General features: G+C 54.0%; 1 protein-coding gene and 1 long non-coding RNA gene across 6 annotated transcripts; one reads left to right on the forward strand and one right to left on the reverse strand.

Annotated features, from left to right (window-relative positions):
• Positions 1 to 14274: 14274 nt before the first annotated feature.
• Positions 14275 to 38229, forward strand: LOC139182817 (hepatitis A virus cellular receptor 1-like). 5 transcript variants are annotated; one of them, XM_070788485.1, is made up of 5 exons: positions 14291 to 14757; positions 20649 to 20859; positions 21214 to 21721; positions 21804 to 25955; positions 27978 to 36135. In XM_070788485.1, the coding sequence occupies exon 5, from the start codon at positions 28236 to 28238 to the stop codon at positions 28779 to 28781; it is 546 nt and encodes a 181-aa protein (XP_070644586.1). In that variant the 5' UTR covers positions 14291 to 14757; positions 20649 to 20859; positions 21214 to 21721; positions 21804 to 25955; positions 27978 to 28235; the 3' UTR covers positions 28782 to 36135. The 5 variants fall into 5 exon arrangements, 4 of the variants coding, with proteins under 4 accessions (XP_070644586.1, XP_070644587.1, XP_070644588.1 ...); XM_070788486.1 differs by having other exon boundaries at positions 14291 to 14534; XR_011566389.1 differs by lacking the exons at positions 21804 to 25955; positions 27978 to 36135 and adding an exon at positions 37903 to 38229 and having other exon boundaries at positions 14275 to 14757; positions 21214 to 21423.
• LOC139182818 (uncharacterized) lies at positions 38204 to 45174 on the reverse strand. Its single transcript, XR_011566390.1, has 3 exons — positions 44137 to 45174; positions 39858 to 40132; positions 38204 to 38426 (listed from the first exon to the last, which is right to left on the reverse strand). It is a non-coding gene; the product is annotated as an uncharacterized lncRNA (long non-coding RNA).
• Positions 45175 to 70064: the final 24890 nt, after the last annotated feature.

The following is a 70064-nucleotide window of genomic DNA, read 5'->3' on the forward strand; positions in this document are numbered from 1 at the left end:
CCTTCCCCTCCTTCTTCATCCATGAAGATCAGGATGAAATGCTGCCTCCAACTTGACTAAATGTTTTAGCCCCAAACTCAGGAGATAGTGGAGGATGGAGGAGCCTGGCGTGCTACCATCCATGAGGTCGCAGAGAGTCAGACATGACTTAGCTACCCAACAACAACAACTGAACCTCCTAGAAGTTAAGAGTCACTTAATAAACAAGGTGCCTGAAAGAAGGGATAAAAATGGCACTTACTGTTGCGTTAGGATGGACGAAGCCCTGTGTGTTATTAAGTCCATGGGAGTGCTCCTAGTAGTATCCATGAACATTTGTAGGGTTCAGCTCATTCATTAACATACAGAAGAAGGTAAACGAATATGCCAGACATGCAAGAAGCTAAGACAGGAGCAAAGACAACAAGCACGAGCACAAAGCAAGAAAGCAGGGAAAGCAAATGACATGCAGAAATCAGCATGAGCTGTCTGCTTGGGAAGAAACGATAAAGACATCCAAAAAATGAAATACAAAGAAATGAAATGTACAGCATTGGAAAATACAAACATATCGTGTTAGAAGATGAGATCCAAGCATGGAGATGTCGTTATTAAGAGTAAACCCGAGAATGAGTATGACCGTAATGTAATTCTCTGCCTGTAAATGTGTGGATTTTTCACACACTGAATTGTTTCCTGGGAGAATACAGATACACAAAACAGGCTCAATAAGAGGTCTGAAGCATGGATGGATTGATGTCCTGGGAATAAATTGTTCATGTTGTTAAAAGAGTTACTACCAAACTGGAAACATAAGTCTGAGAGTTTTAGCAGCAAATTCTTTTAAACCTCCAGGGAAGGGACAGTTTTCTTTAACAGATTATTTTCATTAGAGCAGTTTTGGGTCACAGCAAGCCTGAAGGGCACATGCAGACATTTGCCACGTACCTGCTGCCCCACTCATGCATCTGTTGGTGTTGTTCAGTCTATTGAGTCAAAGAGCCGTGTGCAACTCTTTGCGACCCCATGGACTGCATCACACCAGGTTCCTCTGTCCTTCATTGTCTCCCCGAGTTTGCTCAAATTCATGTCCATTGAGTGGGTGATGCCATCCGACCATCTCATCCTCTGTCGTCTCCTTCTCCTCCTGACTTCAATCTTTCCCAGCATCAGGGTCTTTTCCGATGAGTCAGCTCTTCGAGTGAGGTGGCCAAAGGATTGGAGCTTCAGTTTCAGTCCTTCCAATGAATATTCAGGGTTAATTTCCTTTAGGATTGACTGGTTTGCACTCCTTGCAGTCCAAAGAACTCTCAAGAGTCTTTTCCAACACCACAGTTCAAAAGCATTAACCACTCATGCATAACTTCTCCCATTACCAACTTCCCCCAGCACCCAGCAGAAGGTTTTGTTTGTTTGTTTGTTTTAAACCAAGGTTGCATCTACATTGACACCATCATCACCCAAAGTCCATAGTTCACAGCAGGGTTCACTCTGGTGCTGAACACTGTGGGTTGTATGCGTATCCATTACGGCGTCATATGGAGTGGTTCTCCTGCCCTGAAAATCCTCTGTGCTTATCCACCTAGGCCCCTGCCCCAGTCCCTGGCCACCACCCACCTCTGTGCTGTCTTCTGAGTTTTGCCTTTTCCAGGATGTTGTGTGGTTGGGATCACAGTGTGTAACCTCTTGCAGACAGGTTTCTGTCGCTCAGTCATCAACATTTAAATTTCCTCCACGTCTCTCTATGGCTTGACAGCTCATTTCTTTTTAGCGTTGAATAATGTTCCATTGGGCTTCGCTGGTGGCTCAGATGGTAAAGAATCGGCCTGTAATGCTGGAGATCTGGGTTCGATCCCTGGGTCAGGAAGATCCCCTGGAGAAGGGAACCACCACCCATTCCAGTCTGCTTGCCTGGAGAATCCCATGGACAGAGGAGCCTGGAGGGCTACAGTCCATGGGGTCGCAGATAGTCGGGCATGACTGAGTGGTTTTCACACTTTGCAACATTCCATTGTCTAGATACACCACAGTTTATTTATCCACTGAAGGACATCTTTGTTGCATCCAGGTTTTGGCAATTAAGAATGAAATGACTATAAACATTCACGTGCACATTTTTGCAGAGACATAAGTTTTCAGCTCCTTTGGGTAAATAGCAAGGAGAATGATCGCTGGATTGTATGGTAAGAGTATGCTTAGTTTTGTAAGAAGTAAATTGAAAGAGAATACATTGAAAATGCTACTGAGACTATTAAGATAGTTTGTGCTCAGTAGGCTACTTACGGTGAAAAACATTAACCAGGAGGTGTTCTACCTGTTTGCAACCACTGGTTGGAAATTTTAAGGGGAAAAAATATCATATTCATTATAATATATAAATTGTCTTGGAATAAATTTAAGAAGCATACAGAACTCATAACAAACAACCAAAACATTTTCATTTAATGAAATGGAAAGGTACGCTATGTTCCCAAATGTAAAAAATCATTATTATAAAGATGTAGTTTTCTCATAATTAATTAAAAATAAAATATAACTCAAACAGAAACAGACTCACAGACATAGGAAAAAAACTTCCGGTCACCAGAGGGGAAAGTGAAGTGAAGTGAAGTCGCTCAGTCGTGTCTGACTCTTTGTGACCCCGTGGACTGTAGCCCGCCAGACCCTTCTGTCCATGGGATTCTCCAGGCAAGAGCACTGCAGTGGGTTGTCATTTCCTCCTCCAGGGGATTTTCCCAACCCAGGGATCAGCTCCAGGTCTCCTGCAAAAGGGGAGAGGAGAAGGGGTGGATGCGGAGTATGAAATCAACAGATTCAAACCACTATACAAAGAACAGGTAAACGCCAGGCACTCACTGATGGCACACGGAACTGTATCCAATGTCTCGTAATAACCTTAGTGGAAAATGATCTGAAAAAGTACGTATGTACATACAGTTTATGTATATACAGTTTCACATATACAGTTTCATATATGTAAAAATATATACAGTTTCATATATGTAAAAAAGTGGACCACTCTTTGCTGTACACTTGAAACAGCACAATATTGTTCAATTAAAAAAATATACCTGTACCTGTTTGCAACAACTAGCTGGAAAATTTATTAAAAATAAAAATACTTCAACTAAAAAAATACATCAGTTAAAAAATACTATATTTCAATTAAAAAAATATAATGTAATCTCAACCAAAATTGTGTAAGGATATTTTTGGAACTTGACCAAGTAATTCTAAATTAAAGAGATAACAAATAAGTGGGAATAGAGAAAGATTTTTAGAAAAGCATATTAATAGTATATTTGCTATCCCAGATTAAAAGTATTGTGAGGACATATTGAATCCACCAGTGTGAAAATAGGAAATCAGTAGGGAAAAAAAAGAAGACTGAGAAACAGATGCAATATTTAAAAATAATCTAGTATTTAATAAAATGTGCCTTTCACATTAGTGGGGAAAGAGTGAGCTATTCATGAAAGGTGATGGGACACCATGTCACTACTCAGAGAAGAAGGATTTGGGTTATACTTCCTATCAGACATCAGAAGAGCCTTCCTGTGGATTAACTAATTCCATGAGAGAAGAAAATGAATTGGGAAAAAAAGAGAGCAGTGTTTATCTGACCTTAGAAAGCAGAGGTGGAGAAGGCAATGGCACCCCACTCCAGTACCCTTGCCTGGCAAATCCCATGGACGGAGGAGCCTGGTGGGCTGCAGTCCATGGGGTCGCTAAGAGTCAAACACGACGGAGTGACTTCACTTTCACTTTTCACTTTCATGCATTGGAGAAGGAAATGGCAACCCACTCCAGTATTCTTGCCTGGAGAATCCCAGGGATGGGAGAGCCTGGTGGGCTGCCATCTCTGGGGTCGCACGGAGTCGGACACGTCTTAAGTGACTTAGCAGCAGCAGCAGCAGCAGCAGCAGAAAGGAGAGGACCCTATAAAGGCAAAGACTGGGGTTTGACTATGTTAAATTTTAAATATCTGCAAATTAAAAATAGTATTTCAAGTTAAAATGCAAACGAAATGTACTGGGAAAAATCCACACATCACAAAGGGGTAAAATTCTTAAATACAAACATTCCTATGAGGATCCATAAGAAAAAGTGGAACATTCAAGGAGAAAAGTGAGCAAATAACATCAATAGACTATTCACTGAAGCAAAACAAATTGCCAGCGAGAGTAAGCAAAGTATTCAACCCCACTAGTAGTTAAATAACTAACAGTATAATTAAAATAATAGCTTTTAATGATCAAATGGGCAGAGATAAAATACTGAGATAACAACCAGCCCAGACTGGCAAAAGACTGAGTGACAGAACTCTTGTGTCCACATGTGAGTGAATTGGTACGATTTTCTGGGAGCACTTTTATTACTTTTAATCAAGCTTCTTAATGCTTAAACCACTTGACCTAGCAATAAACCTCTCCTAGGAATTTATCCTAAAAATAATTTTAAAAAGCTGCATGCAATAATTTTTATTTCAATGTCATAAATTGTCCCAAAAGATTGAAGACAACATCAATAGCTAAAACGGGAGATTGTCCAATAAAAAAGCCCTATTTATATAATGTGATACCACAGTCATAAGTATGAAGAATATCTAGCCAGTTGGAAAATTTGCATCATGTAATAAGTGACAGAAAGGATGCTTCTTGTAAGAAATTTCCTAAAGTCCAATAAATGTTCTGTAGGTATAAGTCCTTAAAATAGTTATTGTTTGACTCTAGCTGGTACAATTAGGGCAGATTGAAAGCTACCTTTGTGTAGCTTCCGAATTTTGTACAATGAACACGTATTACTTTTATAATCGTGGGGGAAAAGGGAGTGCTGTGAGGCTGAAGGAAGGGCTTAGGGGAGGAAGGAAGTGTTAAGAGGGCGCCGGGTACCTGGCGTGCCTTCAGGAGTCCTCGTCCACAGGACCAGCATCCCGACTGCGGAAGCAGGCTTGCAGGTGTACCCTCGGCTTCTCTGCTGGGGGCCCTTGGAGGGGCTGCCTTGTCCTCATGCCCTGTGCTGTGCACGTCCTGAATGCTGGCCCTCCCTTGCAGAAGAGGGGTTTCTGGGGTGGGGGGTGTTGGAGGGCATCCCCTCCCCTCCCCCTGTTCCCAGCCCTGTTGTGGATCTGTTTTGGGCTCAGGGGAGCTGGCTAGTCCCCCCTAGAGGGTCAGAGATGCCCTAGTTGACATTTTTTACACTTGGATCTTGTGAAGGCCTGGGATCCCATGACGTTGTTTAATAGCTCCTCCTCCAGAGCTGCAGAAAGCCTGAGAAAGACCCGCCGCGTACTGGAGGCAGGAGAGGTCGGAGCTGAATTCCCCGCAGGGCAGGCATTTATTCCATCACATCCTGGACTCTTTGCTCACAGTTGCACACTTTGAACAGAAGCATCACACTTTCGGAGCTATGTTTCTCAACATGGGATCCAGGGATTCTGCGTCAGAACCGAACTGCTCAGAGGCGGGGACATCTCTTCTTCAGCCCTGTCCCTCCTTGTCCCCAGCTCCTGCCCTGCCTCTCTCACCACCGCCTCCGCTCTGCCCTGAGCCCCGTGTTCCCAGCCCATCTCTCCTGTAACATGCATCTAAAGACAGCTACTGTGTTTGTTTTGCCAGGATATCTTTTATAGTACAAAGATGATAGTCATAATTCAGCGAATTTGCTGGGTGCTGACTTTGAGACTGGCATCGTGACCTACCTAATTATCTCAGTTAGAGAAAGTGTCTAAATTATTCTTCTTTCTCAGATGAGAGAGCAGTGGCTCAGAGAGGATAAGTAAGTTGTCTGCAGTGACACAGCTGCATAATGAGCGGTAGATTGGGAGTGGCCCACAAAGCCCACCTTCTCTCGTCTGTTCCACACGTTCTTCTTGGGACCGAGTCCAGCTTGCTTCAGTTGTTGTTTAGTTGCTAAATTGTGTCCGACTCTTGGTGACCCCACCGACTGCAGCACGCCAGGCTTCCCTGTCCTGCACTGTCTTCTGGAGCTTGCTTGAACTCATGTCCATCTCGTCCTCTGTTGTCCCCTTCTCCTCCTGCCCTTAATCTTCCCCAGCATCAGGGTCTTTTCCAGTGTGTCAGCTCTTTGCATCAGGTGGCCAAAATATTGGAGTTTCAGCTTCAGCATCAGTCCTTCCCATGAATATTCAGGGTTGATTTCCTTTAGGATGGACTGGTTTGACCTCCTTGCAGTCCAAGGGACTCTCAAGAGTCTTCTCTGACCACAGTTCGAAAGCATCAATTCTTCAGCAGTCGGCCTTCATTATGGTCCAACTCTCACGTCCATACATGACTACTGGAAAAACCATAGCTTTGACTAGACGGACCTCTGTCAGCAAACTGACGTCTCTGCTTTTTAATACCTTGTCTAGGTTTATCATAGCTTTCCTTCCAAGGAGCAGGCATCTGTTAATTTCATGGCTGCAGACACTGTCCGTGGTGATTTTGGAGCCCAAGGAAATAAAGTCTGCCACCGTTTCTAATTTTTCCCCATCTATTTGCCATGTAGTGATGGGACCGGATGCCATGATTCTAGTTTTTTGAATGTGGCTTGCTTCAGAGTTGGCCTCAAAAGTGTCCAGATCTGGAATCAATATGCTGAATTTGGTTCCAGCTGGAGCCTGAATATTAAATCCTATGGAGGTAGCCCAAACTTGTGTTATTTTTATTGTAGTTTTCAGATCTGTCACATTGGCAATACACGCTCTTGGTCTTCTTCACATGTTCTAAATTACGTCTCCTCCAGCTTACACCACATGGTTAGTTGCGTTTAGCATTTGTATTCGTGTTGGATAAATTCCATCTTATTAGTTTTGCTGTATATCTAGACTCTATTTAAAAATTTTTTAATCCCGTCATTTGAATACTGTTGTTCAGTTGCTAAGTTGTGTCCGACCCCTTGTGACCCCATGGACTATAGCCTGCTAGGTTCCTCTGTCCATGAGAATTCCCAGGCAAGAATACTGGAGTGGGTTGCCATTTCCTTCTTCAGGGATCTTCCCGACCCAGGGATTGAACCCACACGTCCTGCATTGGCAGGTGAGTTCTTTACCGTCAGCTACTAGGGAGGCCCTTTGCGTATTAACTGCATCTTAAGGTTTGTATCAGCCTCAAACCCAGGCCTCACACGTGGCAGGTGAGAATTTTACCACTGAACCACCAATGCCTCAGAGAGAGGCTTGCTGTATATCTAGACTCTTTATTTAATTGTTTTTGATGCAGTCTTTTGAATATTGTTGTTTAGTTGCTAAGTTGTGTTTGACCCCTTGTGACCCCACGGACTGTAGCCCGCTAGGTTCGTCTCTCCATGAGCTTTTCTAGACAAGAATACTGGAATGGGCTGCCATTTCCTCCTTCAGGGGATCTTCCTGACCCAGGGACTGAACGCACATCTCTTGCACTGGCATGTGGATTCTTTACCATGATCCACCAGGGAAGCCCTCTGAATGTTAGCTGCATCTTAAGGTTTCTATCAGCCTCAGATTTTCCGAGCAGGTTGGCCTTTTCTATGTGGGTTCAATGTGGAGGAGCCCAGCTCTGGGGGCAGGGGATGGACACCATCTCCCTCCTCAGGAAATGGGCCACTCAGCCCTGTCCTTACACCCTGGAAATGGTGCTGTCTAAAGCAGTCCACCACACGAGTGTGTTTAAACGAGATTTCTCAGCTTCTAGCAGTAGACTCAAGAGAGGGTGCAAGGCAACCTTGTGAGGGAGTTTTGTGCCTGTTGTTATCTGGGCCCAGGGTGCTTCCTCCTGGGCCACGGTCTTCTCAGGGGGCTCTCCAGGCCGCTGCTCACCACTCTGGGGCTTCCGTGTCTTCACCAGCGTTCCCACCCTTCTGTTGGTGCTTCCTGTCCTCTGCAGGCTCACCACAGACGTCCGGTGGATCTAAGAACGTCCGACCACTAAGAGAGCGTGCCGCTCCCCAGAGAGTCTGATCTCACTCGTGTCTTCCTGGGCTTGGCTTCACGCTTGGTGTGCAGGTCACATGGCCAGTAGTCACACCCCTGTAACACGACCGTGAAACAGTGGGTGCTAAAGCCGCACAAGACCGTCCCTGTGGTTCTGTCGAGAAGTGCCGCAGGCATTTATGTGCGATGAAGAGTGTCCACTGGGGCAAGTTCTGAAGTGCGGCCTGAACACGCTGACTGCAGTTTAAGTGAGCCCCACGGTTTTCCGGTTTCCCTCCTGTTTTCCAGGAGTTCAGTCCTCACTCTGGAGCAGCTTGCAGGGCTGAGCTGTGGCCTTTCCAGGAGCCAGCTCACCTTGGAGTGTGACCTCACACGGTTCTCCCCAGCCCCCACTTGCCTGCAGCGGCTCAGAGCTCCCTGCCTTGGACAGTGGTCCCGCCAGGGTCATGTCCAGGTTGGGGTGGCGGTGTCTGCGAAACCCAGGCAGTGAGTGACCGTCGGACACACATGAGAGGGTATATCTACTCTCTCATCTGGAGACGCGTTGATTTCCGCCCCTTGGAGACAGTGTCTGGTGAGGGGGCCCAGGTGGGGAGGAATGTTCTCCGTGGACTCTGGGTGCGATCTGGGCGCCAGGAGAATTCTCGGTTCAGCCCATGCTTTGCCCGTCTCCATGGCCAAGCACCTCGGAGGGGAGTGTGGCTCCCCTGGGTGTGGACTGAGTACCACCCCTGGCTGGAGCTCGTGGGAGACAGTGGTCCCTTCCAGGCCTCCTGAGCTATTGTCTTCTCACCTCTTGGTGGGACAAATCATTATGGTCTTCTTTTGAAATACACCCCCCCAGGGGTCTCCAGGGGCAGCGTGGCAGCTATGGGAGACCCCCAACCCCATGGGCACTTGCATGCAGCATGCTGGCCTCTGTACATCCTCCTGGCAAACAGAGCTGCTTCCTACTCTTGGAGAAAGCGTCCTAATGGAGATCACAAATTCACAGGAACTCAGATCCAGACGGTAAAGAATCCACCTGCGATGCAGGAGACCCGGGTTTGATCCCTGGATGGGGAACATATCCCTGGAGAAGGGAATGGCAACCCACTCCAGTATTCTTGCCTGGAGAATCCCAGGGACAGAGGAGCCTGCAGGTTACAGGCCACGGGGTCACAAGAGTTAGACACGACTGAGGGACTAAAGCACCCCCACCAGGAGCGCAGGACCTGAGGTCTCGAGCGGGTCTCCCTCCGTTTCGCCCACGGTGGCCCCACTTTGTATACAACAACCCCAAATGCCCCCCAAACCGTGGGGCTTGTAGTGCTAAAGAACCTGCCTGCCAATGCAGGAGACCCAAGAGACCCGGGTTCCACTCCTGGGTCGGGAAGATCCCCTGGAGAAGGGCATGACAATCCACTCCAATAGTCTTGCCTGGAGAATCCCATGGACGGGGGGCCTGGAAGGCTACAGTCCACAGGGTCGCAAAGAGTTGGACACGACTGAAGCGACTGAGCATGCATGCAACCCCAAATGCCTTATTCATAGGGCTTCCACTTTTCATGGAAACTTTTTGTTGTGAAACCTAAGGCATGCAGGGAGGGACATAATGGATAATGAACAGGGTGAGGAGGGGTCGTAAACAGTAACATGACCCCCAATAAACTCGAGAAGCAGAACACAGCTGTCTCCCCAGGAGTTCCCCAACTTACTCCTCACTTCGTTTGGTAAGCATCCGGCTATCCTGTACCTTTGACAGCATGCACCTTCTTAGTTCAATTCAGTCGCTCAGTCATGTCTGACTCCTTTTGACCCCATGGACTGCAGCACACCAGCCCTCCCTGTCCATCACCAACTCCCAGAGCTTACTCAAACTCTTGTCCATCGAGTCAGTGATGCCATCCAACCATCTCATCCTTCTAATTGCCATAGAATATTCTGGTAACAAGAACAACCAAATAAAAACTACAAGCAACAACACGGATTAATCTTAAAACATGACGATGAGCAAACGAAACAAGAGTCGGAAGAACAGATACAGAGGAATCCCGCTGGTGCAAAGCTCACACAGAGGCAACCTTTGGGCCCGATGGAGGGAGAGGATCCCCTGCCCCGCCACCTGCCCAGGCCTCCAGGTGAAGCTGCTCAGGGCTTCGGGCCCACGTTTCCTAATTGGTAACGAAACTGTCACAGGAAAACTAGGTTTTCAAGTCTCTCCCTTCTTTGGTGGAAGAACACGGAGTAGCAAACACACCACTGGCTTGCAGAGGGTTCTAAATGGGGGTGTGCCCACTTAGGGATCTGCACTCACACGGAGACACCCAGACAGCAGACCTCACGGTGCGACGCCCATGGGGAGGGGGCGGGGGTCGCTGGGCCGAGAGGCGGCCGTGGTGGGAGCGTCCCCAGGAGCGGCTCTGGCAGCAGGACCACTGCTTGGCTTGGACTCAGTTCCGCACTAACTCCCGGGGAGTAAGAAGCAGAGTCGGACCCCTGGCCCTCGAGGGGCAGACTGCACGACCCAGGAGCCTGGAAGGATGTGGCAGGGCCCTGCGGGGGCTGGCCCAGTGCCTGCCCACCACCCGGGAGGCAGGACGGCCCCTGAGCTGGGTGGGAGTGGGGGGTAGCAGCTGTCACTCTCTTGAGTCCTGTGTCGTCCCTGGGACGGGGTGGGGGGTGGGGGCGCTGACCAGGGGAGATTCCCACTGCTCCAGGAGAGGAAGGGGGGCCCCGGGCCCACCCGGAGCCATGAGCACGGGAAGGAGGCTGAGGCTGGTCCCCGTGGCTTGTCTCCCACCTGGCCTGCCTCCCAGGGGTCGTGCCAGCCTCCTGGCGCCCCACCCGCTGGCTCCTCGCTGCCTTCGGGAGACCTTCGATGCCGCTGCGCTGCACTTCCGGGCGGGCCGGCCCACGCTCCGAGGGCTCCCTTTCTCTCTGAGTGCTCCCTCCCCAGCGCTGCCCTCTGCTCGGGCTGCTCCACAGAACCTCTTTGTTCTGCACGGAGCCCGCTGTCTGTCCTCCACTGTGCGCTCGGGACAAAGAGGCCTGAGTCACTGCTGACCACGCGGCCCTGCCCTGCCCTCCCCTTCCAGAAGCGCTGAGCTCATCCCCCAGCCTGTGTGCAGGACTCTGGGCTGTGGGACTCCAGCTTCCCTTCCAGTCCCCTCGCCTGTCCCCCCCTCCTCTCCCCCGCCCCCTTCTCTTCAATGTTGGAGGAGGTGATGGAGGAGGTGAGCAGGGAGACTTGTCTCATGCGCACCCTGACGAAGGACCCCCGCTCCTAAAGAGAGAGGGTGGGACCTGGGAGGAAACACGGCTCAGGGGGAAAGATGGACCCCAGGAAGGTGGGCGCTCAGGGACCAGACTGCTCCCACCAGGCCCGTGGAGGGCGGTGGGCTTGCCCCCGCCAGGCTAGGGTAGTGTAGGGGCTGGATAGCTGTGGGGGTGTACTCTGGGTTCTGGGGAGGGGACTAGACTGAGGGACCCCGAGTCCTTCCCCTGCTTAGGTTCTAAGCATCCTGCCCGTGGGGAAGGCTCTCTGGGGAGCAGCGGCCTCAGTGCTCTTTCTGTTTGACGTCAGTTTCGCTGTGTTGGTTTCAGGCGTCCAGCACTGCGAGTCAGCACGTCCGTGTGCTCATTCTGTCTTTAGATCCTTTTCTCATGCAGGTTACTCAGAGTACTGAGTAGAGTTCCCTGTGCTGTCGTCGCACCGTCAGCCCCAGCAGAGGCAGGCAGCGCCCCTTCCGCTTAGCTCTGCTGCCCGTCGACTTCCTGACGCTGGCCGAGAAGCAGTGATCGTCGCGATCGTCTTACTCTTTTGGAGGACAACTTTTACAGCATGTGAACCTGAATGTCCACATATGTTGAACAAGCAATGTCGCGTGTTTGATGACTGGTTCTTGCTAGCACCCGGGAACTCAGATCCCGTCCCTCTTCTCTTTGGGACCTGCGCGGCGCCGACATTGGCGTGACTTTTCCCAGCAGATCTCTGAAGGCGGAAGTTCACGTAAAAGTGGGGCGGGGAGGGCACTGCTTGTCTGCTTCTCTTCTGGGGCCCCAGCTCCACCATGGGAGAAGGACAGCGTGCCTCTTCACTGGGGCAGCTCTCGGTGGACAGGAAAGCACTCTGACGCTGTCGGACGGCATTGCCTACTTTGCGGGGATGAAGCGGACGCTGGGAAAGTCAAACGGGGTGGCAAGCTCGTGCCAGTTTGCGTCACGTTCCTGGTTCTAGCATGGAGAGGGCCTGCCTCCAGGGATGGCCAGAGACCGTTCCAGGACAGGCTGGGGCTTGAACTCGAGTCCCTGAACTTGAGGGCTGCTCACGATGGAGGCTCTGGCCTGGGAGCTGCTCTGTGCTGACCGCCGGTTGTGAACGGTCATCGCATCGTCAGTCCTTCCACTCAGCAGAGGAGGACTCCCGGTGTGCGATCGCCGGTTTGATCAGGTCCAGCTGGGACCCTGAGCCCCGTCCTAAATGCACACTTGCGGGTCCCGGCCCCACGGTGTGTGCATGTACAGGGGGGCTACACGGTGTTCCCGAGCGGGGGCCGCAGGGGGCTGACAAGTCCTGAAGACCCGCCCTTTCCCTGAGCCCCTGGGGGATGATGAGGAAGAGGATGGAAAGGGGTGCTTGCCCCCTTCACCAGGCGGCCGCCTCACATGGCCTGGCTCAGCTCCTCTCCCAGGAGCCGGTCTGCGTGGGCCCAGTGCCTTCACCAGCCCCGACCCGAGCCCGAACCCAAACCCGAACCCTACCCGCTTCTTGTCTGGACCCTGGGGGTGTAGGGTGGGGAGGCCCAGGGCTGGGTCTGGGCTGTGGAAGCCATGTGCTGTCTGCCCTGGAGCTGTTCTCAGCTGGAAGTGCTCTTTCATCAGCCTCTGCTGCCCTTCCCTCTCCTGCCAGCTGTCTGTGACACCGTGGGGTCAGGGGCAGAGGGAGCTGGCAGGGTGGTGGCAAGGTGACCTCATGGGACCCTTAAGACAAAGCCAAGCAGGGAGGAGAGAGGCCTCGAGGCAAAGGCAAGCACGGAGCTCGGGCACAAGAGCCCGAGGATGCTCAGAGTTGGTATGGGAGCCCTTGGTTCTCCAGGAAGCCCGGAAAAGGGTGGGCCTCCAGGTGGAGCTTTCTGATGCCGTGTCAAGAGCTTCTTGAGACAGAGTTGCTCAATCCCCAAGGCCTGAGTGGAGTCTCAGGAGGGCCAGGCACATCCCTGGGTTCTTCTAGAAGGTTCCTTCAAAGGAGCTGCTCCGGACCCTTCCTCAAGGATGCAGGTACAGGCCAGGAGGCCCATGTGCCCCCGCGGGGCACGTTAGGGGTTGTTTGTCCTCCCCTGGCCCTGCAGCTTTCTCTGGAGATGCCAAAAAGCAGGTGTATTTAGCAGCACCCCTGCCCTCCATGCTGGGAACAGCTGAGAAGCTAAGTTCTACAAGGATCTCTGTTTGGGCGCCTACATTGTGTCAAAATGCCAGAGTCTGCGACGACAGCCACTTTCCTACTTGTCTCCTTAAAGGTGCCTGTGGATTTTTTTTGCTTCCGCCAGGTTGCCGAAGAGACCTATGACCCCAAGACCTGTCACGATCCTGGGCAGGTGTCAGTGGAACTGAGTTTCTGCTGGGCCGGCTACCACCTTTCCCTCCAGGAAGGAAGGCATTTGAGAGTCAAGGTCAAATGACTGTTGGAAAACGTTAGTGCAGATGCTCCCCATCCGTGCTTGGGGCCTCAGTGATTTTGGGGGCCGCTCCCCTCCTTTCAGCTCTCTCTGCGAGCATGGGTCCTTCTCATGGTTTGCCCAGGGCCCTGGTCTCCATGTCTTTGCACATTTGCTGGCTGTTTCCAACGGTCCCCAGGTGTAGTGAAGCACGGTACCCAGCTCCCAAGTTTCAGGATGCGGTGCTGGGGCGTGTGGAGAGAGCACCTGCTGGATCGAGTCCACGCAGGCATGAACCAATGGGATGCACTCAGCACGGTGTCTTTAAACAGAAACATGCAAAAGAAGCGCATATGCTGATCAGTTGGCAAAATGTGAAGCCTGAGGCTTGTGGGCACCCAGCCCCATCTTTCCTGGGAACCACGGCCCAGTTCCCAACATCTTGATGCTTGTGGACTTTCTAGAACACAGCTTCCACGACAAGAGGGCTGGCTGGGTTGTACCCCCCCAGAGACGCCGGCTGGGCTTGGGGCTCCCCGAGGCCCCTTGCCCGGCGCCCAGCTGCGGCTACCTTTCCTTCCGGGCCCAGCCGAGCCAGTGGCCTTTCAAACAAGCACCTCTTTATTGCCACGGTTCCAGGGCCATGATGGCATTTGTTTGTGATGGGAAAATAGGCCTTGGCTTTGCATGGCCTTGCTGGTTGATGCCACGGTGCTGATTTCTGCCTCCGAAGCTGTCAGCTCTACTGGAGTAGGGAGGGGGACTTCCTGCTGGCCAGGCAATCTCAAAGGGCACTGTGTGACCTTCCAGGCCCGACAACAAAAGGATTTTCATCTGGCAGAGCATTGCTCGCCCCGTGGCTGCCCGGCGTGGTCACATTGTCGGTGACCTTCAGGACAGGACCGCTTGGAAGTTGGGTACAGGAGCCCACTTTCTCCCGGGACAATGGAACCTCGAGTGCCAGCCATTCTCAACGCCCGGCCTGGCCATCTGTCCCGTTCAGAACCGTAGGTGTCTGAGATAGCGACGCTGCAACAAGCGGGCCTTGAGAACCTTAACTCTCGGCAGGGCCTGGCTGGCAGCCGCCCTCGGGCTCTCTCCTGGGACGTGCCGCAAGGGCGTGGGGGTCTGGGGGGCTCCTGGCCCCGGGGCCCGCACCCCTACATTCCAGAAGCCCCAGCGGATCCTGGATCTGGCCTGTCTGACCTCTCCTGGATGGATGGCAGGGCAGTGAGTAAAGTCTCACCCCCACGCGACAGGACTCGGGTGGGGCGGCTGGAATGTCACGCGGTACAGAGGAATGTAGCGGGTCGCACAGCTGGATGCACACAGACCGGGCCTTGTGGGGCTGGGGCAGAGAAGCCGGCCTTGTGGAGGACTGTGGGGGCGGGCGAGGCCGCAGGAAGGGCTCTCCTCTCCCAGGAGAGGCACTGGCCGCCTGTTCTCCTGGGTGTCCAGGGTGCGCCTCCCACCACCCACCACGGCAGGGCGGCCTTCACGCCTAGGTCACCTGGAGACTGCTTTGTCTCCCGATGGAATCCCAGCAACATGTGGCACATGGACACTGGGGTTTATGGCCCAGCTGCTCGGTCTCAGGGACGCTTGGCTTATCTCTCGGCCTTGGTGTCCTTATCTGTGAAATGGGTGCTGGACGCTGACCTCAAAGAATGGTGGGGCCGTTCCTGCAGCCTGGCCGGAGGCCCATGTCCAGAGGGAGGCCGTGCACACGGCGCTGCCTCCGCTGATGGACTCCAGCCTGGTTACCAGCCAGGGGTCCCGGGAGAGGGCAGGGAGCAGGCACCCCCCAACCCCATACAGGTGTTGAAACCTCTCCTGCGACTTGCTCCTCCTGGTGTGGAAATAGCAGCGAGGTGCTGGTGGGACAGGTCAGGCCAGTGGGGTGGCACGCTGCTCCGCACGGCTCTGCGGGTGCCCGAGGGGAGCCCAGAGGACAGGGCCCGGTGGGAAGCTTGTTGGCGGCAGGGCTGAGCGAGGACCCACGGCCCTGGGACTCAGTCCCAGGCTCCCTTGGCGGGCATGGTCCTGAGGACCGCTCCTCGCAGGCCCTAGGGGAAGAGCTGGTGCTCTGGGAGACGGGGAGGGGCCTGGCACCCAGGGAGGTGGCAGTGAGCAGGTGGGGGGGGGGTCCCTGAAGGCTCTTGTGGCCCCATTGATGCTGCGATCTGCAGTGACTGCCGACGGGACCAGCTAGGGGACCCGTAACTTCTGGACCCACCTCAGAGTGGCCCAGACTCTGGCTGTGGGACAGGCTGGCACGTAGCGGGTGAGGAAGGAAGCTGACTGCTTCAACCTGGCCCCTGGGGTGGCCCCCAAAGCCCCTTGCATCACCCAGAATGAGGGGAAGGGGCTGGGAAGGGCCTTTGACTGGTCGATTGGCCCACTCATGCTTGCCTGAGAGATATATGAGCATGCGTTTTCCATGCGGTAGGTAACGGGGCTCCAGGAGGTGAACAGAGGAGACAGGAAAACCTTTCCTGCGGGAGCTCACTTCTCGAGAGGAGAGAAACGGCAGTGAGAACACGCAGCTGCTGCTGGTGGCGTCTGCTGCGGACGAGACCCAGCAGGAGGCAGGGCACGGGCCAGAGGGGGTGGTGCCAAAGCAGGCAGGGCCCGGGGTGCCCCGGTGCTGGCGGGGAAGGGCCCAGAGTGGAGGGGGCCCCAAGCGAGCCATCGCTCAGGCCGAGCTGGGCCGTGGACCCGAGGCCCCAGAACTCGTCTCGTCGCTCGTGGGGAACTTGCGGGTCACGCAGCACTGGGGCGCTGGTGGAGTGGGGCGCCTGCCTGGGCAGCTGGGTGCTCAGTGAAGGGGAGGCACGTGGGGCCAGCATGCCTCCCCCCGACTCGACAGGAGGTGGCGATGACCCACGGTGAAGAGGAATCTGCCCTGCCGGGCGCAGCTCCGCACCACCTGCCCTCGTGTCTCCCGTGATGCTGGGCGTGCGTGTCTCAGGGCTGCAGATGGGGAGACTGAGGCTCAGGGCGGCGGGCATGAGAGGTCACAATGGCTGACTGCGCAGCTGGGGCGGGAGGCGTCCAGGCTCTTCGGCTCCAGCCGCCAGTCCCCTTGGTCCAGCCAAGGTATTGGAGCTCCAGGTCTCTCCCAGGCGAGCCTTGGTGGGGGGTCCTGACACGCGGGTGCCCTGCTGCAGGGACATGGGTGGGGGCGGGCACTCAGCACAGACCCTCCGCCTGGGGTTGCGTCAGTTATAAAAATACCCGGCCTGGGCTTCTGGCGTCCTGTCCTTGCAGTATTGGATTGCATGGTTATAGCTCTGCGGACGGGCCCTGATGGGCCGCAAGACGTCAAGCGGCAACGCCAAGATGAATGCTGTCCTTAATGCCCGGTTCTGGCTTCGACCTTGCAGGGCCCGGCCGCCTTGCTCCTCCAGAATTTTGAAAAAATTAACTCTTTATTCTCATCTCAATAGTTTGCCAACTGTTTGTTTTTATCTTGAGCTCAAGTGTTTTGAAGAGGGGGCAGGAGGGAGAGGGGGGAGGGACAGAGGGGAGGGTGGAGTGGAGGAGGAAGAGGAGGAGGGAGGGGAGGGGGGAAAGGAAGAGGAAGAGGATGGGGAGGGGAGGAGGGAGGGGGAGGAGGGAGGTGATGGGGAGGGGAGGAGGGGAGGGAGGGGGAGAGAGGAGGGAAGGGGAGGGGAGAGGGAGGGGAGGGGAGGAGCACGTGGGAGGACGGACCCACGCCTGCCCCCCAGTCCCCGCCCTGCCCCCCGATGTCCAGCCGATTGTGGGGACACCTGTGTGGGAGCCCAGATGAGTGGGTGCCTTCGGGTCCCCATGGCAGCTGCTTTCCCCCCGTGTGGATTCTGGAGTGTCGTGACTCTCGCTGCAGCCGTGGGTCCCGCGTGCTCCCGCTCTCCATCCGCTCTGCCTGTCCCTCCTCTCTCCCTCCTCTCCCGCCTCCTCCCTTGGGTTTCGTTTCCTCCCCCCAGGCCCAGAGGGGAGACCCTCCCACCTGCTCGGTCAAGATGCCCGGGTGTCCTGAAGTGGGGTGGGGCCGCACTTGGAGGGGGCTTTCCCAACAGTGCCTGTTGGGGGTGGGGGTGCCTTCCAGCAACCTCTACCTGCCTGCGGGGTTCACCCCTGGACCCCTGATGACCCTGCAGGAAGTGGGTGGGGCTGCAGGGGCTCCGGGGGCAGGATGCCGGCTGGGTGCCACAGTGGCCCCTCCTGCTGGTGCCATCCCGGGTCAGTGGAGAGCAGGGGGGAGCTGGGGGCAGCTCCTTGGTGAGGGTCGCACCATCCGGCTTGTTCCTGGCTCTGTTCCTTGTGAGGGTGTGTTGGGGAGCTGAGTGTTGAACTCTAGGGGACGTGGAGTCCTGTCCCCCGAGGACACGGGTGATGCTTAGAGTGGCCAATGGTGCCATTTCCTGCTGCCCCATGCCCTGCAAAGGAGAGGAACGGGAGCCCAGGGCCGCAGTGGGCAGAGGTCTGCCTCCGGGGACCTGGGCAGGACAGAGGAGGCTGGAGGGGCAGGAGAGAGGGCCCGAATCCGGTGCCTTACGCCGTGTTTAAAAAATAGTGGCAACTCCCAGGTACGAGCTTGTGAACACAGGAAAGGAGGCGGGGGGCGGGGTGCTGGGGGTTCACTTCAACACTGTTGCAAAAGGCCCTGCCAGCCCAAGACCATCCTAAAGGGAACCATCCCGGACAGTCACTGGGAGGACTGATGCTGATGCTGAAACTCCAGTAAAAGTGTTGGCCCCCTGATGCGAAGAACTGACTCATTGGAAAAGACCCTGATGCTGGAAAGACTGAAGGTGGGAGGAGGAGACGACAGAGGATGAGATGGCTGGATGGCATCACTGACTTGATGGACATGAGTTTGAGCAAGCTCTGGGAGTAGGTGATGGACACGGAGGCCTGGCGTGCTGTGGTCCACGGGGTTGCAAAGAGTCGGACACGACTGAAGAACAGCAAGCCCCAGACAAGTGTCCCCGAGCCCCTGCCCTCCCGTTTGGTCACAGACACTGGGACCTGTGTTCTCTTGATGGTGGCTTTCCTGGTGTGAATGGCAGTGAAATGAGCCGGGCACAGGGGCAGCCCGAGGTAAGGGGGCAGAGGACCCCCACCCAGACTCACGCCTTGTACTCCGCTGGACAGAACATGCTCACTTTCTCTGGAAAACCGTGCTGCGTCCTGTGGAGGAAGTGCTGTGGCCCTTCAGTGACGCTCCTGAAAGGAAGACGAACACTCTGAAGCTTCATTTGTCCTGCGCTGTGGAGGCAAACAGGCGTCCAGCCACTGGTGTTAGTGGGGGCCGGGGGCTGTGGGTGGCACCCGTGTGCCCACCTGGCCTGGTCGTCAGCTTCAGTGGGTGTGGAGAAATCTCCCCTGCCCTCAGCCGGAGGCTGGGTTCTGAGAGGGACCTGATTTGCACCCGGCGTCCTCACTGTCAAAAGATACCTCGGGTCAAGCCATTTCAGGGGTCCCCCCAACCTTGGAAATCCCAAAAGATTTTGTACATTCATGATGGGAGCCGAGAACCTAAATTGGTTTAGAAACCAGACTATTAGAGACTCAGCTGACTCAGTTTGACCTGACAGCTTGTGTGTCTGACTGCTCTGGCCCTGTGCGCAGTAGGTCCTCAGCAATCCGGCTGGAAACCAAGACAAGCTGAGGTTTGAAGGAAGGTGGCAGGTGGGGGAAAGTTGGAGAGCAGGGAGGGAAGGTGGCGTTTCACTTCCTGCCGTTCCGCGTCTCGAGCACAGGCATCAGTGGTGAGTCACAGGGACTCGCCCTCCAGGGAGCACGTCAAGCCCTTCTCTCTGGAATCTGCAGCAACGGGGCCCAGGATGCAGCTGTGGCTCCCAGGGGACGGTGCAGACCTTGGTGTGAATAGAGTCTCTCACAAACGGGGAGGAGGAAGCTGGCGGGCAGCCCTGGATGACTGGTCATTGGTCATCGGTGACCAATGAGCCACCGATGGAGGCGCCGGTGGGAGGCTGCGGCCCCTCCCCGCCATGGAGCTCCGTGTCCAGGGGCGCACCAGCTGCAGGGTGGGAGGTGGTCTGGAGACACGCGTGCTTATCCCCCCACCTGGCTGGCGTGTCCACTCTGGGGGCCGTTGTTGTGGATTCTGGGCCCCGCCATCGGCATCGGTGTTTGCAACCTGTCTCAGATGATGCTGGCACACCTGGGGGCCAGGACGGGGCCTCTGAGCTCGTCCAACAGCCTCACCTGGTGGGCGGAGGGGCTGAGGCCGGGGGCAGGTAGGTGGTGAGACCAGAGTGTCCCACACCTGTCCAGTGTCCCAGACTGGGCAGCGTCCAGGAGTGTCCCACAGACTCTTGCCTGCTTGTTCTCTGGATCCTCCTTGATTCCCATGATAGCTGGTTTGCGGCGAGCTCCAGGGGGCTCCGGTGCACGACGTGGGTGCAGGGGAGTGTCAGAGAGGAGGTGAGGCAGGTTCACTTGCTCCTACCTGAGACCCGAGGAAGCTGAGCCCTGGCCTGGCTCACCCGAGGTCACCTGTGCACAGAGCCGGGCGCCAGGGAGCGCGCCAAGCCGTCAGGTGCTGCCACCTGTTGGATCCACCAGCTGTCTAAGGAGCCTGTGCCCAGAGGCCGATGGAAAAACTCGGAAACCCACAGTGCGCTTGCCTCGGCCGGGCACAGTGCGTCTGCCCTGGATTGCTCCATGGTGACCCGCAGCTCACGGCCACTGCATCTGGGAGCGGCCACACCCCTCAGGACTCTATATGGAAGCCTCTGGGGGTCCTGGCCTGTGGCCTCGGATGTGCGTGTGCTGGGCTGGAAGCAGCAGATATGGTAATAATACTCGGTTTCCAGGAAGTATGGGTCTGCCTTGGGCCTGAGATTTTGGACCAAAGAGCTTTTTGGAGGATTTGGAGCTAAGAACCCCCAGACTCGATGGCCCCTGTGACAGGTCCCCAGCACGTCCCCAGCCCTGGGGTGAAGCGTCACATTCCTACTCGGAGGCACACCCCATGAGTCCTTTGGGCCTGCTGGCTGGATGTGCGATCAAGTCACTCCTCCTCAGGGCCCAGCTCAAAGCCCTGCTCTGGGAGATACTTTTGGGTTTATCCAGGCCTCGTTCACTCATCCACTAATTTACTTGTTCAGAAATGTTCACAGGACGCTCGCTCTGTCCCAGAACCACGGAGCTTCTGATGACAGGAACAGAGCCGAAGTCTCCAACCCCGTCGAGCCTCTTCCAGAACTCCCAGGTCCCAGCTCGGATAGCGGTGCTCGTGCTGTGTCAGTCGCTGCCTTGCACACGAGCTGCTCGTGTCTGCCCCCGAAGACAGAAGGCGCATCTTTGATGTCCCGACAGGTGGGTGTGGGCATGGCCGGAGGTGGCTGGGTGGACCTTCTGAAAACTCGCTTTGAAAAAATCGATATGACTTCATACCTCACCATGTGCACATGTTATTATTAGTAATTATTGGGAGAGAGTGAAAACAGAAATCTTTATTTTTTAATGGGGCATGATTAAACTTTAATGACCAGTGACCTCACAAAATGACTGCCACACAATGCAATTTGCTCATCTCTGCTTGTGCATACCTTCTGGGTATTAGAAAATTACATAATTAAGTATAGATTACCACAGGCATGTCATTACACATTTTATTATTCCTTAGAGACTTAGTAGTAATACTCTGTATTTATATGTGCTTTTCAACAGATTATCTCCAATCACTTTACAAATATTATCTCATTAATCCTTTGCAATAGTTTCATGAATTTCTCTATTTAATGGATTAAAAAACCACAACCTACAGCAATTAAGTGACAAGCTGAACATCGCACACTCCGCTCGTCTACCAGGGAAAAGGCAGCTTCACCGGCTATATCCACCTGGAGAGGGTGTGTTCTCATTAAGTCAGAACCGAAGGTAAAAAAATCCTTTCCAAGTGCTCAGGAAAATAAGCAGAAGTAGGGTTGTTCATCGTAGAACAGTCATGGGGCTGATTCTTCAGCGTCTTTCATCGGTGAAGTGCTAGAAGAAGAGAGTAGATGGAGCTTTCAAAAAGAGATTAAAAAATACATATATACACACACATCCAAATCAGGGGATGGGAGCAGGAACCCGTTTGCTTCATACTCACTTGCAAACTGCTTTGTTACTTGTGTTTGTGGATAATGGCTGTAGAAGTTACCACCAAGGAGCAAGACGGTGCCAAGGACATCAGGTGGTACCCACCAAGGAGCAAGACGGTGCCAAGGACATCAGGTGGTACCCATCAAGGAGCAAGACGGTGCCAAGGACATCAGGTGGTACCCAATAGCATCGAAGTCCATTCCCGGGCCCTTTGGGAGATGAGCCTTCGTGGGTGGTTTGGGCCTCGTTTCCTGAGGGGCCTGGGCATTCTGCTCATTGCCGCTATCCTTTGGGACCCTCTCGTTGGGAGGCTTTGAAGGACGAAGCCCTGCTGCTCTCTCTAGTCGCTGGCACTTCAGCCCGTAGCAGGCACAGTCAATCATTTCTTTATACACAAACAAAATATTTGGGGATTATGAGTAGTCCAAAAGGCCTGTTTGTCACTCAGAGAATTCTTGTTTGTTTTTCTCAGCTTTACTCTCAGGAAAATGGGTGGGAGTCTGGGTGAGTTCATCTCAGTGGAGTCTGCAAACTGTCAGACCCTGGGGATATGAGCACTGTGGGACTCTACTGTGTTTATGTGTGACTATCACTAATTTCTGAATGTTGAGCTTTAAGCCAACCTTTTCACTCTCCTCTTTCACTTTCATCAAGAGGCTCTTTAGTTCCTCTTCACTTTCTGCCATAAGGGTGGTGTCATCTGCATATCTGAGGTTATTGATATTTCTCCCGGCAATCTTGATTCCAGCTTGTGCTTCTTCCAGCCCAGCGTTTCTCATGATGTGCTCTGCATATAAGTTAAATAAGCAGGGTGACAATATACAGCCTTGACGAACTCCTTTTCCTATTTGGAACCAGTCTGTTGTTCCGTGTCCAGTTCTAACTGTTGCTTCCTGACCTGCATACAGGTTTCTCAAGAGGCAGATCAGGTGGTCTGGTATTCCCATCTCTTTCAGAATTTTCCACAGTTTATTGTGATCCACACAGTCAAAGTCTTTGGCATAGGCAATAAAGCAGAAATAGATGTTTTCTGGAACTCTCTTGCTTTTTCGATGATCCAGCGGATGTTGGCAATTTGATCTCTGGTTCCTCTGCCTTTTCTAAAACCAGCTTGAACATGTGGAAGTTCACGGTTCACGTATTGCTGAAGCCTGCCTTGGAGAATTTTGAGCATTACTTTACTAGCGTGTGAGATGAGTGTAATTGTGCAGTAGTTTGAGCATTCTTTGGCATTGCCTTTCTTTGGGATTGGAATGAAAACTGACCTTTTCCAGTCCTGTGGCCACTGCTGAGTTTTCCAAATTTGCTGGCATATTGAGTGCAGCACTTTCACAGCATCATCTTTCAGGAAATGAAGATCATGGCATCTGGTCCCATCACTTCATGGGAAATAGATGGGGAAACAGTGGAAACAGTGTCAGACTTTATTTTTTGGGGCTCCAAAATCACTGCAGATGGTGACTGCAGCCATGAAATTAAAAGATGCTTACTCCTTGGAAGGAAAGTTATGACCAACCTTGATAGCATATTCAAAAGCAGAGAATTACTTTGCCAACAAAGGTCCATCTAGTCAAGGCTATGGTTTTTCCAGTGGTCATGTATGGATGTGAGAGTTGGACTGTGAAGAAAGCTGAGCACCAAAGAATTGATGCTTTTGAACTGTGGTGTTGGAGAAGACTCTTGAGAGTCCCCTGGACTGCAAGGAGATCCAACTAGTCCATTCTGAAGGAGATCAGCCCTGGGATTTCTTTGGAAGGAATGATGCTAAAGCTGAAGCTCCAATACTTTGGCCACCTCATGCGAAGAGTTGACTCATTGGAAAAGCCTCTCATGCTGGGAGCGATTGGCGGCAAGAGGAGAAGGGGATGACAGAGGATGAGATGGCTGGATGGCATCACCGACTCAATGGACGTGAGTTTGAGTGAACTCCGGGAGTTGGTGATGGACAGGGAGGCCTGTTGTGCTGTGATTCGTGGGGTCGCAAAGAGTCGGACGAGACTGAGCGACTGAACTGAACTGATCACTAATTTACCAGTTCAGCTTGATGGTGCAGGAGAACAGTAAGTGCATCAGATCTTTATTTCGTGGGTAATTCACGGTGGAGGCTCTGAAACAAATTACCTAATTAATTTGTGGAAACTTGGCTTCTTGGATTTTTAAAATTATTATAGTTTTACCTTTGTTAGCAGTCACCTACAGTTTAACCTTCCACTTGAGCAGGAGGAAAGAAGGCCTTTGTAGCCAGGAAGGAGTGGCTGTCTGCTACTCAGATGACCTCCGTGTGGAATTCGGGGTCTGCTCTCTCCCGACGGAGGCCCAGAGCATGTGCTGGCTGGAGGAGGGCCGTCCGTCTGTGAGTTCCAGGTCTAGGATGGACCTGTGACGGCTGACAGGTGGGATGAGTCACAGTGGAGAAGGAGTCGGGCACCCGAGTTGGGAGCCCGTGTGATCTCGGGGTGTTTCTCAGCCTGTCTGAAGATGGATTCCCCTGCCTGTACCATAAGCGAGTAGGTTATTCGAGTGCTTTCCACACTTGGATGTCATCTAAAATTTTACAAAACGGGCCCGTAACCTCGGGGACTGGCCTCTCTCTGCATTTGTGTCTCTGTGTTCTCTGCGTGTGCATGTGTGCGTTTCTCTCTCCTTTTTACCTATTTACTTATTGTTAGGGACTTTGAAAAGCCCTCCTATTATTAGCGGGCTTCCGAGGTGGCTCAGTGGATAAAGAAATCTCCCTGCAACACAGGAGATGCAGGTTGGATCCCTGGGTTGGGAAGATCCCCTGGAAGGGGGCATGACTACCCACTCCAGTATTCTGGCCTGGAGAGTCTCACGGACAGAGGAGCCTGGCGGGCTACAGTCCATGGGGTCACAAAGAGTTGGTCACGACTGAGGCGACAGAGCATGCATGCACTGTTATTAACACCATCATTTTATGAATGGCAGAACATTCTTGGACTGAAAAGACCAACTTCAGAACAAAGGTGATCTTTTCAATCGAATAAGCTTGAGTTTTTATGCACAAGGTCACCGCTACTATCCTTACTCTCCTCGTCTCATCAGTGGGACCTCCTCACGACCGAGGACCAGTGTATGGGAAACCCTGGGCCCAGGGCCCCTGCAGGCCCTGCAGCAGCCCCACTGACCACTTTTCGGGTCCATGAGCCAAACCCAAAGCCTGCCCTGGGACTCTGTCCCCACTCTTCCCCTGCCTGGAACCCTCTTCCTCCAGTCTTTCCTGAACACACCTCGTTTCCTCGTCTGAGTCTCCGTTCAAGGGCCACCGCCTCTGCTCAGATGTCGGCTGTCACCGGGCTGTCTTATGTAAAGCACCGGGAGCAAGGCCTGGCTTTAACAGATGCCCAGTAAGTGCAGATTAAATGAAGGCGATGATGGAGGCCTGATGCCCAGGGCTGTCTCCTGAGGGCTTGGGTTTGTGGGTCTGCCCGCTGCGCTGGTGCTGAGACTGTTCCCGACTCACTCAAGTGTCCCCAGCTGTTGTGACTCTTCTGATGGCAGGCACACGTTGATCCTTACCTCTGGCCTCCGTCTCTGAGGCTCAGGGACTGTTTGTTCCATGCCTGAGTGAATAAATGAGTGAACGGACAACATGAGATTCAATCTTTACCTTCGAGAAGCTGGTGCTAATTGGTGTAAAAGTGCTCGTCTGTAAACAGTGAACGACGCACACGATTGTACCAAGCTCAGTGACCGACTCCCGTGGGCCTACACATTTACTTTTCTGCAAAATCACTTGAGAACTCATATTTCCCCAGTTCTAGCTTTTGTAGTGCTAGGTCCTGTGGGAGGGGCAGGGCTGGGGCCTGCTGGTGTCAACACAATTGGATGAAGACAGAAGGTGGTGAAGGAGGAGACGGCGTGGGCTGAGAGCAGGACCCTCAACCTCAGGGTTCCAACCTGAATTTCAGGGCAGTGCAGGAGCTGGATTGAAATGTTTTACTTTTTAATTAAACTTTAATCAGAATATTCAGAGTCATAAAAGAAAGCAAAGAATACTCATCACTGGAGCTTCCTAAGCAGGCACCACTAACATCTGATTTAATCATCATTATGAAAATATTTCCAGGGCCAAACACTGGCAGAACCTCTGCAGGTGTTGGCGATGATTCCCGGCTTCTGTCCCGAGGTGCACACGGGCTGAACCCTGAGTCAGCCAACGTCTGGGTTTCACGCCTGGGAAGCCCCGTGTCTGTGTCATGCTTTTCAAAATTTGAGGATTGGAATAAATCTCAGTTACAGTGTCACAGCCCCTGGTGCTGAGCTGTGCTTTCATCATTGACCACACGAGTCAATTTCCACAGCAGGTAAGATGGCCTCTTTTTTTTTTTTTTAGGAAATGAAAATACTCTGGGTGCTCAAACTTGAGTTTCAGATGCACAGTGATATCTTTAAAAGTATAATTATGTCCCCAGTATTGCGTGGGGCATACTTATACCCCTAAATATTTGTTTCAATGAAATCACTTGGGATCTGGGTAGTCGTATAAATCCACCCTAATTGCAGGGGAGATTTGGCTTGAGAGAAATGTGCCAAGTGTTTCTGAGTAACAGGAAGAGCAGAGGCGTGGGGCACGCTCACTCCTGCCCCCCAAATTCTGAGCGATGCTCTGGCCCTCTCCACGTTTCTCAACCTTCATGCAGACGAGCTCCTTCACTCCTCACAGGGGAGGAAGCTGTGGTCCTGCCCCCTGGCCGAGCGCGGCTAAGCCAAGACCTGCCTCTGCAGGCTGGCTGCTCTTGGAGCTCTGGGTGCCTTGACCATTCACCACCTCTGCATGGATACCCACACCCAGCATCTCATTCCAGCTCACACTGGCTGATTTCTGGCTGCACATAACTGTATTTTTTAAAACAATTTTTTTTGGCTGTACTGGGTCTTCGTTTCAGCACTTGGGCTTTCTCTACTTGCTTCATGCGGGGCTTCTCTGGTGTGGGCTCCAGGGCATGCGGACTCGGTGGTGGTGGCTCACGGGCTCCGTTGCTCCACAGTGTGCGGGATCTTAGTTCCCCACCAGGGATCAAACCTGTGTCCCCTGCGTGGGCAGGCGGATTCTTAACCCCTGTACCCCAGAGAAGTCCCTTGCCATACTTATTTTACAATACGTAACTTTGCTCGTCTCAGGACGGAAATAAAGCTCTTCTGCCCATGCTATTCTACCCACTCCTAGAGCAGAAATGGTGAGATGGGCAGATGGGAGGTTAAAGGCTGAAAATTACTAAAATATGCTGGCATGGAGGGGTCGTCTTAGTTTCCTGACTGCTGTGCGACACGTTATTTCATTTATTCTTTATAAAAATCCTGGGCTGTGGGAACTAGTCACAGCCCCGTTTTGCAGACGAGCAAACTGAGGCCATTCACCACTAAGTGTCCGGCCGCGACTGTGGATGAAGTTGTCAGCGAGCGTGAGTCCCAGGGCCGGGTCCTTCCTCTCTCCAGGCCGCTTGCTCTGCCCCTCCCTCCACCTTCTGCCTCAGCAACTTGCTGGTTTCCAGGAGAATCTGCTGGACACATGGCAGCCTGGACTCCGTGCAGATGGCCCTCGTTAGCCTGACCCATCTGTCGGCCTGGAGGGCGGCCATGTGTGCCGCCACGGCTGGGCAGGACGCCTGCGCTCACCTTTCCCACGCGGCTCTGCCAGGCGAGACTCATCTGACCCGGGCCTGGTGGCCGCTGGCTGAGCCTGGGGAGGTGGGCTTGCCCTGAGAGGTCACGGTCAGGGTGGGACAGAAGGAAGGAGGGGTGTGCCATCAGCTATCTTCATCTGGAGCAATTCTGTGAATTCTGCACCAATGAAAACGAGTCCTGGAAAGGAAGCTGAGCTTGGTCCATCTGCCCGTAGGCTTTGCAGGGCGAGCGCTCGGCTGGTCTGCAAAGGCGCCAGGTTGAGTGGTGGTCCTGGGCCCCCTTTCTGTGTCTTCTGCCGAGGGGCCCCTCCTGACTGCAGTGTGGTCCCTGCTCCTGTGCTGCTCCTGAGGGTGCTGGGGCTGCAGGCACAGGACACTCAGGAAGAAGGTGTGTGTGTGTGTGTGTGTGTGTGTGTGCACACGTGTGCGTGAGTGTGTCTGGGGGTTCTGAGGTTTGAGCTGCTCCTCCTTTGGGGGTTGTACAAGGCCATGTCCTTCCTCAGGCACTTCAGGCCCTGGCGGTCCTTCCTGGTCCCCCTGAAGTCCTCCAGCAAGGCGCTGCTGTGAGCTTCCTGACACCATAGCAGTGGCTCGTTAGGGAGCAAGAGAGCAAAAGAAGCAGGAGTTCCATGGAGGAGACTTTCTGTCTCTGTGGGTTTCAGGATCACTGGGACTTAGGGGCTGCTGCCTTTGCTCTTTCAGACCGGTTGACTGGAGACGAGGCTACCAAAGCCAATGTCTGTTTCAGGCCGTGAAACCAAGGGATGGCCTGTGAGGGAGTCTGTCCAAGGCTTTGGCATGGTCACCTTTAATGTCGTCAGCCTATTCAAAAAGGCAGCAAACCAAGAAGCAGTTTCTTCAGGCTGCCCTGATGCTCTTCCTGTGATGCGAAGAAAAGCCTTTTGGACAAGGAGCCCGAGGGGTGAGTTAAATCTCCTGATTCTACTATGACCCGAGCAAATGATGGTGAGGATAATCATCAGGATTGCTTGTGTGATGCCCGCCACCATCACCACCATCATCGCCATGGCTACCATCATCATCACTGTGATCATCACCACCACTACTATCATCGTCACCAAGACTACCTTCACCATCACCATCACCATGACTACCGTCACCATGACTACCACCACCATCAGTGCCATCACCACCACCACCATCACCACCACCACCGTCACCATGACCACCATCCTCATCACCATCACCACCATCATCGCCATGGCTACCACCATCATCACTGTGATCATCACCACCACTACTATCATCGTCACCAAGACTACCTTCACCATCACCATCACCATGACTACCACCACCATCAGTGCCATCACCACCACCACCACCACCACCATCATCACCACCACCGTCACCATGACCACCATCCTCATCACCATCACCACCATCATCACTGCCATCATCACCACCACCACCACCAGCAGGAGCACTATCATTATCCCCACTGCCACCATCATCAGCACTTGTGTACGCGCACCACCGTCACCATGACTACCATCACCATGACCACCATCCTCATCACCATCATCACCATCTTCACTGCTTCACTCACCATCACCACCACCGTCAGTGCCATCACTCGTGCAGCGTCGCCCCGCGCCAGCTACTGTCCTAAACACTTAGTGCACATTCATTCATTAACTCCCCACAACAACCTAAGAAGTTCAGTTCAGTTCAGTGCAGCCGCTCAGTTGTGTCTGACTCTTTGCGACCCCATGAACCACAGCACACCAGGCCTCCCTGTCCATTACCAACTCCTGGAGTTTATCCAAACTCATGTCCATTGAGTCGGTGATGCCATCCAACCTAAGAAGTAAGGTACTGCTATTATTACCCTCATGTTATAGGTGAGGATGGAGGACTCAGAAGTTAACCGACTTTGCCAATCTCTGCACCCAGGAGCTGTGCAGCTGGGATTCGGTCCTGGTGTCCCTGCTCTTGACCCTTAGGCAGCAGCTCAGTCATTTAATGCTCTGGCCCTCCACGTTCTCATCAGTAAGATGGCATGATATTTATGTCTAGAGATGTGAATGAGGGCTGACAGGCTTCCCCAGTAACTCAGTGGTAAAGAATCTGCGTACAATGCAGGAGCTGCAGGGAAGATCCCCTCAGGAGGGCACGGCAACTCACTCCAGTATTCTTGCCTTACAGAGGAGCCTGGAAGGCTATATAGTCCATAGGGTCACAAAGAGTTGGACACAACCAAAGTGACGTAGCATGCAGCATGTGTGAGAGCTGAAGGGCTAGGACAAATACTATTGAGAGGCTGCCAGGCACCCACCCTGGAGTACGGAGGACGAAAGGGGGTTACAGGAGGGATGAGGCAGCGGGACTTGGGTGAGGGAGCCAGGAGGACTGTCTCACAGATGGGGCTGTGGGGCCAGGCCTGTGAAGGGCCCAAAGCTGGTCCCAGTCTTCCTCCTGGCGGAGGTCCTGAAACGCTGCCCACGGGGAGATGTGGATGTTGCCTGCCCATGCCCTCGTGGCAGTGGGTGCTGTGGCCCTGGCGTCGGGAAGCTCGTCTTGTCCCTCTGCCACCTGTGGCCGTTCAGGTCTGTGTGGGCATCACCACCTCCAGGCTGCCCAGGGGGCTGCCGGCTGCTTCCACTTGTAGCCTGGTGTCTTGTAACTTTCCCCATTGGTGCTGGCCCCTCGTTCTGGAGCAGCAGAGCTGGATTCTGGGGACTGAAGCCTGGAGAAGACTGGAGATTCGCTGGAGGTGTGCAGATGGGGACCGGCCCTGAGTGCAACTTCCCAGCAGATCTGTGGGAGGGCATCGCTTTGCAGCCCTCCTGCATGTTGGCCTTGTCGCCCCGTAAGGTACATGCCCTCACTCAGGGCAAAGGCCATGACTTACTGAGCGAGCCCAGCCTCTGTGTCCTACAGAACTGGGTTCAAATCCCAGCTCTGCCGGCTACTCCCTGAAAGGCTACTCCTCAAAGACTCTTTTTCCTTGTATGTTCAATGAGGTTAACCAAAGGACCATAATTGTCGTGTTCTGAGTGTAGCTCCTGGTGTGTATTAGACGTTCAGCCCTTACCCTCAATCCCCCCGAAGGCTGTGTGAGGAACACGCCATTTGATGATAACCTGATTGAAAACTCCGCTGGCCCAGGTGCAGGAGCAGAAAACGATCTGAAAACAGGCTGCATATGCAGTTAACTGCACAACGTGCTAGGGCCTGAGATTTTGAGTTGTCAAGAAAACACTGCAAGTGGACAGATCTGGTGTAGGGTGTTTGCTTGCACACGGAGTCAGAGCGTGCTGCTGGGTTTCCATTCGTCTTTGTTTTGGGGATTTTATTTAGAGTGAATCTTAAGAAGACATGAAGGCAGGGATATTTTAAGACGAGGGACAATGGGGGACTGGCTTTGAATGCTCATGACAGGGTTATCAGAGATTAAGTCAAAACTGATAGGTGATGAATCAGTAGCTGGAAGGCAGGATAACCCCAAGGAAAAGAAGTTCAAGGATAAGGAAATGGGTGGGAAATCTATTGTGGTTATTTCTAGTTTTCTAGATAAATGGTTATAAAACTTGGAAAAATATTGATTGCAACCAGCCGGGAGCATAAATGCCCTGAAGAGGCTTAGAACGAGTCTCTTCTAGAAGATCTTAGAGGACATGAGAAATTTCTCAGAAGTGAAGTCTTTGTGACTTAAAACGTCTCACGGCAGGACAGTGCTGTCCCCTAGGAGCTGCGGCTGAGGGTTCAGTGTCAGGGGACCGAGCCCTCACAGGGGCCAGAGCACTGGGGATGCACAGGGACCCAGGACCACTCTGGTCAGCAGGGCTGTGGCAGGGAGAAGCGAGACAGGGGCACGCCCACTGGGCAGGCTTCTGGACAGCTGTTCTTACTCAGCAGCTTCATTTCTTCTTCCCAGATCTTTCTTCTCCCAGCTCTGAGAACTGAGTCCTAGAGAGAGCCCCATCCCACCCTCCTGCCACAGGACACATGTCCCGATCAGCATGGACATTAATGGATTAATCAGCAGGGACAGCATCGATCGCGGCAGGCTTCAGGGCCTGGCTCTGCCCGGTGCCAACCACTAGTGTGGTGGCATAGAGCCTGTCCCACGGGGTTGTTGGCACTGGAAAGGAGTGGACACTGGAAAATAGTAATTCCCGGGCCAGCGGCTGCAGGAGGAATGAGGTCTTGGTGTCGGTAGGATCCTCCTTGACAAACCCAGGGACGCACGGCTGGGAACAGGCCTAGAAATAGGCTCAGAAACCGCCATGGAGGCCTGTCCCACACACCAGACCTGCTCAGGTTCGTCCAAAGGCCCCAAAGTCACAAGAAGACTGGCTCACGAGCATGCTGAGGTCATGTAGCCCATGAAGGACAAGGCCCACCCCTCAGCGGGTTGGGTCAGGAAGGGCTGTGAAGAGAGCAGGCCGGGTGCTTCACTTGGGGTGAAGATTTGGGGGTTTAAGATTTTGTTTTAAACACATGTGTAGACTTGAGCTTCTTTGGTGCTTGGTCCTGTCTGACTCTTTGCAACCCCGTGGACTGTAGCCCACCAACACTCTCTGTCCATGGGATTGTCCAGGCAAGAATATTGGAGTGGGTTGCCATTTCCTCCTCCAGGGGATCTTCCTGACCCAGGGATTGAACCCACATCTCCTGTGTCTCCTGCATAGCAGGTGGGTTCCTTCCCCACTGAACCATCAGGGAAGCCGAGTTTATTTAAAATTATTTTAAAAACGTGCATGGCTCTTGATATGGATTTTCCAGCTGGGGGACAGAGTCTTTGACCGGGGTCCTTGGATCTGGCAGGGTTGGGGGTTGATCCCTTCTCATGCTCTGGGTGAAGTTGCCTTGCGAGGTTCTGATGGAGGCAGCCATCCAGCTGGGCTATTCTCGGGCTTGGGTAGATGGGGGCAAAGCCCCTCCACTACTCGGGTCTTGGTTTTTTCATCCATAAGGGAGAAGCTGGGCTAAGATCAGCCCCTGCTCCTATTTCTAGAGGAGCTCTGTCATTCGCTGGGAGCACCAGTTCTGGGGACTGAATCACTCCACAGTCTCAAATCCATCTAAAGGAATATTTCATCTTCCTTCCAGAAGACAAATACGATGTAGCAGCAAGCAATAACAGAAAGTGGGTTTTTTCATACAAATATTCTGTGACACAAATACCACCTTTCCTCTGTCAGTTGCATTGGAAGTGTTCACCAGTCTCTCTAATAATAAGAAGAAAGCATGGCTTGATGACTCTGGTTAAGTGGTCAGGACCCTGCCATGTGCTCATAAAGCGATCACACCAGGCCCTGAAATGGCCCTGTTGATTTATTAAACAGTGCCAGGCAGGAGAGCTGGAGCAATTTCTTGTGGGGGTTGACACATAGGTTTAAAATACCTGATGGTTCAATCTGGTATTAGTATGAGTTTTCCTGAAAGGAAAAGTGGAGAAAGGGTATGGGACACTCCCTCTGAGATGGTAGACTCGGCAGACGCAGAGACTCTTCATCCTGACTGAGATGCTGGGTGGTTGCAGCTCGCTCGGGCCACAGGGATCCTTTTTGGCCATCTCCCTTGCCTCCCTTTCATTTTGAGCCTGGAAGTGTTGTAGGTATTTTCCTTTTATAAGCATAAACCCACGGTCCAGAGTTTTCCCTGGACAGCCTGATAATCGGCAAGACGACGTGTTCATGCACTTGACAGATATTTGCCTGGAACCCACCGGGTGCCAGACGCCCCTCTCAATTCTGAGATGCCGCAGGGGGAGACGAGTCTCCCTCCTCACAGAGCTGAAGGGCAGTAAGGCCTCCGTTTTGTTACGAAATGGGTTGTGCTTCTATGACCTCTAGCCCTCCCCTGCCCCCGAGAGGCTGTGCCCCCCGGGGCCGAGCTGTGCCTGCAGCCCCGTCAGCACCGGGGCGGGGCTGGGTGTGGGGCCACAGGGTTCATTGTGGCATCCAGCACCTGGCACAATTCTGGGCACACAGTAGGTGTTTTTTGAATATGCAGCTGTCGTACAATTAGCTTTTTCCTAAAAAGCATTCCGGTTTCTGTCACTGGTGAGTTCGCAAGGGCAGGAGAATGTCTATTTTTTTGTTTTGTTTTGTTTTTCTTGCTTTCTCATGGAAGCAGCTGGTTCACGTGGGACAAATAAGACCATTCCTGCTCCTCAGGGATGTTCTCTTCGCTTGCCTTTATTTACACAGTCACCTGGAAATTGTTCTCAAGACACGGGAAGAAATTGGGTCATGCTCCCAGATCATTTGCAAAACGGTTCTTCCCCAAGAATCCCCAGAAGGATTCAGGAACTATCCAAGGGAGAAAATGCTAATGTTCCCGCATCTTTCACAAGCCAGCTTTCTCCAGCACTCGAGAGGACTTGCCAGAGATATTTTTGGTAGCTCGCTCAAACCGAGGGGCTTCAGGAAACGCACGTGGGGCGACGTCGCCTGCGAGCTGCTTGTCCTGTCTTTGATTTTCCTGTCAGAGGCTCGGACTTACCCAGAATCCGCCTGACTTGGCATTTCCTGACTTTCGGCTTTGGGCCCGAGCAGTGTTTAAACAAAGGGCGTGGGGCCCAGTGGGGGTGGGGACCGGACATTGTTGGACTATCACACGGGATAAAAAATTAGATGTCCCTGTCAAACTAAGTTTAGGCCTGTGAGCCATTGTTTGCTATGTGACAGCAATGCTCGTCCATTTGTGACAGCGAAAAGAATCAGCGGAGCGACATGCTCTGATGTAAGATGAAACCGGGTGGATGCGCGTGCTAAGCCGCTGCAGTTATGCCAACTCTTTGCAACCCCATGGACGGTAGCCCGCCAGGCCCCTCTGTCCATGGGATTCCCCAGGCAAGAGTACTGGAGTGGGTTGCCATGCCCTCCTCCAGGGAATCTTCTCAGCCTAGGGATCAAACCCGTGTCTCTTATGTCTCCTGCACTGGCGGGCGGGGTCTTTACCTCTAGTGCCACCTGGCAGGCCTGAACTGGGCATTTCCTCTTAAACAGAAATCTCCACTTAACTGCCCGTTAGCCATCAAACTGCCAGGTTGCAATATAGAGTGTATATTGACCTCCCTGCGTGGGTCGGTGGGTGGGGAAACACCTTCTGGAGTGACAACAAGGAGAAAATAGTCGAGTTGTCACCTTCTTTCTGTGGAGGGCGCCAAGGTTTTTGTGAAATGACCTATTTACAGAAACAAATTACCCGTAGCTTGTATCTTTCCTTGATCTACCAACCAACAAAATGAGCTTGATTTTTTTTGTTTCTTGCTTTCTAAATGTTGTAGGGGGTTCAGATTAAATAATAATCCTCTCGGTGTTACTAAAATAAAGTGAAGTGAAAGTTGCTCAGTCATGCCTGACTCTGCGACCCCAGGGACTATATAGTCCATGGGCTTCTCCAGGCCAGAATATTGGAGTGGGTAGCCTTTCCCTTCTGCTGGGGATCTTCCTGACCCAGGGATTGAACCCAGCTCTCATTGCAGGCGGGTTCTTTACCAGCTGAGCTGCAAGGGAAGCCCGAGAACAGACTTGATTTAAAATATTACTAGCAGGTTGCGTGTCTAAATTTCTTTTCCCGGCGGGAATGAGCCTCCATGAAGAACTCGTCTTGTAAGGCAGCGGTGGGTGTCTGCTCTGGGGGCTGGGCGTGCTGCATTGCCCCAGCTGTGTGGCCCCAGGACCTTGCTACTGCCCCACGACCTTGCTTCTGCCCCACGACCTTGCTTCTGCCCCACAAGCATCTTTCCAAACCAGCCCGTGGAACAACCTGAGGCCTGGGCTGGTGGGGACGCCAGGGCGTTCATCATTCCAGGGAGGTGGGGACCCAGCCACTCTGGGGACTTGAAACCATCTGTTTCTCACTTCCTTGCTGGAATGAAGCAGGTCCAAGAGTGGGGTGTGTGAGATAAAGAGGGAGGGGGTCCCCACCCACGAGGCTGCTGCTGGAAGTGTGGTCCGACCCCCGGGTATGTCGGGGCGCATCCCGGAGCCCACAGTACCCTGCCAGCTCCCTTCCCCCTGTCCTCACGGTTCACGAGCACGTTCCGTCTGCAGGAAGTTATCTGTACCTGTGTGTGCCGTGCATCCGTCCAGCCCCTGCTCACTGAGTGTTTGCTAGGTTCCAGGGAGCACGCAAGGGGCAGGAGCCTCAGCCATGGGTCACACTTGCCCCCAGAGTCACCGCATCCAGAGGGAGGAGGGGCCAAATAGCTCAGCGCCCCCCATCCCTTCATCGTGCTCCTGGAGGGCGGACGGGGCGGCAGGTGCCCTGGGCTGGAGGCAGAGCTGGACTGGGCTCTTTCCTGGCACGTCCCTGATGCCCAGTGGGGAGGACACTCGCTGCTCATGGCTGTCAGAGGCTCCGACACCATGGCTCTGGGAGGGTGGGCGCTAACGCCAGAGAGCAGAGCTTCCAGAAGAATTTTAATTACTGTAAAAATAATGTGTGTGGAGAAGACTCTTGAGAGTCCCTTGGACAGCAAGGTGATTCAGCCAGTCCCTCCTAAAGGAAATCAGTCCTGAATATTCACTGGAAGGACTGATACTGAAGCTGAAGCTCCAATACTTTGGCCACCTGATGCGAAGAATGGACTCCTTGGAAAAGACCCTGATGCTGGGAAAGACTGAAGGCAGGAGGAGAAGGGGACGACAGAGGATGAGATGGTTGGATGGCATCACCGACTCAATGGACATGAGTTTGAATAAACTCCGGGAGTTGGTGATGGACAGGGAGGCCTGGCGTGCTGCGATTCATGGGGTCGCAAAGAGTCGGACATGACTGAACTGAACTGAACTGAATCTGTGTGGATTATAGAATATTTTGAAAACGTAAAATGTTTAAAAAAATAGAAAAAGAAATAAAAGCAAAAGCACAGTAACAACCACTCTGGTCATTGTTTTCTCCTCAGACATGTTTTTTTCAGTGACTGTGTGTATGGTCCATTAAAACAGTATTCTTCTTTTTTTACTTCAGGCATTATCCCATTACTTTCCTATACTCTTTGAGATTTAAAAAAAATTATTGGAGTGTAGTTGATTTACATGTTCTTTATGTTTTAGGTGTGATGTGACTCAGTTATACATATATCCCACTCTTTTCAGATTCTTTTCCATATAGGTCATTAAGAGATTGTTGTAAACAGGATTTTGTAATGACTGAATAGTATCCTGTGGCTTAGATTTGCTTTTCGGTTTAAATTTTCTTCTGTTTACAAACAACGTTTAATGCCTGTCTTTGTCCACAGAATATGTTTTTGTTTGTTGGTGGTGTTCAGTCACTAAGTCGTGTCTGACTCTTTTTGACCCCATGGACTGCAGCACAACAGGCTCCTCTGTCCTCCACTGTCTCCCAGAGTTTGCTCAAATTCATGTTCATTGAGTCAGTGGTGCCATCTAACTATCTCACCCTCTGCCACCCCCTTCTTCTTTTGCCTTGAATCTTTCCCAGCATCAGGATCTTTTGCAATGAACTGACTCTTCAAATCAGGTGGCCAAAGTATTGGAGTTTGATCTCCTTGCAGTCCAAGGGACTCTCAAGAGTCTTCTCCAGCACCACAATTTGAAATCATCATTTCTTCAGCCCTCAGCCTTCTTTATGGTCCGACTCTCACATCCATACATGACTACTGGAAAAACCATAGCTTTGACTCTACTGACCTTTGTTGACTAAGTGGTGTCTCTGCTTTTAAATACACTGTCTAGTATTCCATTCAAGAAAAAATCGTCTTTTAATTTCATGGCTGCAGTCACTGTATGAAGTGGTTTGGGAATGTTTTTATTGGCATTTTTTAAAAGTTGTTTCCTTGGGATAGATTTCTAAAAGTGGACCTGTTGGGCCAAAGTATATCTGTTTAGTTCAGTTCAGTTGCTCAGTCATGCCCGACTCTTTGCGACCCCATGGACTGCAGCGTGCTAGCAGGATTCCCTGTCCATCACCAACTCCCAGAGCTTGCTCAGACTCATGTCTATCGAGTGGGTGATGCCATCCAACCATCTCATCCTCTGTCATCCCCTTCTCCTCCCGCCTTCAATCTTTCCCAGCATCAGGCTCTTTTCTAATGAGTCAGCTCTTCGCATCAGGTGGCCAAAGTATTGGAGTTTCAGATTCACCATCAGTCCTTCCCATGAAAATTCGGGACTAACTTCCTTTAGGATGGACTGGTTGGACCTCCTTGCAGTCCAAGGGACTCTCAAGAGTCTTCTCCAACACCACAGTTCAAAAACATTGATTCTTCAGTGTACATAAACATTTTTAAAGGTCTTTGGGCCAATATCATCAAATTATTTGCAGATAATAATTAAATTATTATGGGAACTTTGTTCCTGGAAGCCCTTAGTGCTGTGGGCGCAGGCCCTGACTAAGTCAAGCAAATGCTGCCCTGTTGTCTTATCTGTGTTTCTTTTAAACTAACTAAGCTAATTTTCATTACTCATGTTTATTTCCCTTTTTTGGGTCAATTCTGTTTCTTGTTCTAATTTTCTGTCTTCATCTTAGTGGCTATTTCCATAGCTTTTTTTTTGTTTAGTGAATATTCGCCTTCCTTTATTATATGAGTTGGAAACATTTACTCAAGACTCATTTAATTTTTGAATGTTTTATTTTACAGATGTATTTATATGTTGAATCTATTCTTTTTTTCCTTTATTTCTAGGAAGAAATTGAACTTTTGATGTAAGATGACACTACTGCAATATTTTAGATTTTAAGTGCTAATGCGTGCTAGGTTGCTTCATTCGTGTCTGACTCTGTGTGATCCCGTGGACTGTAGCTTGTCAGGCTCCTCTGTCCATGGGATTCTCCAGGCAAGAATACTGGAGTGGGCTGCCATTTCCTTCTCCAGGGGATCTTCCTGACCCAGGGATCAATACAAGTCATCATGGTATTTAATGTATGGAACCAAGTTCTGCCCCATTTGAGTTTAAAATGATGGGCTCAAAAAAAGGCATCTCAGAATAAAACGGAAGACCTATTACATGAACATTTCGTTCTTTTTTTGGTTTGATCTCCACACAGTTAGAAAGACTTTCTGTTCATCTGGTCCCACAAGCAGACAAGAGCAGTTCTTCAGGATTCTTTCTTTTGGGTTTTCCCCCAAATATGTTCATTCAAATGTCATTTCTGTTGGAGGTTGGTGGCAGCCTGACTTCGGAAGGATCAGGAAGAGCTTGAACGCTCCTGGTTGTAAGGAAAGACAATAATAATAAAGCCTTTGTTGTGGGGAGGCGGGGAAGCGTGGGTTTGCTCAGGGTTTGCTCAGGGTTAAGGACGGGGCGTTTGCTGCGGAGGTGTCCACCCTGACTCAGGGGCCTGGGGATCTGACCGGGCCTTGCGGGGGAAGCTGAAAAACCGTTCTGTGGTCCTGCCAGGGCTCAGAGCTGGAACTCGCTCTGTGAGGGGCCCGGGGCATCCAGAACTGGCAGTGAGTTGCCTCTGAGTCTAACAAACTGAACGTGGCAGGGTTCTGCTTATCCGAGGCCCCCAGTTGCCCAGCCCAGGAAGCCGAGATTTGGCTGCGTCCCTACCGCAAAACAAAGGCTCTGAGAGGGCCAAGTTGGGGCTGGAGGCGGCTCAGAGGAAGGCGCTTTTTGGTGGCTTTGCGACTCTTTCCCTAAATAACACGGCTGTGAATCACGACCTCTCGGAGGGTGCTGGTGGTGACTCAAACCAAGTGAACCAGTGAGCCCTGACTCTGCTCCGCGGGCAGGACCGGACTCGACCTGGAATCCAGGGCATAGCTGACAGCAGCAGGCCAGGAATTTCGCTTGTTTTCTGTGCTGGGGCAAGAGCTGAACCCTGCCATACCGTGCAGGCGCTGCCCGCTGCGGGCCCTGCATGCTCAGGGACACTTCCGGCCCCCGTGTCGGAAAAGTACTGCCTGAGTCAGCCCTCGCCGGGTGTCACGGGGCCTCCCCCGCCAGGCCCGGAACCCCATGCCCTGGTCTCTCCTCTTCGCCTCCAATTGTTCTCTGGCTTCCCTGGGAGGCCCAGTGACGAGCCACCGGGGCTGGAGTGAGTCACAGGAAGGCAGAACATCGGGGTCAAAGGGGCCAACGCAAGCCTTGCCCTCCTCCCCATCCCCGCCCCTCCATGCCCGGCTCTGGACACGGAGTCGTGGACACAGGGAGGCCAGGGGGCCGGCACTGGTCATGGTCCGGCCGGCCCGGGGACCGAGTCTTCCGGTTACCACTTTAGCGTTGCTCTCACGCTAAGGGTGCTCGGATCTTGGATATAGCTTTCTGAGCTTAAGCCCGAACACACTTCTCTGTTCAGCTGGTGTCGCAGAGCGCCTCCCCTGGGGCAGGCTGTGGGTCCTCCTCGTGGTCCCTGGGCCTGCCCCTGCCGCCTCTCCCCTCGGGCCCTCGGTGACCGCCAGGCACTCTCTGGCTCCAGAGCCCCTGGGCGGTTACCAGATGTGGTCCTCCTTGACTTACAGCCCTCCCCCACTCCACTTTTCCAGTCTCTAAGGACTTCTCTTGTGGCCTTGCTGGGAGACTGCATGCTAACTGCCCATGAACCACACACATGTTAGAACTGAAATGACTGCATGCTAACTTCCTGTGAACTACACACATGTTAGAATGGAAGTGATGGGAGAAGGGAGCTCACGTGTGTCCCTCTGAGTCCGAGCTCTGTAGAAACGGGCAACTCGGCAGAAATAGTGCCTCAGCCCAGAATTGGCTTGTTCGTTCCTTGGTTTTTCTTTTTTCTCCTTACATTTTGATGGACAGCCAACGTGGGCCACGGTCAAAGGTGTACCCCGCCCTCGGAACGGAGCTCTCTCGTCTGTAGGGGACTTGCTGTATGAACAAACAAATCTTTAGCATCAGTAACCAAGTCTTCATTGTACATTGTTCTGCAGTCCCCAAGCCTGTTCAGATTTCCTGTGAAATGACAGGTTTTGGTTATTCCCTGGTGTTCCATTACACCGTGTACCACTATCAACAAACAGATCTTTTGAAGACTTTTATCTAGTTAAAATACTAAGCCAGCCTTTAAAAAAATAAAGCAGTCAGAGCTGGGAGAAGAGCGCTGGCCAGAGGGTCCACTGGGTGCCCACCGAGGCTCAAGGTTGAGTCCCGTCCCGCCCCCTCCTCCCACCCAGGGCTGCACTCAGCTTCCTGGCTCTTCGCTTGCATTTTCCCTCTGATCTTTCTCAGCAGTCAGCTGCTAGGGGAGCTGGAGCAGGTGTTGATCGCTGCATGAGGGGGGGTCCAGCTGGGAGGCCAGGGGAGGGGGCGGCCAGGGCTCTGCCTGCGGCCTGGGGTGGCCGGGTTGCGTGCGGCTGGGACCCAGGGTGGCATGTGACACGTGACTCCATTTATCTGCAGCGTGGCACGCCAATCTTATCTGTGGTGTAGCCTGACGACAAGCGTCCCTGGAATAAATATTTGTCTCCAGTGCGGTGTTCCAGCCTTCGGTCCCTGGCACGCATTTGCCTCCTCCCCGTCCATGCAGCCGTGTACCGAAGACTCCACGTGCATGGTCGGAGGCCTCTGGCTGGATGAGGGCCCGAGGCCTGACCCCTGTGCTCCTGCGGACCACAGACCCTGCACACCTGGGTGCCGGGGCTCTTTCACCATCACTGAGCCCCCCGTTGCTGCGGAACCCCACCCCGGGGTGGCACAGGCCTGCTGGTGCAGAGCCAGGATGAACCTGGCCTTTCCTGGGCTCTTCCTCCTCTTAGGCACTCGCAGCCTATTTCCTCCTTTATCTTGCAAACGCCTAGATTTGTTTGCTCAAGAATCCCCTGTGCTTAATTGCTTGGTCCTGGCCAACTCTTTGTGGCCCCAGGGACTGTAGCCCACCAGGTTCCTCTGTCCATGGGATTCTCCAGGCAAGGATCCGGAGTGGGTTGCCATTCCCTCCTCCAGAAGAATCCTCTGGGGGGCTTCATAAAATGCAGATTCTCAAGCCCCACCGGGAGCTGTGGCGTGTGTGCCTGGTGTGATGGTGCCGGGGGGAGTTGCAGTGTTTAACAAGGATCCCCAAGTGACACTGACGCAGGAGGGTCCTTGGGTCCCACCTTGGGCCCTTGTCTCCTAGGAGGTTGGAGCCCGGCTGTGTTTCTCTTAGTGGATGAGGGTGTGTGACATCCATAGCTCAGGGGACACCGCGTGGAGAGACTGCCCCCTGCCCATCCCCCACCACCCTGTCCCGGAGGCAGGGACCCTGGGTGCAGGCTCCGCAGCGGTCAGGGCCCCTGATGGACTCAGTGGCGGCTGCTCGGGCTGTCGGGGTGGCCCCTGGTTTGGGGAAGGTTCTGGATTCCTCTTTGGCCCTGGGCTGAGGTGCAGCAGCCTCCAGCCTGTTTCCTCGGGTGCGGCCAGGGTCTGCCGGCCAGGGCTCCGCATCTTGCTGGCTGTTCTGAAGGTGCCTGGTGCAGGATGGGAGCAGGGCGGGCCCACGTGCCGGTCCAAGCGGGGCTTCCCTGCACGGCCCGCTCTCTTCCAATGCAAGTGATGGTTCCTACTCCTGATGACTTTAAAGGGGAGTCACGGTAACTTTCCGAACACAAGCAGCCTTCCCCTGGACGCGAGTCAGGCAGTTAAGAGCCCCTGAGTCATGGCCGCCCGCGGCGTGTCAACACTGGTATCGTGGGGTTGGAGCAGTTGGGCTGGACCTTGAGATCACTGCAGACACCCTCCTGCTGTTGGGGTGTGGGGCTCCGGGGCCCAGCGACGCTCCGGTGGCGCCCGTGACGCTGGCCTCGGGGGCAGGGGTGAGGGTCATGGCCCGGCTCCCACCACGGCCTCTGCGTCCCGGGCCCAGAGCTGGCCACCAGCCCTGGTGGCCTTGGGGAGGTCCCCCTGACGACGGGCTTGGGGGCCCCGTGATCTCAGGTGCGGCGAGACCGTCCCCGTGGGAGGACAGTTCTGATCGGGGGTTCCACTCTGTGTCAGCCGCGGTCCCTCTTTTCACCCCCCAGCAGCCCCACCCCACACACAGCACGTGTCTTCCTCTGATTTCAGCCTCCTCTGGGCATCGCCAGATGGATGGTGGTCCCTGAGATCACCCAGGGACGGTCTCATCCTTCCTGTCCCCCTAAGAAAGCCACACAAACCTTCATGGCTCCTCCATGCATGGCCGTTTCATGAAGAGAGGGCCTGCCTTGTTAAATAAATGAGGTAATCAGCAGAGGTTCATTTATCTACTGTGTGGAATTTCATTTCCGGGGACTTATTTCCCTATAATTGGGGAGGGGGTAAAATGTTCAAAATGGTGTTTCCATGTCGGAGGAGAGTCACGAAGGGGAGGTGTGACGAGATTGTCCTTGAGTGCACACGTGTGTCCAGTATGCCTGTGTTAGAGTCCTTTTCCAAGCTGGCTTTGAGAACAACCCATTCCACTTTCTGTGGCTTCCCCCATTTTGACCACCTCTGTTTTCATTCCATGAATTCACATCTTCCATAGCATCTTTCTCTCCTTCTCATTTGAAGTTTCATGGCCTTGACCGATTTTGACCAACTTGGATACTATGTAGCATCCAGGTTTATCAGAATTCTGGTTAATCAGAAATAGTTCTAAGCAGTGCAATGAATTCTGATGAGCTTTATTACGAGAACAGAGGTGAGGGATGGTTTTAACAAGTGACGGCGGTGTTCTGCGGCTGGTCTCGCCGCATCTGACCATTCCATTTCAAGGAAGAGTCGCTTGTATCCATCTGTCTTTTTTAAACTGTATCTGTAGATTTTTGGCCACGCTGGGGCTCTGCTGCTGTGCTAAGGCTTTCTCTAGTAGCGGCGCGTGGACTTCCCATTGCCGTGGCTGCTCTTGCCGTGGAGTGCAGGCTCTGGGCACGCGGGCTCAGTCGTCGTGGCACGTGGGCTTCATCGCCCTGAGGCACTTGGAATCTTCCCAGACCAGGGATCGAACCCACGTCCCCTGCATTGGCAGGTAGGTTCTTAACCACTGGACCACCAGGGAAGCCCTGCCTGTCTGTCTTTCTAGCATCACGTGGTGATGGAATGCCAGCTCGCAGAGGGGCCGCGCAGTCTCCAAGGACAGGGCTGTCAGCCCAGTCTCCGTGCAGTTCTCCAGACTCTGGACACTGGGCTCCCACGAGCACCACGACTTGCGGGGAGGCCTCAGGGCAGGAGGCCTGTGAGGACGTGGCTGGGGTGGGCGGGAGCTAGAGCTTGGCTGGCCGGAGAGAAGATGGGGACAGGCATGGAGGGAAGGCACCAGGAGGAGCCTCGTGCTGGGAGCCCCGGGGCAAGGAAGGGACTAAGCCCAAAGGGGGTCCAGCGGACGGGACTGGACGCAAAGAAACAAGCGCAGGGGCCCCGGCTGGCAGACAGGCTGGTTGCTTCCTGCCGCTCTCCTCGGGAGGGCCAGGGCGGGAGACTGTTGGTAGCAGCAGCTCCACCTGGCAGGTGGACCCGTCTCTCCGGGGAGGGCAGATCACCTGGGCGTTTGAGCTGCCCTTCCGTGCTCAGAGCCATTGAGCAGTCAGAGACAGTGCTCACGTCCGTTCACTGCCCTTCGTGACTTAGTCTGCATGAGCTGCCCATGTCCACCGGGTGCCCTGGGCCTGGAGGCCGGCCCAGCAGCAGCTGGGATCTTCCCATCACGTCTGGGCTTCTGCACGCAGACGGTCTGGTTTCTCAAGCTGCCCTGCTTCCCTGGCCCCTCTCGCAGAGCTAGGCATGGTCCCCCGGATGAAGCTGCCTCTCTGGGCGGGGCTGTCCCTGCTCTCCACTAGCGTGGGTGCTGGGGTTTCCCCCTCCCCTCCCTGGACCAGTGGTTCTCAGGAAAAGATGACTATCAGTCATTGACACGCTAGTGTGAAGGAGCTGCCGCTAACATGCCCCCTGATTCATTCAGTCAATATTAACCAAGGGCTGCTGGGCTAGAGGTGGAGGGATGTGAAAGTCTTGGCCCTGACCTGCGACTTTCAGGACGAGAACAGCCGTGGAAGAGAAAGGTAAACAGAAGTCCAGGTGGTGAGTGCGGTGTTTCTTCCTGGGGCACTTTTCAGGAGCCGGGTGCCTCTTAACGTGGACAAGGCTTGGTTGAGAAAGGCTTTCCGAGTCTCCAGGACGAGCGGGACGAGAGGCGGTGTGGACATACAGAAGGGCGGGCATGCAGCCCCACCTGACATCCCTGGCCTGGACGTGCTGGGAGTTTGCGTTGCCCGCAGGGTGGACCCCGGGCGGCTGGAGCCCGGCCCTCTGCCTGCCTGGTGGCCTGGAGCTGGGGGCTCTGGAGGGTTTGAGCAGGAAATCCATACAGTCCTCTCCGCTTTTCGCAGGCTGAACCACAAGTCCACTGCTGGGGACTACACAAATGGCTGTTTTGCGTGGGCTGACCCCACAGGAAAAGGTCATGGGCGTCTCAGTCGGGAGGGGACAGCCTGGGCCCAGCCGGGGTGAGGGTCGCTGATCGGGATGGAGCGGGGGCAGGTGCGGGGACAGGGCCTCTGGCTGGACCGCAGAGCGGGTGGTGCGTCCAGCTCGGGTCAGGGGCTGGGCTCGGAGCGAGGCCAGGCGCCTGGCGGGGGCGGGGGGCAAGTTAGCAGGATGTTCAGGTGGGTCCAAGGGAGCAAGACAGCACTGGCGGGATCTTAAAGATGGAGAGGATTTGAGGATGCAGGGTCCTGTGGCCACCAGTCCCTCTCAGATGGCGGCTTGGGGTGGCCTCCGGGGGTCGGCTGGGGTCCCAACATGGACTGGAAGGGACTGTCCTGCCGGCTGAGCTCGGAGGGACCAGCGAGGCCTCATTGTTTTCCAGGCGGCTGCCAGGCAGAGCTGTGATGGCCAGGCCTGCTCAGGGAGGCCGGGGCTCAGAGAAGTTGGGACATCTGCTCAGGGCGGATCAGCACAGCAGAGGAGGACCCAGGATCCCAGAGGCACCGGCAGGCTCTCCCAGGTCACTCAGCACCTGCAGTGTGATTCAGGGACACACCCAGGGCCCTCACTGTGGCCCCAGAGGGTCACCCAGGGTCCTCACTGTGGCCCCAGAGGATCACCAGTGCCCACATTGTGACCCCGGGGGTCACCCAGGGTCCTCACTGTGGCCCAAGAGGATCACCCAGTGCCCACATTGTGACCCCAGGGATCACCCAGGGCCCTCACAGTGGCCCAAGAGGGTCACCCAGGGTCCTCAATGTGGCCCCAGGGGATCACCCAGTGTCCACATTGTGACCCCGGGGGTCACCCAGGCCCTCACTGTGGCCCAAGAGGATCACCCAGTGCCCACATTTGACCCCGGGGATCACCCAGGGTCTTCACTGTGGCCCCAAAGGGTCACCCAGTGCCCACATTTGACCCCGGGGGTCACTCAGGGTCTTCACGGTGGCCCCAGAGGGTCAGCCAGGGCCCTCACTGTGGCCGCAGAGGGTCACCCAGGGTCCTCAATGTGGCCCCAGGGGATCACCCAGTGTCCACATTGTGACCCCGGGGGTCACCCAGAGTCCTCACTGTGGCCCTGAGGGTCACCCAGGGCCCTCGCTGTGGCCCCAGAGGATCACCCAGTGCCCACAATTGACCCCGGGGATCACCCAGGGTCTTCACAGTGGCCCCAGAGGGTCACCCAGGGTCCTCACTGTGGCCCCAGAGGGTCACCCAGTGCCCACATTGTGACCCCAGGGGTCACCCAGAGTCCTCACTGTGGCCCTGAGGGTCACCCAGGGCCCTCGCTGTGGCCCCAGAGGATCACCCAGTGCCCACATTGTGACCCTGGGGGTCACTCAGCGTCCTCACTGTGGCCCCAGAGGGTCTCACAGGGTCCTCCCTGTGGCCCTAGGGGTCACCCTGGGTCCTAACTGTGGCCCCAGAGGGTCACCCAGTGTCCACATTGTGATGGTGGGGGTTACCCAGGGTCCTCACTCAGAACCCAGGGGGTCACCCAGGGCCCTCACTCTGACCCCAGGACTCCCACCCTGGATGGTGTCTCCTTCCGGGGCTCATTGACCCTGCTCCTCCCTGGGGTCCCGCCCCCGAACACCTCAGCTTCCCACTGTCCCCCACCGCTCTCACCCCACGTTCTGACACCCCTCATCCACACAGCCCACCTGGCTTTGCCGTCCTCGTCGCAAGTGAGGCCTGAGGCTCCATTGTCACGGAAGCCCTCTCCTAGCTGTCACGGAGGCTCTCTCTAGTTGTCACGGAGTCCGTCTCTAGCTGTCACGGAGGCCCTTTCCTAGCTGTCACGAGGCCCTCTCTAGCTGTCACGAGGCCCTCTCTAGTTGTCACGGAGGCCCTCTCTAGTTGTCACGAGGCCCTCTCTAGCTGTCACGGAGGCCCTCTCTAGTTGTCATGGAGGCCCTCTCTAGCTGTCACGAGGCCCTCTCCTAGCTGTCATGAGGCCCTCTCCTAACTGTCACGGAGGCCCTCTCTAGTTGTCACAGAGGCCCTCTCCCAGCTGTCACGGAGTCCGTCTCCTAGCTGTCACGGAGTCCGTCTCCTAGCTGTCACGGAGTCCGTCTCCTAGCTGTCACGGAGGCCCTCTCTAGTTGTCATGAGGCCCTCTCTAGCTGTCACGGAGGCCCTCTCTAGCTGTCACGGAGGCCCTCTCTAGCTGTCACGGAGGCCCTCTCCTAGCTGTCATGAGGCCCTCTCTAGTTGTCATGGAGGCCCTCTCTAGTTGTCACAGAGGCCCTCTCCTAGCTGTCACGAGGCCCTCTCTAGTTGTCATGGAGGCCCTCTCTAGTTGTCACGGAGGCCCTCTCCTAGCTGTCATGGAGGCCCTCTCTAGTTGTCATGGAGGCCCTCTCTAGTTGTCACAGAGGCCCTCTCCTAGCTGTCACGAGGCCCTCTCTAGTTGTCATGGAGGCCCTCTCTAGTTGTCACAGAGGCCCTCTCCTAGCTGTCACGAGGCCCTCTCTAGTTGTCATGGAGGCCCTCTCCTAGCTGTCACGGAAGCCCTCTCCTAGCTGTCACGAGACCCTCTCTAGCTGTCACGGAGGCCCTCTCTAGCTGTCACGGAGGCCCTCTCCTAGCTGTCATGAGGCCCTCTCTAGTTGTCATGGAGGCCCTCTCTAGTTGTCACGGAGGCCCTCTCTAGTTGTCATGGAGGCCCTCTCTAGTTGTCACAGAGGCCCTCTCCTAGCTGTCACGAGGCCCTCTCTAGTTGTCATGGAGGCCCTCTCTAGTTGTCACGGAGGCCCTCTCCTAGCTGTCATGGAGGCCCTCTCTAGTTGTCATGGAGGCCCTCTCTAGTTGTCACAGAGGCCCTCTCCTAGCTGTCACGAGGCCCTCTCTAGTTGTCATGGAGGCCCTCTCCTAGCTGTCACGGAAGCCCTCTCCTAGCTGTCACGAGACCCTCTCTAGCTGTCACGGAGGCCCTCTCTAGCTGTCACGGAGGCCCTCTCCTAGCTGTCACGGAGGCCCTCTCCTAGCTGGTTTGTGCACACTTGGGCGTCCGTCCTCAGGCCCACTTCCCAGGTGGGCGGGTCTCGTCCCTATCGCACACTTTACAGGCGAGAAGACTGAGGCTGAGTCAGGGCTGGAGCTGGGGACCAAAGGGAGGCTGCAGGAGGCGGCCCCGCCCTCCCTCTCTGGGAAGCACAGCCTTCTGGGGACCCCTCTGGCTGCTCAGCCACGTGCCAGGGGATGAGGGGTGACCCTGGCGGGGCGAGAGCAAGGCCCTGGGGAGGGTGGGGAGGTGGCCGCGGGCACCTGGGGGCTTCAGAGGCGCTCCTGGTGGGCACCCACCTCCTGGGACTCTCAGCCGCGGGCAGGCCCGTCCTGGGGTGGCCCCAGGCAGGCTGGCTCTGGACGGGTCGGGCCAGGATGGGCTCTGGGGAGGTGCGGGATGGAGGCCGGAGGAGTGCCTGGGCTGCAGGCCAGGGCCCGTGCTGGTCCAGGGCAGGCTCCAGAGTGCAGATGACCCGGGAGCCTCCCACCGGCCAAGCAGAGCGGGCTTCCTGCCTCGGTTCACGTCTGGCTGCCCTGCTGGTGTCTGAGGTGCCCACACCCCAGAGGTGTCGGGGTCTGTGTCAGGCCATCATACAGCACAGCCAGGGGAGGAGGGCTCCTGGCAGGAGCTGGGCAGCTCTCTGAACACACACGTGTGTACATAAACAGGTGTGCACACACCCGTATCTCACTGGGGTCTCACAAAGAAGGCTGGGCCTCCTGCTGGCTGGGGGTGTGGGCCTGACTCTATCTGGACTCTGCTTCCCCAGAGGCTGGGGCTCCAGAGGACGTTGGGTTGGCCTCTCTCACTCCCCACCGTGGCCCGCCGCTCCTGGCAGAAGCCCCCGAGGAGTCGCCCCCTCCACACAGACTGACTCAGAGCCCTGGGGCCCTCGGCCTGCCTGAGCCCCAGGTCTGGTTGGGACCCTCTTCATCCCATAGGACAGCTGGATGTGGCAGTGACCAAAGGCAGCCAAGCGACAGGGGGCTAGCTGACTGGGCGCAGTCAGCCGAGGTGTTCGTAAGTGTGCACGGGTCTGGGCACTCGGATCCACATCATGGCCCTGAAAATCACTGGAAATGCCTCTGGGCCCCGCTTCTCTCACATGGACGCTTCATCTGAGATACACATTTATAAATCGCCTGGGTCTTGGGTGATTTAGAAGGGCAGCATCTCAGTTAGATTTAAGAGTTGCTGTTTCTTAAACCTCAGCTCCCGCAGTGAGCACCTGCAGGCGGGCCTGGGCTGCCTGAGCCTGCCGGCCATCTGCTTACAAGCCACTCTTGCTCCCAGAGCCTGTCCTGGGGAACCCCCGTGGACCCAGGCCCCGGGCGCTTTCTCGGGGGCCCTTTCCCATCTCTCCAGGCGCCTGGCTGCTCCCCGCCCCGTGATGCCCTCCCAGGTGGGCTGATGGGTCTCCTCTCCGCTGAGGGTCCCTCCAACCTGGGAGGGGCTGGGAGAGGTCACAGGTGGGTTTTTAACATGAGAACGGCTCCTTCACTGAAGCATCAGACAGGGAGGGAAGCTGGGCAGGCCTTCCCATCTGCGCTGCCTGAGACCTGGGGGAAGAGTTTCCCCCGCGGCCTGGCGGGTGGGTGGGTGTCTGTCGGGGGTGGCATGCTGCCCTGGGCGTCCTGTCTCGGGATGGCTTCCCGTCACTAACAGACAGGCTGAGGAGAGACAGCTGAAAGTCTCCTCCGGCTTCCCTGCCACTTGTCCACAGGCTGGTGTGTCGGGGGCGGGGCGGGCGGCTGGGATGGACCGGCTGGGCTCCAGGGACACCTGTCTGAAAGGTGAGCCCGTGGAATGGTGGGGCTTTCATCAAGGCCCCCGGCCCGCGGTGGGGCGCAGGGCTGGGGAGCAGGTTTCAAACCGTGCAGGCATGGATGGCAAGAAGCTGACCCTCCACCCCTGGGTCTGTCTGGGCCCTCACTTTCTTTGATATTCTGACCCAGGAGCCCTGCTTGGAAGCCAGTTACACAATGTCAAACAGTCAAGACAGGGACACAGGTATGAAGCATCTGAGATTTATCAGAAAAGGCTTTTATATCTTTGACTCCCTAAAGGGGCCTCCTGGACCCTCGGGCCACACTTTGAGAACCACTGTATTCATCAAAGCAAGTCCTGTGGCTGATTTCAAATTGCAGGGATAGGGAGAGAGACTGACCCCCTTCAGTGCTAGGAGCTCAAGGGGATGGGGCAGAAGGCAGGGACTCAGGGATGGGGGAAGCAGGGAGCCAGGAAGCCCACTCACCCACAGAATTCTTGCCCAAGGACCAGGTGTCATGTGAGAAATTGATCCTAAAAAGTATTACTCTGGGGACATCCCTGGTGGTCCAGCAGTTAAGACCCCGCCCTCCCAATGCAGGGGGCAGGGGTTCAGTCCCTGGTCGGGGCACTGAGACCCTGCATTCCGCACAGTGCAGCCTAAAAAACAAAGAAAATTGGCACTTTGACAATCACCTTTATTTTTTCATGAAAACTCTAAAGGACCTAATTTTAGTTTCTCTTTGTGTGTTTTAGTCCATTTCCCTCCCTTTTTGTACTAGTTTCTTAAGAAGAATTCTGCCTTCTGGTTTTCACCTTCCTCTTACCTTCCTTTTCAGAGGATGCTATCGCTGGTTCTGGGGGACCTCACTCAAAGCAGGACTGATGTCACAGGTCCTCTGCTGTAACTTGGCCCTTGGCGGGTGACCCAGACTTGTCCCCAGCGACAGTCTGCCCAGGAAGGAGGCTCATCTCATCTTAAGGAAGCAGGGGACCAAACAGAGAAGGGGCTGTCTGACAAGCCTGCCTGTGCAGCCTCACCTGGGAGCATCCAGCCCCTTGGACTCAAGGTATTGAGTCTATTTAGAAAAAACTGGAAGAAACACTTTTTTGATTACCTTCCCTGGGCTGGGTCTGGGATGAAAGTTACCCGAGTCTCAAATCTGGTATTTCTCTGCATCCCTTATGAGTTCTGTGCAACCTTCATGCCTAAACAAACATCAAACATGGTGTTTAGTTTGTCTCATGGCCCCGATGTGAGTTCTGCGAAGAAGGGACAGGACCCCTTATTCCCAGTGCTGTCGAGGATGCTGGCCGACTGCTCTAGTCAGGAGCTGTGGCTCCCAGGCCTGGCTCTTCTGCTGGGATGTGCTGGCCTCCAGTGTTCCAGATGAGGGACAGTGTCCTTAGACCGCCTGGGCTAGTAGCATCGATTGCATGAGCTTTACTTGTAATGCACAATCTATATTTCTGCAAGTTATTGCTGAAAAGCACCCACGTTCCTGAGCTGAGTTTCCCTTCTTTTTTTTTTTTTCTGTCTTCAGCCTGACTTGGGGACACTGGCGTCTTCCTCGGCCACCCAGGGCGTCCCCTCCAGGGCTGAGGTCAGAGGCACCATTCCCGCCAGGGTGCTGAGTGGAATGTCTCTCTTGGAGGAGAAAGTCAACGACTAGGAGTGAAATTCTGCAGAGCAGAATGAGGAAGAGGCTCGCGAAGTCCTGCAGTCGTGCAGCTGCCCCCAGGAGAGGACCCCCCCGTCCACGGCAGAGGGGCCATGTGCAGGCAACACAGGGGGTGAGGAAGGCACGGCCAAGTGTCCTGAGCCCTGGAGTCCTGCGTGAGCCTCTCGGGCTCGGGGAGCTCTGCTTTCCCTCTTCCTGCCCCCTTTCCTGTTTCTTTTCTTTCTTTCCTTCTCTCTTCCTCCCTCCCTCCTTCTTTCTTTCTTTCCTTCGTTCATTCTTCCAAGAACAACTTTTTAGTTCTCTCTCTTTTCCCCCCATGAATGGTGTCCATCATATTTTAGAACCTGAATTCAGAAGCCCAGGCTCATGGCCCCGTGTTTGGTGTGACTCACAGTTCATCATGAAAATGGGCCCGCTGGCCCCCGACAAGGGCATGGCTTTATAATCTCTGTACCGATACTTAGTAAAAGTCAAGCTCTTTTTGGACACAGGAGTTTCCCCTTGCACATAATATATATAGGTTAAACTTTGCATTAGTTATACCAGTTTTGAACACAAGTACAAAAGTAATCATCTTGTTGGCTACTCAATCTACTTAATGATTTTTTAGAAAAGGGTTGTTTGATCAGGGTAAGGCTGTGGACGGGCTTCCGCAGTGGCTGAGTTGGTAAAGAATCTGCCTGCAGTACGGGAGACCCCAGTTCAATTCCTGGGTCGGGAAGATCCCCTGGAAGTACTGTATCTAGATTTTCTCAGAATCTTTTCCAAAACCACTTTGAGAACTCACGAGGCTGGGACGAAGGAATAAACCCCCAGAGTGGGCGCAGAAACGGGTGCAGGGGAGCCTCTGAAAAGCTGGGCTTTTGAGGCACCCCAAGCGCCAAGTCCACAGCTGCTGGAGCTGAACAGCCGGGGCGACGAAGCAGTGAGAGTTTTGGGGGACGGAGCTCAGTGGCCTGGCCGTGCGGCGCCTCCAGAAGGAGAATTCGCTCGTGGTGTGCTGGGCCGGGTGGGGCAGCCCGCTTCGTCCTGGGGCGTCAGGCATGGGGACACCATGATCCGTCTTAGTTTAGCGGCGAGGACCCCGGTGCTCGTTGGTGGAGGTGAGGCCAGGCTGGCGAGGCGTGTGAACGTCTACACGGAAGGAAGGAAAGCTGGACGGGGTGCGGGGGAGGCCTCTCCAGGAGCAAGGGGCGAGCTTGTCTGTGCGGCCTCAAGGCTGGAGCTGCCCAGCAGGTGGGCTAGTAGCAAAGCGGGCTTGAGATCGGGGAGGACCTTCTCTCAGCAGGAGCTCTCCAAAATCAGCGGGGGCGGCTTCCGATGGAGCCCGAGTCACACCCGTGGGGGTGCTCAGGGCCGGCGAGCCCACAACAAGTGCATCACGGACTGACAGAGGTCCAGCAGGAGGTGGGGGCGGTGCAGCTGACCTCCGGGGTCCAAACCTGGGGTGGGGTACTGACCGGGCATTGGTCCAAGGCCACCAGTTGCTTGTTTCTTGGGATTCCTTATGCTCTGGGGCCTCTGCGAATACAAAGAAAGATGCAACATGGCTTGATCTGCTGTTGTATCAGACATGACCACGTGGGACACAGTCCTGTGAGAAAACCGTGCTCCTGGAAGCTGAGGCAGGTGGGTGCTGAGCTGGACGCCAGGAAGGGGCAGCAGGGGTTTGGTCTGGGCTTCAGGAGGTTGGGCTTCATGTGAAGAGGGAGGAGGTGGAGACCTGCTCATAGGATGGGGACAGGAAGCCAGGTGAGGCCTCGGGTGAGCTGCAGGGCCCATCTACCTGGGCAGGGCTTTCTGTCACCTGCGCCCAGGGTGGGAAGGTGTACTGGGGTGTAACGCTGGCCCCAGCAGCACTCAGTCGTGTCTGACTCTTTACAACCCCATGGACTGCAGCACGCCAGGCCTCCCTGTCCTCCACTATCTCCCGGAGTGTGCTCAAACTCATGTCTATTGAGTCGATAATGCCATCCAACCATCTCATCCTCTGACGCCCCCTTCTCCTCCTGCCTTCAATCTTTCCCAGCATGAGGGTCTTTTCCAATGAGTAGGCTCTTCGCATCAGGTGGCCAAAATGTTGGAGCTTCAGCATCAGTCCTTGCAATGAATATTCAGGACTGATTTCCTTTAGGATGAACTGGTTTGATCACCTTGTTGTCCAAGGGACCCTCAAGAGTCTTCTCCAACACCATAGTTCAAAAGCATCACTTTCTGTCCCCTCACCCCCCACAACCTCTATCCTGCTCTCTGCCTCTGGATCTGCCTATTCTGGGTGTGCAGTTAAATGGAATCATTAGGTCCATGCTCTTTTCTTTCACCCAGCATAATGCTTTTGAGGTTCATCTATGACTCAGCATCGGCTGTTTATTCTTCTTTATTCCTGAACGTGATCGGTTGTACAGAAGGGCCTCGTGGTACCCATCCATGCATCACGTGATGGGCACGTGGATTGTCTCCAACTTGGGGCATTGGTGGCACCAGATGCTGTGAGCATTCGTCTGCCAGTCTGTGTGGGTGTGTTTCCGTTTCCTTGGGCAGGTGTGCAGGAACAACTCAGCTGGGCTCTGATGAGCATTAGAAGTGGGTGAAGAGGATGGGAGAGGATTGAAGGGGGCACAGAGCCTGCTGAGGGGGCCCCCCAGTGAGAGACACAGAGGAGCATGACCAAGCAAGGATGCTTCTTGACCAATGGGGTTTGGGTCCCAGGCTTGATTGAATACGGCCAAACCCCTGGTGACCTGGGGAGTGGAGCCAGGGAGCAAGTGCTTGGAGTCCGGGGACTAGAGACCTTGGAGCTTCCTGCAAAGGGTACAGAAGCATGAAGAAGTGGGCTGGGCTGGGGGCTGCTCAGGACGCTGTAACCACAAGCAAGGACTGAAGTTTGGACCGAAAAGGGGCAGAGAAGACCCCATGGGGCATGATGGCGGAGCTCAGAAAACATCACAATTGAATTAACGGTGACTCAGTGGTTCATCCCAACTAAAATTAGTTCTCATGCCTACAGCGGAAGCACTCTTTATTTCTTAAAAATTTTCTTTTACACATTCTGCTTGAAGACTGCTCAGAAATTACTATAAAATGGCAAAATATGAATAAACTGCTAAACTGAACAGAATCAAATTCACAAGGGGCCCCGATGCCGACAACACATAGACAGAAAATGACTGAAAGCCCTAAGTGAGCGCAGGCAACGTCTGTTGTGTCGCATGTGTGCGTTCCAACAGGCTAATAGACGCACTTAATCAAAATGGTGAAGCCATCTGTCCAGAGGCTTCTTGCTGAAGCTGTAATGAGTGGTCTCAGCTCTCCTGCAGCAAGAAGGGTCTTTGAGCTGAGTTCTTCTCAGCAGATTCGGAAACTGGATAGTGAGACCAAAGTATTTCTTTTGGTGATGTTTGAGAAGAGACAGGAATATCGCCGTGTTTTCTCCCGGTCTGCACTCAGACGCCTGACGCACAGGGCCACTGCCCCCCACGTGTTACTGTGCCTTCTTTCTGGCCGTGACTGCAGATAAATAACTGAGACTTTGCAAGGCCCATCTGAGCCTGTAGGCCTGTGGTTTGCATTAGAGGCCGTGTTATATTGAGGTCATTACATTTGGTGGTTATATTTAGGGAACATTCTTCTTTAAAAAATGTTTTTCAATTGTGGTAAGAACACTTAATACAAAAGTTGCTATCTTAACCATTTTATGTGTATGGTCCTGTAGGATTAAGAATGTTCAGAACACTGTGTGACAGATTCCAGAAACTGCTCATCTTGCAAACATTAAACAACTGTGCCCACCAAGACAGCACCTCCCCAGAACCCTCCCCCAGCCCTGGGCAGCCGTCCTTCTATTTGCTTTCTCTATGAATGTGACTGGAGGAGGGCATGGCAACCCACCGCAGTGTTCTAGCCTGGAGAATCCTTTGGACACAGGAGCCTGGTGGGTTACAGTCCGTGGGATCGCAAAGAGTCGGGCATGACTGGAGCGACTCACACACACACACACACACACACGCACGAATGTGACTCTCCCAGCGGCTTCACGTACGCGGTCTCACGTGGCGTTCACCGCGTTGTCTGGCTTGCTGCCCTGAACACGGCGTCCTCAAGGTTCATCCGTGTTGGCGCAGGTGTCACAACTGCTTTCCTGTTTAAGGCTGAGTCATCCTCCAGCGTCTGGACCCATCACACTGCATTTATGCATTTATCCATCCATAGACACGTGGCTGGTTTCTACCTCCTGGTTATTATGAATAATGCTGCTATTGGAGGTGGAATTGCTAGACATACGGTAACTCTATGTTTAATTTTTGGAGGAAGAGAATATTATTTCTCTTAGAGTAGGTTTAAACTCATGTACTAACCTGTGTCATACCAGAGCCCCTCTGAGATCAAGCTTTCGTTCAGAAGTTTCTCTAAAGCTGGGGAAGAAGGGGACCAAACTCTCTACGACCCTTGCCTTCTAAAGGAGAATGAGACAAAGTGCTAAAGTGGAAAAAACACTGCTGTGAACTTTGGGAGATGCGCTTCCAGTCTTGACTTTCATCCCTTCTAGTTGCAGAACTCTGACTAAACGAATTTACCTTTTCACATCTCAGTGTCCTCATACGTAAAAAGGAAAGGATTGAAAGAAGGTATGTTTAATACCCTGCTCAGCTCTAAATAAGTTATGAGGATAACTTCCAACTGAAATGAATGAATAAACCATATTAAACAATATTTAATATGTAACGCCTATTATTGCAAGATGTTCAGAACTATTAAAAAACCCCAAAACTACAAAATATGGAGGCAGCCTAAAAAGGTCCATTGACAGGCGAATGGATAAAGAAGACGTCGTGCAGATAAACAGTGGAATCTTATCTGTAAAAAAGAATGAAATGATGCCATTTGCAATGACATGAATGAACGTAGAAATTATTTTCCAAACGAAGTAGGTCAGACAGAGAAAGACAAATATCATGACTATCACATGTGCAGTCTTTAAAAGGTTATATGAATGAATTTATCCACAAAAATTCATTCCAGTAGAAAGGGCCTTTCCAGTAGGACCCATTCGATTACACGAATGCCTGCGACCCGATAGTAGGCATAGAAATGCTTATTTGGGAGTTAAGGTTCCTTATTGTATTATTTCCAGATGATTTTCTTCTGATGTTTTTCACCTACTTCCTACTCTTTCTTTCCTTCTTCTAGGCATTTAGCCAGTGGTCAATTTCTGCAAGCCTTGCTTTATATAAGCTACCCAACAAACTATGGAGAATTCTTAGAGATGGGAATACCAGACCACCTTACCTGCCTCCTGAGAAACCTGTATGCAGGTCAAGAAGCAGCAGTTACAACCAGACACGGAACAACGGACTGGTTCCAAACTGAAAAAGAGTACGTCAAGGCTGTATATTGTCACCCTGCTTATTTAACGTATATGCAGAATACATCACGCGAAATGCTGGGCTGGATGAAGCACAAGCTAGAATCAAGATTTCCAGGAGAAATATCAATAACCTCAGATAGGCAGATGACACCACCCTTATGGCAGAAAGCAAAGAGGAAGTATAGAGCCTCTTGATGAAAGTGAAAGAGGAGAGTGAAAAAGCTGACTTAAAACTCAACGTTCAAAAACTAAGACCATGGCATCTGGTCTTATCACATCATGGCAAATAGATGGGGAAACAATGGAAACAGTGAGAGACTTTATTTTCTTGGGCTCTGTGGATGGTGACTGCAGCCATGAAATGAAAAGACACTTGCTCCTTGGAAGAAAAGCTGTGACCAACCTCGACAGCATATAAAAAGCAGAGACACTACTTTGCCAACAAAGGTCCGTCTAGTCAAGGCTGTGGTTTTTCCAGTGGTCACGTATGGATGTGAGAGTTGGACCATAAAGGAGGCCAAGGGCTGAAAAATTGATGCTTTTGTGCTGTGGTGTTGGGGAAGACTATTGAGAGTCCCTTGGACTACAAGGAGATCCAACCAGTCAATCCTAAAGGAAATCAGTCCTGAATGTTCATTGGAAAAACTGATGCTAAAGCTGAAGCTCCAATCCTTTGGCCATCTGATGCAAAGAATTGTCTCATTAGAAAAGACCCTGATGCTGGGAAAGATTGAGGGAAGGAGGAGAAGGGGGTGACAGAGGATGAGACGGTGGAATGGCATCACCGATTCTATGGATATGAGTTTCAGAAGACTCTGGGAGTTGGTGAAGGACGGAGAAACCTGGCGTGCTGCAGTACACGGGGCTGCAGAGAGTCGAACACGACTGAGCGACTGAACAACAAAGGATGCGTGAACGGTTTGGCCACTCAGTCATGTCGACTCTGCAACCCCGTGGACAGTAGCCCGCCAGGCTCCTCTGTCATGGGATTCTCCAGGCAAGAATACTGGAGTGGTGTGCCGTGCCCTTCTCCAGGGAATCTTCTGACCCAGGGATGGAACCTGGGGCTCCTACATTGCAGGCAGATTCCCCTTTACCATCTGAGCCACAGAGAAGGATGGATATTTCCTTTCAGGCTTTAGTTTTCGTATTATCTGCTCTGGGCGCAAGAGCACCTTCCTTAGCAAAAGAACGTCTCCGGGTCTGCTGGTGGGAGCCCAGGTGCTGTGGAGGAAGTGGTCCTCTTGCAGCCCCTCCAAGCATGCCTCTGTGGAGACCCCTGGATCTGCCAGCAAGCCAAGCCTCTGCCCAGGCTTGGAATCAGAAATGCCCCCCGCTGTTTTCCTAGGGGCAGGGACGAGTGTGCCCTGACTCAGCTCTTGTCTCGGTGGTCCAGCGTGCGGGCAGCCATGGTCATCTGTGAGACCGAAAGTGTGCACCCGATTCCATCTCCCCCGAGGACCCCAGAGGTGCCCACATCCAGGTAAACTCCGGCGCTGCCTGTGTCTCTGAGAAGCGTAATTTTCCCACGGCTTCGACTTAATCACAGTGTAAATATCTTTGGCCGAAGAAGTCCGGCCGCTTCGGTGAATTCTGGTACTGCCACATTCTTTGTTAGGTAAACCGCCCCGTCACCAGCCTTGCAGGGCGCCCAGCACAAGATCAGCCCGACAGCAGGGAGCCCAGGAGCCTCTATTACGAAAAAAGTTCAGATCTTTAGTTTTCCATTCATTAAACTTTATTGAGAAAAAATTCTTAAAACTTAGAAAAGTTGAAAACAGGCTCTTTACAGTGAGAAACATGCAAAGCAGAATAACAAACACAGACGGGCTAACATCTCAGCTCTTGCTATATTATACCTGCAGTGCCTCCCGCTGAGTTCTGACACGACGTGGACCCGGGGCAGGAGAGGCCCCGATGTGATCTGGGGCCGAAAGCTGAGTCCCAGGAAACCGGTCACCAGCAATGAGGGGGAACCTTTAGAAGCTACTCCTGTGGCATTCTCTGGGATTCTATTGTTCTAAGCCAAATCGGTACTTAAGGACTCTTTTCGGCCCCCAGCTTGGTGTTGGAAAATCCCATGAGCCATTTCCCTCTCCCGTTTGAGCAAATAACCTGCTTACCTTTTGTCAAAGGTGTCGATGCTCATTTTTTCTGGTCATTGTGGGAATATTAATCATCCTTCTGGTTTGGGGATGCTTGCAAGAACTCAGAGCTATTCTTTGTAACCGTTCTCTTATCTATGAACGTACCGTGGGTTTCCACCATCTCCAACCCAGGATGGCCTGGGAACATGTGATAAACGGGGGCTGGCTTGCATTGTGCGGGTCAAAGGTTGGAGAACTAGCCCATCAGGCCACACTTATGTCATATCTTGTTTCTGAAAAAGTCTGAACAAAAAAATCTGCACTAGACTAGCTATTTTGAACAGTTCTTGTATTTTTAATGGGTCTAAAATTATCTGTGTTTCTCCATTTTTCTAGAAATGGGTTTGCCTTTGACATGAATGCCCAACTAATGACTACAGAATTGAGCTCTGAGGGCGTTCTGTGGAATTAGACTAAAAAGATTAAGTTCCTGCATGATATCTGAATTCATATTATTTCTTATTAGAAATTAATTACAGTCGCTTTCTGTTTTTTGGGGAGGCTGGAGGCAGTAACTGAATATAAATAAGGAAAACAAAAATGAAATAAAGCAAAAACAAAGAGAAAAAAAGCAGATGATCATTTAATATGCAGACTGAATTTAAGCAAATTACTGTCTAGTCACAGATTTTCTGTATGGATAAATTTATGGGGAATATAATTAGCTGGCTGAACAGACACATAGCATCTTCATTTATTTCACAAACCCCAGACTGAATGTGAACCCACAATGTACTAACTTACTCTTAACATCCAAACAATTTGGAAGTAATTGACTCTTTGGATAATAAGGTCCTTTGGGGTTTCTCTGTTTCCCCAAAGATGTCTTAATAAACATCAATTAGCGATGCATAGGTCTACAGCTGTAGATGCAAATAGTCTTTATTAGTTCTTCTGTTTGTTGGAATTTTGGACAAATTGAGTTGACTGCACCCATGGAGTCAGCAAACACAGGTGTGCCCTCTCTTAACGGGACTTGCTCTATCTTTATTATACAGGCCTTTCAAGTTGCAAAGTCTCAGCACAAATTTTACCCTCTCCAGCGAGGCTTTCTAGGTAACCCCAGCCCACCCTACTGACTTCCTTTCTGGATTTCTCACACGGTTTTGCCTCCACACTTTGGGGCGTTTTTGTTATTTTCATGCAGGTGCCTCATCCTGCCATCTGCCCCAAAGATTCGATGTACAAGTGACGCCACAGCAAGATATAAGCCCCTTCTTGCGAGCTGTGCCCTTCCGGGCCTGGGGTCAGCACTGGGTTGTCTTAAAGCCCCAGGCTGAGTTATTCTCATATATGTCGGCGTGCTCTTCCAAGACCAAAGCAGTCCTCTTTCCCGGTCAGTTAGGAACGGCGCCTGGGCGTCTCTGATCTGCTATAGCGGCCCCGCCAGCCGGGGGTGTTTGCTGGCCGGGGGGCGTTGAGTCCGGGGCAGCAGGTCTGTAACAGCGTCACATTTGGAGTCCTGTCTTTCTACGCTCTCCTTCTCACACATGCCTCACGGCCACAAAATGGATGCCCCACCTCCTGCCTCACATCAACTTTCCTCAGAAGAAGGAGGAGAAAATGAGGGCGAGGAGGAGGAGGGAAGAAGAAGGGGAGGAAGACGCGGAAGAGGAGGAGAGAAGGGGCGAGGAGGAGAGAGGGGCAGGAGGGAGCCGTGAGGAAGAGAGGAGCCCACCCGGGTCAAGGGGCCGGAGCCTCTCAGAAGCCCCCGGCGCTCTCACCTCCCTCTCTGAGCGACAATGCCAGCCTCGTGGGAACTGGGAAATGCAGGTTTTAAAGGAAATTCTGCTGCCCTGAACAGAACTGGAGCTCTTTCAGCAAGGAAAGGGGCAGAATGAACGTGGCTAGCCTGTGAGTTCTCTCTTCACGAGGGGCTGGGAAGCACGCTGGAGACCGCCGTGCCGCGCTGTGGACCCAGAGACCCCTGGCCCCACTCAGGGAGCTGGGCGTCCTGCGGGCGTGTGCGCTGACGGCTGTCTGTGCCCCCGGCTCTTGGGCCGAGGCAGTCAGGAGACAGGGGTTCCAGCAGCGGTCCCGTGAGCTCGTGGGGCGGAGAACCGTGTTTGAAACATGGAACAGCTCTGCAGTGGACGCGTCAGTGGGTCCCCCAGACAGGCCCCTCCCGGGACTGCTTACAGGGTTCACCCCAAGCCCTTCGTTCTCCAGTGAGACCTGCTGCACCCCAGGTCCATCTTGCCACGCTCCTCAGTGGGGAGACCCCTCTCCTCTCAGTCGGATCAGATGGCAGCTTTCCGAGGTGCCAGCTGGAATGGGGGCAGGGACACGGCACTACTCCTGAGACAGTCACCCTGGTCAGCTGACCATTCCTCTCTTTAAACTGATGAGAAGGCCTTCTTCCCGACCGGGGCCCTGGCGGCTTCTGCATCCTGCCGGGAGCCTCGGGTTCAGAACATCCCCGCTGCCTCGGTTCAGGGTCCCTGACTGAGGACAGGACCCCGGACTGTCCCAGGCTGTCAGAGCCGCCTGCCGAAAGCCTCAGACAGCTCTTTGACCTTCTTGTTCTCAGTCACTTCCTGAGGGTTGAAGTCCTGTTTTCCTGGCTTGGAGAATTCCATGGATTGTATAGTTTACAGCATCTCAAAGAGTCGGACGCAACTGAGCGACTTTCACTTTCATTCCTCCAGACCTGAAGCCTTCTGGGTGATGGAAAATGATGTGTTTCCTTGGCAGCCTATTCCTCCAGGCCCTGAAGCCTTTGGGTGGTTGATGACGCGGGGTCCCTGGATGGCTGAGGAATAGGGCCTCAGGGAGGCTGGCTGTGAGGGGACCCCTGAGGGCCATTGTCCTGTTTACTCATGGTCCCCAGAGAGAAAAGCCATGATCCCAGGGCCCCCATGTCCACTCCCTGCTCCAAGCCTTCCCTGGTGTCCCCCCGGGGGCTGCCCCTCTCAGATCACCTGCAGAGCTGGCGGGGAGTCACCGGCTCTCCTCCTGCTTGCCGAGTGCGTGGCTCTTCACTCATTTTTAAAAAACTTGTATCAGGTTGTCAGTCACTTGCTGGACCTTGGGGAGCCTGGCCAGCTTGGGTTCTGGGGGGGAGATGGAGAAGCAGTTATGAAAAGTGCCGAGGTCTCGGAGGAGATGCTGGGCCAGGCGGTCATGGAAGGTGGACCCCGACCGAGCTGGGGGCCCAGACGCGCTTCTCTGAGCAGGAGAGCTCGAGCTGACCCTGCAGACGTGGCGAAGGCGAATGGGGGTGTGACGGGCATCATCCATCCCGCTTCTCACGACTGTCCTGTTGGGGGAACCCCTCCTCTTCCCCGGGGGGCTGCTCGGCTAAAGCCGCCCCGTGTGACCTCCTCTCTGGTTTCTGAACGCCTGGCTCACAGAGCCTCTGGGGCGCGTTTCCAGGGGAGCTGGGCCCCCTCCCATCGGAGAGGGAGAAGCCTGAGCTCTAACCCAGTTCCTCCACCCGTCAGCCCACTGTTTCACCCATGCTGGGGGCTGTTTTATAAGAGAAATTTTCTCCTGGAAATTCACCTTGAAATGACCGGAATGACTCCCCCTGGTGTGGGGAGAGGATTCTGGGTGAGGATGAGGTCTTGGGACGGGGGTGGGGAGGTGGGTAGGACTTGGCCCTCAGCAGCGTGAGGTTTCCGTGAGCCACCTGCCAGCTCCTGGCGGAGGACAGCGACCGGGGAGAGACACCCAGACCTCTGGGGACAGAGAACACGGCTCTGGGGCCTGGGGACCAAGGGGGCACAGGCAGCGCAGGGATATGACCGTCCCTGGAGGGGATGCTGATCCTCCTAAGGCAGAGGCCCTGGGGCATCATCGCCCGGGGTCATCAGGGAGGAGCCTGCTGCTCAGGCAGGGGCAGGGGGCGGCCACAGTCTGCACTGTGCTCCCCGCACACAGCCCTGGAGGCAGAGCAGGGTGGCCGTGGGGCTGCTATTGCACGGTGAGGCACGTGTGTGACCTCCGCTCACATCGGGGGAAGGCGGGCTGGACTCTGTGCAGTGAGGAGCCGGGCACAAGGCGACGACAGGGCTCCTTCTGTCACTGGTGACCTGTGCCGGGTCCTTTCTTAGGTCCACTCTCTCTCTGCTGTCTGCCCGACATCTATGTATCATCATCTGCATCTGTGTATCTATGCAGCCATTTATCCACCCATCTATTCACCCACACATCCATCCACCCATCCATCCATCCCTCCATCCACCATCTATTTATCCACTCATTTATCCACCCACCCATCCATCCATCCTTCCATCCCTCCATTAATCTACTTACCCGTCCATCCACCCACCATTTTCCCGCCCAGTCCTGTCTCCTCTAGTCTCTAGCCTCACACCCTCTCCTCTGTACCCGACATAACAAATATTTACATTTACCTTGAAGGAACCTGGTCATTTCAGCCATCTCCTTTCCAGAAGGTGGATGTCTCATATTTGCTGAAAGCTTCTTGGAGAGATTTCTTGCTGTCGCGGTTGTGAGTTGGGTTTAACTTATCGAGGAGTGAGAGCGCTGACTTGACCCCCTGGGTGCATGCAGGAGGCTGGGGGTGAAGTGTCTTCTGAGCGCTCGAGCTGCTGAGCTGGGAAAGTCCGTCTCGTGCGGTCTCCACTGAAACAGCGGGCTTGCTCTCCCTGTTTCAGGGAAAAGGCCAGCAGGACCATCTCCTTGGCTCTGAAACCGCTCTGTGACTTGCCCCCTTTCTTCCCTCTATGCCCGGCACCTTCCTTGCCTCCTGGATTTCTGTCCTGTGGGGCCCTTGCTGTGACCTCCGTGAAGAAGAAAAGAGACTAGGAGAGGGGCTGCGGAGTCCGAGGGGCTGTGAAGGACGAAGGCCCTGTGGGCTTGGGCAGTGTCCCTAAATGTCCACCCTGACCAGCGCCAAGGTCACCTACCAAGGCTTGTGCCCCCGCCATGGGCCCTCCTGACTCAGAACGTGTGTGCAAGGATCTCCAGGCGGCTCCCGCGTGCCACCCGCCCAGAGACTGAGGCCTCGTGTGGAGCTTGGCTGAAATGCTGGTACACAGCATCCTAAGGGTGCCCTTGGGCAGTCGAGCCCCTCCCCCAAGCACTTGTGTGTGTGTGTGTGTGTGTGTGCGCGCGTGCATGCGTGCACATGCATGCACGCACGCACACATATATTTAATGCTGACAATCTTTAAAAACCAGAGCCAGATACGCAGGAAATCTGTCTCACTGCCCAGCCGTGTGCTCCATCCATCACACATCTTGTTCATCAAATCGTCTGAATCCTTCCTGGCGAGTCTGTAAACCGGAGCTCCCGGGAAGGCAGCCCCTCTGCCCTCCCTGGCCACAGCTGCTCCTGTTTGCTGAGCACTCACTGTGCTCGGACTCTGCATTCCTCGGATTCATCCCTGGACGCCGTGCTGTTGAGTCTTGTTTTACACAACGGCAAAGCAAGGCATGGAGACTCTTGGAGTCCTGGCAGAAGGCACTGCGTGTCTGGTACCAGAGCTGGGCCTCAAAGCAGGGGCGACCCTCCTGCTTTCCTGAGGGCTCTTGGAGGGTGGGGCCTGGGAGGTTTCCAGCCTGGACGTGGGATGGAGTGTGCAGCCTCTAGAAAGGACCAAGGAAGGGTCAGTGCTCATGCCTCTGTTCCCTGAGGCCTCGTCTACATCACAGTTTGTAACAAGTTGAACTGGTCACCATTTAAAGGATTTACTAGGGTAGAGGTGGCTCAGATGGCAAAGAATCCGCCTGCAGTGCACGAGACCCAGGTTCGATCCCTGGGTCAGGAAGATGCCCTGGAGAAGGGGATGGCACCCCACTCCAGTACTCTTGCCTGGAGAATCCCATGGACGGAGGAGCCTGGCGGGCTACAGTCCATGGGGTCAGGAAGAGTTGGTCATGCCAGCGACTGACACCCACACACACACACACACATGGTTGATTTACAGCATGTTAGTCTCCGGTGTGCAGCAAGGTGACTCACACACACATCTACATGTCTCTTCTTTTATAGATTCTTTTCCATTAAACGTTATCATGTGAAAGTGTTAGTCGCTCGTTGGGTCTGGCTGTTTGCGACCCCATGGGCTGTGGCCCACCAGGCTCCTCTGTCCATGGGAACCTCCAGGCAAGAATACTGAAGGGTTGCAGTCATTCCCTTCTCCAGGGAATCTTCCTGACCCAGGGTTCAAACCCAGGTCTCCTGCTCTGCAGGCGGGTTCCTTACCGTCTGAGCCTCCAGGGAAGCCCCTTGCACACAGACCTACTGTGCTGTACACCATGCCTTGTTCATCCACTTTACATAAAGGGAGGCGTGTCTGTTAACCCCAGACTCCTGATTTATGCCCCCCTTTCCCCTTTGGTAACCACAAGCTTGTTTTCTATGTCTGTGAGCCTGTTTCTGTTTTATAAACAAGATAGTTTTTTAGATGCCACATATAAGTTACACCATACGACATTTGTCTCTCTCTGACTTCCTTCACTGAGTAGGACATGCTCTCGGCCCACCCATGTTGCTGCAAATGGCATTACTTACTCTTCTTTATGGCTGAGTACTATTCCGTTTATAAACGCACCACCTCTTCTCTGTCCACTCCCCTGTTGTCAGACAGCTGGTTGCTTCCGCATCTTGGCTACTGTAAACAGTGCTGCTGTGAATACTGGGGAGCATACGCCTTTTTGAATCAGTTTTCTCTGGATCTGTGCCCGGGAGTGGGATTGCTGGATCACGGGGCCACCGTCTTTTCTCCTTGATTTTACTGTTTAAGGCACAGGTCCTAGGGGGCAGCACAAGTATCAGCCTTCCCTTTCACTCTCTGAAAGGGAGTCAAACAATATAAAGTGAGATCCTCTAATCAGAGCCGACTCTGTGGTCCAGGCAGCACTCACACACACACACGCACACACATACACGCACACACATACACACACACACACTCACACATACACACGCACACACACGCACACGCACACGCACACACACACACATGCACATACGCACACACACACACGCACGCACACGCACACACACACACTGTACGATATGCACACACTTTCCTTTTGACGTTTTGCTCACCACCCTCCGAATGGCCCGACAGCCTCATCACCTGCACTCGATCAGGACCGTCTCAGGGGAGGAGGGAGCGTGCCATCCTCCTCCCCTTGGGCCCCCAAGGATGACCTGTCCCTTCCCTGGGGCTTCATCCGTGTGGCCACGAAGAGGAAGCAGCCCGGCGGATGGAAGTGGCCCCCAGGCCCCACTGCAGCTCCCGAGGCTGAGCTTGTTACAAGGGCGTGGCATGTTTGCTGGGGGCAGACGCTCAGTCCTGGTGCCACTTTGCTGCCGAGACGGCCCCCAGAGAAGAGGGGGCGCAGGGACGGGGACCCGGCTGCGGGCATGGAGCTGGGGCTTCCCGGCCTCAGGTGGAGTTCCAGAGAAAGGTCCATGAGGGCAGGGGACATGGGCTTGAGAGGGGCCTGCCTGGAATGAGGCTGGGAATTTGGTGTCTTTATAGAAAGTGAAAATGAAGTCGCTCAGTCGTGTCTGGCTCTTTGCTCCCCCATGGACTGTAGTCCGCCAGGCTCCTCCATCCATGGGATTTTCCAGGCAAGAAGACTGGAGTGGGTTGTCATTTCCTTCTCTAGGGGATCTTCCTGACCCAGGGATCGAACCTGGGTCTCTTGCATTATAGGCAGACGCTTTCCGTCTGAGCCACCAGGGAGGTCTCTTTAGAGATGTAAATGTCAAGAAAACGTGTTCTAAACCCGCTTTGTCTCTTCAGCAGAGAGTTGATGACGAAGCACGGAGCACACAGCCTCTGTGCACCGGACTCAGCGCCCCGTTGAGTGTTTCTGTGTCCCCGCCCCTCCACCCCTCTCCCCTCTGCCCCCGGAGGGGGCCGCACCCCTCCTCCATGCAGCGACCTTGCGCAGGTGAGGCTGCATCGTCATTGCCACCAGAGTCTTGGTGAGCCTGCTCCCCACACGGTTCGGGTTTTAGAAGTTTCTGTCTGGCCAGGCTGGGCTGGACCCAGAAGCCTCCTTCAAGGCCACGGGGCTGAGGGCTGGGGTGTGGGCAAGAAGTGGATTGATTTTCCTTGATTAATTCTGACTCATGATCTTTTCTCAGAAAGGCACCTTAATTTTAAACTTGGCATGGCCCGAAGGCCGAGGCTTTAAGAGCCTTTCTGGTGAGAAGCCTCAAGCCACGTCTTCCAAAAGCAAATGGCTAGAGGGGGGTTCCACCCTCCCTCCCACCCTGCTTTCTCCCTTCAGCTTCTCTTTGTAAATGCGGGAAATTCCGTCCTTCTGCTCATTTGTAAGGAGTTTCTCTCCCACAGAAAACAGCGATGCTAAGGACTGACCAGTCAGTGAAGCATCCCCGAGACCCTGGGCTTTGGGAACGTGGACCACGGCTCCTTGATCCCTGGGTCCCCGGGGCTGGCTCAGCACTGCCCACAGGGAGGTGGCTGAAGGTGAAAGTCGCTCGGTGGTGTCTGACTCTATGCACCCCCATGGACTGTAGCCCGCCAGGCTCCTCTGTCCATGGGATTCTCCAGGTAGGAATACCGGAGTGGGTTGCCAACCCCATCTCCAGGGGATCTTTCCTACCCAGGGATCGAACCCAGGTCTCCTGCATTGCAGGCAGAGTCTGTACAGCCTGAGCCATCGGGGACTCATCACAGGGAGTGGCGGTCAGACTAGGGGGAGCAGCAGGCAGGAGAGATGAAGTCTTGCAGGTGCTGAGGGAGGTCCCTTGTGAGTTATGACGCTCAGGTTGGCTGTGGTCAGGTTCGTGAGGCGGTCAGTCCCCACGGATGGACACAGTCCTTGCGGGAGGGCGTCAGGGCCCCCTCTACTCCCTGACCCCAGGGCAGTCAGCTCAGCCTGCAGACCTCTGAGCTGAGTTCAGCCCTGGGATCTGGGGTACCACCTCACCGCAGTGAAGGCTGCCTGATGCCAGGGCAGCCTCAGACCGTGCCAGAGCCTTCCCCTTCTCCCTCCGGACGCAGGCTCACGGTTTCACTTCTGGACACCACAAATGTTTTTAAACACTAAAATCCAAGTGCCCAGATGGAGTGAAGCGTCCTTCCCTTATCAAGGGAGGCCCAGCGCCGACAGCCTCTTCATGGTCAGAGTCGTTTTCTGATGTTTGTGACCCATTAGTCCGCAGGCTCAGTCAGGCTGTGAGGCGTCTGTTTGAGAAGTCCGGTCAGGCTGAGGGAGTTGGGCTTCTGGAAAGAGCGCTGGGCGGGGAGTATACAGTCGAGTCTTGGCTGCAGCTTTTCTTGTTTTGTTTGGGTTTGTTCTGAGCAGCGTGGCCTGGTTTGTAAAACCTGCCTCGTCCCAGCAGCAGCGGACAGCAGGCTGGAAAGATGAATGTTTGGATCTCTTGAAGGATCAGTTCTGATTGCTGCTGTTCAGTTGCTCAGTTGTGTCCGACTCTTTGTGACCCCATGGACTGCAGCACGCCAGGTTTCACTGTCCTTCACCATTTCCCAGAGTTTGTTCCAACTCATGTCCATTGAGTTGGTGATGCCATCCAGCCATCTCATCCTCTGTCGTCCCCTTCTCCTCCTGCCTTCAATCTTTCCCAGCATCAGGATCTTTTCCATTGAGTTGGCTCTTTGCTTCAGGTGGACAAAGTACTGGAGTTTCAGCTTTAGCATCATTCCTTCCAAAGAAATCCCAGGGCTGATCTCCTTCAGAATGGACTGGTTGGATCTCCTTGCAGTCCAAAGGACTCTCAAGAGTCTTCTCCAACACCACAGTTCAAAAGCATCAATTGTTCGGCTCTCAGCCTTCTTTATGGTCCAACTCTCACATCCATACGTGACCACAGGAAAAACCATAGTTTGACTATACGGACCTTTGTTAGCAAAGTGACACAGTTAACAAAATCCGGTTAAGATGGCTGAGAACCACAGGCCTGTCCAGGGCGTTTGGACTCTCAGGGGCATGGCCTGAACTGACGGTGACACCAGACACCCTCCCCCACGTCCCAGCACAGCCTGGGCTCCAGGAGAAGGAGGGCAGGAGCCGGGAGCCGAGTCTGAGCACAGGGCGGGTGCAAAACGAGGCACAGAGTGGGCGCTGACGACCCGCCGCCTGCCCGCTCCGCTGACGACCCACCTGCCCGCTCCGCTGACGACCCACCTGCCTGCCCGCTCCGCTGACGACCTGCCTGCCTGGCTCCGCTGATGACCCGCCTGCCCGCTCCGCTGACGACCCGCCTCCTGCTCCACTCCAGTCTCTTCCCCTTTCACCCTGTGGCTGGAAACCCTGCTTGACGAGGGCTTCCTCGGCCCGCGTCTGAGGCCCATCAGAACTCCGCTTGGTGTCACGGGGCTCACTCTCTGCTCCAGGCACTTATGGCGTGCTGGAGCTTTGCTTGACCCCGGGAAGGTCATGGGCACCAGGAGGGCCCGGCCGTCCAGAAGTGGGTCTGGTGGCGACAGGTGGGTGAACAGAGGCCCACGGGACCACGGGGCTCCGAGGAGAGCCTCGGCCACATGCCCCCACCCCTGCACACTCGGGGGGTGCCGGCAGCCCAGGGGCCTGGGAGACCCCGAGGCCTGCTGTCTGTGGGGTCTTGAGCCTGAGGCCGGGTCTGTGTGCCTCCTGGTGTGGGGTGTAGAGCAGGGGTGGGACGGCCAGGAGAGCTGGTTCAGATGGTGAAGGCCTCACTGATGGGCCTGGTCTCTCCCGTCGAAGAGCCAGAGAGGAGGGCACCCTGGACTCGGCTCCCTGGACGTCTTTGCCCACAAGAGGACTTCAGTGTTCCCACAGCGCCAGGCTTCTGGTCCCAGGGGAGGAGGTGCTGGTCAAGGCTTGTGGGCAGATGGAGCCTGAGCAAGACCCAGCCAGCGGGCGAGGTCAGGCTGGAAGGACGTGGGGAGCCCTCGAGCTGGAGAGGGGACGGGCCCACGGAGGTCAGCTTGCCACAATCTGACCTCTGAGAAGCCTCTGTACAGCAGCTTTTGTGAGAAATATAAACGCCTTTTCCAAGTGTGGTCTTGGGTGTGAGTTCTTAGAGCTGAAAGAGGCCTTTGGGAGTGACCCCCAGGCAGGGTAGGAGCGGGGAGGCCCTTCTGTGTCACTGGCTCCATACCCACACCCCGCTGAGTTTTCACTAAACCCCCGAGGAGGGAGGCAGGGCTCCCACTGAAGCTCTGGGGGGCTCTACACCCCCAGATCCCTCCCTTCAGGTCTGTGGGGTTTCTTCCTCCCTGGCTGCTAACAATTACCTGTTACATATTTAATCACAGGAACAACTTCCCTCACCGTGGACGTGTGGGCTTCTTCACTCTCGAGTTTGTATCGTTAAAAGACCTCTCTAGGTTTTCGATTGATTGGATAGGTCTAATAGTTCATGAGCCTCCCTGAACCAGGAGAGACATTATTTGTGACTATCAATAATTATTTTCTTATTAATGTAATTAAAGATCTCATTCTTTGCTATCTCGGAGCCTAGGAGAGATAAATCTTCCAATTATCTTCACTTTCGAGCTCTTTTTTTTTTCTCTTCAAAGTATCTCTAATTATC

The sequence above is a fragment of the Bos indicus genome, chromosome 4, assembly GCF_029378745.1.
Source record: "Bos indicus isolate NIAB-ARS_2022 breed Sahiwal x Tharparkar chromosome 4, NIAB-ARS_B.indTharparkar_mat_pri_1.0, whole genome shotgun sequence".
Lineage (NCBI taxonomy): Eukaryota > Metazoa > Chordata > Mammalia > Artiodactyla > Bovidae > Bos > Bos indicus.

Bases quoted from the DNA above. Each gene is read 5' to 3' on its own strand.
- LOC139182817 (XM_070788485.1), top strand. From the start codon at position 28,236: ATGATGGTGAGGATAATCATCAGGATTGCTTGTGTGATGCCCGCCACC.